Source organism: Oncorhynchus kisutch, linkage group LG22 (genome assembly GCF_002021735.2).
Source record: "Oncorhynchus kisutch isolate 150728-3 linkage group LG22, Okis_V2, whole genome shotgun sequence".
In the NCBI taxonomy this organism is placed as follows: domain Eukaryota; kingdom Metazoa; phylum Chordata; class Actinopteri; order Salmoniformes; family Salmonidae; genus Oncorhynchus; species Oncorhynchus kisutch.
Genome location: NC_034195.2, coordinates 12,131,272 through 12,203,360, shown reverse-complemented (window position 1 = coordinate 12,203,360; position 72,089 = coordinate 12,131,272). Strand labels below are relative to the sequence as shown.

Here is a 72,089-nt window from a genome sequence, read left to right as displayed (position 1 = left end):
GGACCCTGGGACTAAACATCTCCCTCTGCAACTGGTTCCTGGACTTCCTGACGGGCCGCCCCCTGGTGGTAAGGGAAGGCAGCAACACATCCACCAATCTGACCATCAACACGGGGGCCCCTCAGGGGTCTGTGCTTAGTCCCCTCCTGTACTCCCTGTTCACCCACGACTGCGTGGCCAAACACGACTCCAAGACCATCATAAAGTTTGCAGACGACACAATGGTGGCAGGCCTGATCAGCAACGACAATGAGACAGCCCATAGTGAGTAGGTCAGAGTCCTGGCTCTCCCTCAACGTCAGCAAGACAAAGAAGCTGATAGTGAACTACAGAAAACGGAGGGCAGAGCATGCCCCCATTCACATCGACGGGGCTGTAAGTGTAGCGGGTCGAGAGCTTCATGTTCCTCTGTGTCCACATCACTAAGGATTTATCATGGTCCACAAACACCAATTCAGTGGTGAAGAGTGCACAACAACGCCTCTTCCCCCTGAGGAGGCTGAAAATATTTGGCATGGACCATCAGATCCACAAAGTTCTACTGCTGCACCATAATGACCATCTTGACTGGCTGCATCACCGCTTGGTATGGCAACTGCTTGGCATCAGACCGACCACAAGGCGCTACAGTTATATGTACATATCTACCTCAATAACCTCATACCCCTGCGCAGACTCGCCACTGGTACCCAGTGTATAGAGCATGTAATCGTTACTCATTGTGTATTTATTATTACATGTTTTTACTTTGATATTATTTCTCAATTTTCTTTCTCTCTGCGTTCTTGGGAAGGGCCGTAAGTAAGCGTTTCACTGTTATGCCGCGTTCAACACAACTGGGAACTCGGAAATCTCCGACTTCCCAGCGTCCATACAACTAGGAACTCAGGTGCCAAAACTAGTTCAGACTGGCAAAAATCGATTTGAACAGTAATCCAACTCAGAATTCCAATTCCGACCTGAAGATCACTGACGTCGTGATTTAAATTCCCAGTTGTTTTAAACGCGACATTAGTCTACACTTGTTGCTAACGACAAAATATGTGACTCATTGTGCATAAGTCATGGGCAACAGTCCAGACGAGCTCAAAACAGCCATTTAAACAAAGTTGTCAACAAAACATGTTTTGACAACTGCTACATTGATACACTACTTATAATAATTGAAGTGCCTCGTTTTTGTAAATGCTCTACATAGTCCCATAGTGACCCAACTGTGCCAACGTTACAGTAACCACGCAATGAATGAGCAGGTAATGTTTTACCACTTAATTACCTGCAGTAGCACGGACGAGTCAACTTTTCCCGTTGGTAGTTAGGTAGGCGACTACTAGGTGATATGCCTTTATCCAAGGATCAACTGTAAATAAAATATGTTTTATGATAAATGTCAGAAAATCCTGTCCCAAAAAGACATTGCATATATTTTCGTCCCTGCCAACACAGGAACTTTAAAGCAGATACGAGACTTTTGGCCGTTTCTATTCGGAAAACACTTCAAATTTATACCGTTAGGTACTTTATCTTCTCTCACGCTTCTTCAAGTTCTTGACAATCATAATCCGCTCGTATGTTGCTGTCGAGTGCGGGGACAAAAAAACTTTTACAAAAAATCACCCTTCGGTATTTGAACAGTTCTTTCAATGCTTCTGCGTAGACTAATCTTTCACTCCTCTGCCTGCTACGATTTCACTAGCGGCACTAAATATGACGTCACTCGGATACGGTAATGAGGAAACCTTCAAAATAAAAGCCCCCGTTTCAAAAACATTGTATGGTGGAAAACTCATTCAAAAGATAACATTTGTATCTATTTCGATTGTTTTGTACTTATAAGCAAATGCAATAAGACATTTATGGTAAAAAGGCTTTACATATGTTTTAAAAACATTATTTTTAAGGCCACTATTAAAAAATACAATGTTCAGACTGGTATGTTGACAATATTGGGCTGATAGTGAAAAAACTATTATTCGTGCAGATGTAAGAGTTGGGTTGGGAGTACTCAGTAGGGTCTGTAGAATCTGTAAATGGTATCATTTCATGGGTCGCTGAATAATACAGTGTTGCTGGCCTTTTACCACACCTTCCATTTTTTTTTAAATCGGACTGTTTCCATGGTTACTCGTGAATATCATTCTGAAAGAAATCGCTGGAAAAAAGACCCAAAAAGGCAGAATGTTGAATAAAATGACATTTACACTTATTTTACCGTTTGAACATCTTATTGGTCCTTTTGGTGGTAGGATGTGGAGATATGGTAACGTTATCCACAGGAAAGCGTTGCTTACTGTTTTTTTTGCGGCGCCGGTCTGTCACTTGTATTTTCAACATACTGATGCATTGCACATGATGGACAATATGGAAACAACAGCCAAACGTAACCACATGTAGTTGACCAAAGCATGTTTCCTCGCAATCAGCTGGAAATGTTTGTCGTTCGGTTAAGCTCCATTATATTGACCAAGTGTTCGTCATGTGCAAATTGCTTCAGTTTTTAAACATAAAACCGGAAATACAAACAATATACAGACCATTATACTGAAGGTCGGTTCGATAACACTACTCTGTGGATATTTTGTCTTACGTTCCTACCTGCAAAAGGACCACCCACACAGACAACCGGTAAAGTATAATTTTATTCAGCATTCTGGCATGTCGAGGTAGTGAGAGGAAACGTTCCTGATCCACACGCTCATTTCTCCCAGACGTGGAATTATATGCAGTTCAAAGTCGGGTCTTCAGGCCAACTACAACCATTCCATATGCCACAACGCAAATCACTGTATATGAAATACATATTGACATAACGAAAACACAATTATTTGTGCTGATATAAAAGTGGGGTTGGGTGTACTCAGTAGGGTCTTGCAGAATGTATATGTGGTATACTTTCAAGGTGCACTGAATAATACAGCGTTTTGCTGGCCTTTTACTAGACCAATTCCACAGGCCAAAATCAAATCAAATGTATTTATATAGCCCTTCTTACATCAGCTGATATCTCAAAGTGCTGTACAGAAACCAAGCCTAAAACCCCAAACAGCAAGCAATGCAGGTGTAGAAGCACGGTGGCTAGGACAAACTCCCTAGAAAGGCCAAAACCTAGAAAGAAACCTAGAGAGGAACCAGGCTATGAGGGGTGGCCAGTCCTCTTCTGGCTGTGCCAGGTGGAGATTATAACAGAACATGGCCAAGATGTTCAAATGTTCATAAATGACCAGCATGGTCAAATAATAATAATCACAGGCAGAACAGTTGAAACTGGAGCAGCAGCACGGCCAGGTGGACTGGGGACAGCAAGGAGTCATCATGTCAGGTAGTCCTGAGGCATGGTCCTAGGGTTCAGGTCCTCCAAGAGAGAGGAAGAAAGAGAGAATTAGAGAGAGTATACTTAAATTCACACAGGACACCGGATAAGACAGGAGAAGTACTCCAGATATGACAGACTGACCCTTGCCCCCCGACACATAAACCACTGCAGCATAAATACTGGAGGCTGAGACAGGAGGGGTCAGGAGACACTGTGGCCCCATCTGATGATACCCCCGGACAGGGCCAAACAGGAAGGATATAACCCCACCCACTTTGCCAAAACACAGCCCCCACACCATTAGAGGGATATCTTCAACCACCAACTTACCATCTTGAGACAAGGCAGAGTAACCCAGACAGGAAGATCACGTCAGTGACTCAACCCACTCAAGTGACGCACCCCTCCTAGGGACGGCATGAAAGAGCACCAGTAAGCCATTGACTCAGCCTCTGTAATAGGGTTAGAGGCAGAGCATCCCAGTGGAGAGAGGGGAACCGGCCAGGCAGAGACAGCAAGGGTGGTTCGTTGCTCCAGAGCCTTTCTGTTCAACTTCACACTCCTGGGCCAGACTACACTCAATCATATGACCCACTGAAGAGATGAGTCTTTAGTAAAGACTTAAAGGTTGACACCGAGTCTGCGTCTCTCACATGGGTAGGCAGACCATTCCATAAAAATGGAGCTCTATAGGAGAAAGCCCTGCCTCCAGCTGTTTGCTCAGAAATTCTAGGGACAATTAGATGGCCTGCGTCTTGTGACCGTAGCGTACGTGTAGGTATGTACGGCAGGACCAAATCGGAAAGATAGGTAGGATTAAGCCCATGTAATGCTTTAGGTTAGCAGTAAAACCTTGAAATCAGCCCTTGCCTTAACAGGAAGCCAGTGTAGCACTGGAGTAATATGATCCCATTTTTTGGTTCTAGTCAGGATTCTAGCAGCCATATTTAGCACTAACTGAAGTTTATTTAGTGCTTTATCCGGGTAGCCGGGAAAGTAGAGCATTGCAGTAATCTAACCTAGAAGTAACAAAAGCATGGATTCATTTTCCTGCATAATTTTTGGACAGAAAGTTTCTGATTTTTGCAAAGTTACGTAGATGGAAAAAAGCTGTCCTTGAAACAGTCTTGATATGTTCGTTAAAAGACAGATCAGGGTCCAGAGTAACGCAGAGGTCCTTCACAGTTTTATTCGAGACGACTGTACAACCATCAAGATTAATTGTCAGATTCAACAGAAGATCTCTTTGTTTTTTGGGACCTATAACAAACATCTCTGTTTTGTCCGGGTTTAAAAGTAGAAAGTTTGCAGCCATCCACTTCCTTATGTCTGAAACACAGGCTTCTAGCTACGGCAATTTTGGGAATTCACCATGTTTCATTGAAATGTACAGCTGTGTGTCATCCACATAGCAGTGAAAGTTAACATTATGTTTTCTATTGACATCTCCAAGAGGTAACATATATTGTGAAAACAATAGTGGTCCTAAAACTAACCTTGAGGAACACCGAAATGTACAGTTGATTTGTCAGAGTTTGACAAACTGATATCTTTCCGACAGATAAGATCTAAACCAGGCCAGAACTTGTCCGTGTAGACCAATTTGGCTTTCCAATCTCTCCAAAAGAATGTGGTGATCGATGGTATCAAAAGCAGCACTAAGGTCTAGGAGCACGAGGACAGATGCAGAGCCTCAGTCTGATGCCATTAAAAGGTCATTTACCACCTTCACAAGTGCAGTCTCAGTGCTATGATGGGGCCTAAAACCAGACTGAAGCATTTCATATACATTGTTTGTCTTCAGGAAGGCAGTGAGTTGCTGTGCAACAGCTTTTTCTAAACTTTTTGAGAGGAATGGAAGATTCGATATAGGCCGATAGTTTTTTATATTTTCTGCGTCAAGATTTGGCTTTTTCAAGAGAGGCTTTATTACTGCCACTTTTAGTGAGTTTGGTACACATGGATAGAGAGCCGTTTATTATAGTCAACATAGGAGGGCCAAGCACAGGAAGCAGCTCTTTCAGTAGTTTAGTTGGAATAGGGTCCAGTATGCAGCTTGAAGGTTTAGAGGCCATTTTCAGCATTGTGTCAAGAGATATAGTACTAAAACACTTGAGTGTCTCTCTTGATCCTAGGTCCTGGCAGAGTTGTGCAGACTCAGGACAACTGAGCTTTGGAGGAATACGCAGATTTAAATAGGAGTCCGTAATTTGCTTTGTAATGATCATGATATTTTCCTCAAAGAAGTTCATGAATGTATTACTTCTGAAGTGAAAGCCATCCTCACTTGGGGAATGCTGCTTTTTAGTTAGCTTTGCGACAGTATCAAAAATACATTTCGGATTGTTCTTATTTTCCTCAATTAAGTTGGAAAAATAGGATGATCGAGCAGCAGTGAGAGCTCTTCGATACTGCACGGTACTGTCTTTCCAAGCTAGTCGGAAGACTTCCAGTTTGCTGTGGCGCCATTTCCGTTCCAATTTTCTGGAAGCTTGCTTCAGAGCTCGGGTATTTTCTGTATACCAGGGAGCTAGTTTCTTATGACAAATGTTTTTAGTTTTTAGGGGTGCAACTGCATCTAGGGTATTGCGCAAGGTTAAATTGAGTTCCTCAGCTAGGTGGTTAACTGATTGTTGTCCTCTGACGTCCTTGGGTAGGCAGAGGGAGTCTGGAAGGACATCAAGGAATCTTTGTGTTGTCTGTGAATTTATAGCACGACTTTTGATGCTCCTTGGTTGGCTATTAGCAGATTATTTGTTGCGATTGCAAACGTAATAACATGGTGGTCCGATAGTCCAGGATTATGAGGAAAAACATTAAGATCCACAACATTTAATCCATGGGACAAAACTAGGTCCAGAGTATGACTGTGACAGTGAGTAGGTCCAGAGACATGTTGGACAAAACCCACTGAGTCGATGATGGCTCCGAAAGCCTTTTGGAGTGGGTCTGTGGACTTTTCCATGTGAATATTAAAATCACCAAAAATTATAATATTATCTGCTATGACTACATGGTCCGATAGGAATTCAGGGAACTCAGTGAGGAACGCTGTATATGGCCCAGGAGGCCTGTAAACAGTAGCTATAAAAAGTGATTGAGTAGGCTGCATAGATTTCATGACTAGAAGCTCAAAAGACAAAAACGTCATTTTTGTTTTCGTAAATTGAAATTTGCTATCGTAAATGTTAGCAACACCTCCGCCTTTGCGGGATGCACGGGGGATATGGTCACTAGTGTAGCCAGGAGGTGAGGCCTCATTTAACACAGTAAATTCATCAGGCTTAAGCCATGTTTCAGTCAGGCCAATCACATCAAGATTATGATCAGTGATTAGTTCATTGACTATAACTTCCTTTGAAGTGAGGGACCTACAGTGCCTTGCGAAAGTATTCGGCCCCCTTGAAATTTGCGACCTTTTGCCACATTTCAGGCTTCAAACATAAAGATTTAAAACTGTATTTTTTTGTGAAGAATCAACAACAAGTGGGACACAATCATGAAGTGGAACGACATTTATTGGATATTTCAAACTTTTTTAACAAATCAAAAACTGAAAAATTGGGCGTGCAAAATTATTCAGCCCCTTTACTTTCAGTGCAGAAAACTCTCTCCAGAAGTTCAGTGAGGATCTCTGAATGATCCAATGTTGACCTAAATGACTAATGATGATAAATACAATCCACCTGTGTGTAATCAAGTCTCCGTATAAATGCACCTGCACTGTGATAGTCTCAGAGGTCCGTTAAAAGCGCAGAGAGCATCATGAAGAACAAGGAACACACCAGGCAGGTCCGAGATACTGTTGTGAAGAAGTTTAAAGCCGGATTTGGATACAAAAAGATTTCCCAAGCTTTAAACATCCCAAGGAGCACTGTGCAAGCGATAATATTGAAATGGAAGGAGTATCAGACCACTGCAAATCTACCAAGACCTGGCCGTCCCTCTAAACTTTCAGCTCATACAAGGAGAAGACTGATCAGAGATGCAGCCAAGAGGCCCATGATCACTCTGGATGAACTGCAGAGATCTACAGCTGAGGTGGGAGACTCTGTCCATAGGACAACAATCAGTCGTATATTGCACAAATCTGGCCTTTATGGAAGAGTGGCAAGAAGAAAGCCATTTCTTAAAGATATCCATAAAAAGTGTTGTTTAAAGTTTGCCACAAGCCACCTGGGAGACACACCAAACATGTGGAAGAAGGTGCTCTGGTCAGATGAAACCAAAATTGCACTTTTTGGCAACAATGCAAAACGTTATGTTTGGCGTAAAAGCAACACAGCTATCACCCTGAACACACCATCCCCACTGTCAAACATGGTGGTGGCAGCATCATGGTTTGGGCCTGCTTTTCTTCAGCAGGGACAGGGAAGATGGTTAAAATTGATGGGAAGATGGATGGAGCCAAATACAGGACCATTCTGGAAGAAAACCTGATGGAGTCTGAAAAAGACCTGAGACTGGGATGGAGATTTGTCTTCCAACAAGACAATGATCCAAAACATAAAGCAAAATCTACAATGGAATGGTTCAAAAATAAACATATCCAGGTGTTAGAATGGCCAAGTCAAAGTCCAGACCTGAATCCAATCGAGAATCTGTGGAAAGAACTGAAAACTGCTGTTCACAAATGCTCTCCATCCAACCTCACTGAGCTTGAGCTGTTTTGCAAGGAGGAATGGGAAAAAATTTCAGTCTCTCGATGTGCAAAACTGATAGAGACATACCCCAAGCGACTTACAGCTGTAATCGCAGCAAAAGGTGGCGCTACAAAGTATTAACTTAAGGGGGCTGAATAATTTTGCACGCCCAATTTTTCAGTTTTTGATTTGTTAAAAAAGTTTGAAATATCCAATAAATGTCGTTCCACTTCATGATTGTGTCCCACTTGTTGTTGATTCTTCACAAAAAAATACAGTTTTATATCTTTGTTTGAAGCCTGAAATGTGGCAAAAGGTCGCAAAGTTCAAGGGGGCCAAATACTTTCGCAAGGCACTGTAACATTAACTAGCCCTATTTTGAGATGTGAGGTATCACGATCTCTTTCAATAATGGCAGGAATGGAGGCAAAAATGCAAATCACTGTCTGTGAAATATATATTGGGTTTATAGTGAAAAAAACGATACTTTGTGCTGATGTAAAAGTAGAGTCTGGAGTACTCAGCAGAGTCTAGAATCTACAAGTGCCTTCAGAAAGTATTCATAACCCTTGAGTTATTCTACATTTTGTTGTATTACAGCCTGAATTCAATATGGATTACATTTTGTGTTTTTTCTCACCCATCTACACCTTCTAGGACCAAGTGAAACCATGCTTGAAATGTTACATTTATGAAAAATGAAATACAAAAATGTCTCATTTACATAAGTATTCACACCCCTGAGTCAATACTTTGTTGAATCACCTTTTTTCAGCTTTGAGTCTTTCTGGGTAAGTCTAATAGCTTTTCACACCTGGATTGTGTAACATTTTCCCATTATTCTTTAAAAAATTCTTCAAGCTCTGTCAAATGTGTTGTTGATCATTGCAAGACAACCATTTTCAGGTCTTGCCATAGATTTTCAAGTAGACTTAAGTCAAAACTGTAACTTGGCCACGCTTCTTGGTAAGCAACTCCAGTGTAGATTTGGCCTTTTATTTTAGGTTATTGTCCTACTGAAAGGTGAATTAATCTCCCAGTGTCTGGTGGAGAGCAGACTGAACCAGGTTTTCCTCTAAGATTTTGCCTGTGCTTAGCTCCATTCCTTCCGAACATCACACCTGCGGGACAGGTACAGGATGGCAACAACAACTGCCCGAGTTACACCAGGAACGCACAATTCCTCCATCAGTGCTCAGACTGTCTGCATTAGGCTGAGAGAGGTTGGACTGAGGGCTTGTAAGGCAGGTCCTCACCAAACATCACCGGCAACAACATTGCCTATGGACACAAACCCACTGTCGCTGGACCAGATAGGGCTGTCAAAAAGTGCTCATTACTGATGAGTCGCGGTTTTGACTCACCAGGAGTGATGGTCGGATTCGCGTTTCTCGTCGAAGGAATAAGCGTTACACCGAGGCCTGTACTCTAGAGCAGGATCGATTTGGAAGTGGAGGTTCCGTCATGGTCTGGGGCGGTGTGTCACAGCATCATCGGACTGAGCTTGTTGTCATTGCAGGTAATCTCAACGCTGTGCGTTACAGGGAAGACATCCTTCTCCCTCATGTGGTACCCTTCCTGCAGGCTCATCCTGACATGGCCCTCCTGCATGACAATGCCACCAGCCATACTGCTTGTTCTGTGCATGATTTCCTGCAAGACAGGAATGTCAGTGTTCTGCCATGGCCAGCGAAGAGCCCGGATTTTAATTCCATCGAGTACGTCTGGGACCTGTTGGATCGGAGGGTGAGTGTTAGGGCCATTCCCCCCAGAAATGAAGGGAAATAAAGGGAACACTTAAACAACACAATGTAACTCCAAGTCAATCACACTTCTGTGAAATCAAACTGTCCTCTTAGGAAGCAACACTGATTGACAATAAATGTAACATGCTGTTGTGCAAATGGAATAGACAACAGGTGGAAATTATAGGCAATTAGCAAGACACCCCCAATAAAGGAGTGGTTCTGCAGGTGGGGACCACAGACCACTTCTCAGTTCCAATGCTTCCTGGCTGATGTTTTGGTCACTTTTGAATGCTGGCGGTGCTTTTACTCTAGTGGTAGCATGAGACGGAGTCTACAACCCACACAAGTGGCTCAGGTAGTGCAGCTCATCCAGGATGGCACATCAATGCGAGCTGTGGCAAGAAGGTTTGCTGTGTCTGTCAGCGTAGTGTCCAGAGCATGGAGGCGCTACCACGAGACAGGCCAGTACATCAGGAGACGTGGAGGAGGCCGTAGGAGGGCAACAACCCAGCAGCAGGACCGCTACCTCCGCCTTTGTGCAAGGAGGAGCAGGAGGAGCACTGCCAGAGCCCTGCAAAATGACCTCCAGCAGGCCACAAATGTGCATGTGTCTGCTCAAACAGTCAGAAACAGACTCCATGGGGGTGGTATGAGGGCTCGACATCCACAGGTGGGGGTTGTGCTTACAGCCCCACACCGTGCAGGACGTTTGGCATTTGCCAGAGAACACCAAGATTGGCGAATTCGCCACTGGCGCCCTGTGCTCTTCACAGATGAAAGCAGGTTCACACTGAGCACGTGGCAGACGTGACAGAGTCTGGAGACGCCGTGGAGAACATTTTGCTGCCTGCAACATCCTCTAGCATGACCGGTTTGGCGGTGGTTCAGTCATGGTGTGGGGTGGCATTTCTTTGGGGGGCCGCACAGCCCTCCATGTGCTCGCCAGATGTAGCCTGACTGCCATTAGGTACCGAGATGAGATCCTCAGACCCCTTGTGAGACCATATGCTGGTGCGGTTGGCCCTGGGTTCCTCCTAATGCAAGACAATGCTTGACCTCATGTGGCTGGAGTGTGTCAGCAGTTCCTGCAAGAGGAAGGCATTGATGCTATGGACTGGCCCGCCCGTTCCCCAGACCTGAATCCAATTGAGCACCTCGGGGACATCATGTCTCGCTCCATCCACCAACGCCACGTTGCACCACAGACTTTCCAGGAGTTGGCAGATGCTTTAGTCCAGGTCTGGGAGGAGATCCCTCAGGAGACCATCCGCCTCCTCATCAGGAGCATTCCCAGGCGTTGTAGGGAGGTCATACAGGCACATGGAGGCCACACACACTACTGAGTCTCATTTTGACTTGTTTTAAGGACATTACATCAAAGTTGGATCAGCCTGTAGTGTGGTTTTCCACTTTAATTTTGAGTGTGACTCCAAATCCAGACCTCCATGGGTTGATAAATGTGATTTCCATCGATAATTTGTGTGATTTTGTTGTCAGCACATTCAACTATGTAAAGAAAAAAGGTTTTAATTAGAATATTTCATTCATTCATATCTAGGATGTGTTATTTTAGTGGCCCTTTATTTTTTTGAGCAGTGTATTTTGTAAATATACAGTACCATTCAAAAGTTTGGACACCTATTAATTCCAAGGTTTTTCATATTGTAGAATAATAGTGAAGACATCAAAACTGTGGAATAACACATGGAATCATGTAGTAACCAAAAAAGTGTTAAACAAATCAAAATATATTCTATATTTGAGATTATTCAAAGTAGCCACTGTCGTGTCTACTGTCATTAACGGAATACATAGTTTTTATCAAAGATTCTCTGTAATTAGCATTTCGTGATAAACTCATCAGGCAAATGTAATTAACTAGGAAGTTGGGGCACCAAGGAAAATATTCAGATTACAAAGTTCTAATTTTCCTAATTTAACTTTTCAGATATTTTAATATCTGATCAATTCGTTTTCTGATTAATTCATTCTTCTTTACCTCACGTTAGTCTCATTCCAAACGTCAAAAATGGTTGGTTATCTGCACGAACCCAGTCTTCACTACATCAATTGTCTTAGTAAATAAATTATTTAAGTAATTCACAGAAATGCATAAACAAACAGATAGTTACAAGGAAATAATAACAGAGTTTCTCTAGTGGGATAAACTGGCATCGCGGCTTGGTGTACAAAAGGGAAGTGAAAGTCGACTGAGATAAGATAACACACAGTTGATAATTATAACAATTGAAATGCTAATCCTTTGCACATGAACGCTCACTCATTCGGGAATAATATATATATCTCAATATATATATTTACGCTCAGTGTGTCGTCGGGATCTCTGTTGAAAAGTTAGTTTCTGTTGGAGAGTCTGTCCGTCCTCTCTCTCGCTTTCTCTCTCTCTGTCGTGGTTGGACTGGATAGTTCAGAGTGACATTCATTCATGTCGTTATAGAATAGATGTTTCGGCGGTTGGCGGTCTTCGCGTTCAATGATACCGAATTCCTAGCTGCAGACTAGTAATTAATATCTAAGACTTGTTCTTATTCTGTCGGTATCTATCGTCTAAGAGTTTAACCACATGGGATGGTTAAAAGATTCAGCAGTCTGGTCTCAAACCTTGGCCCTCTCGTTTTCGAGGTAAGCTGGTCTGCAACCTTTGTCCTCTCGTAATTGAGAGAAACATGGTCTGTTGAGAAATTCTCAAGGTGGGGGTTTTATTCGGAAGAGCAGAAAAAGGCTGTCTCATGATGCAATGTCCTGGCTGTGTTCATGGGGGCGTGCCAGTGACATAAGTGAAACTTTACACAGAAATACAATTCTCTCACATTAAGCCATTACATAGCATCCCATAATTTCACAAATAGTTTAATCTTTCCTCATTCATCCTGTTCAGCAATTAGATGCAAGCCTCATAACTGAGGCTATTATATAAACAGTGTTATGGTAATAGGGCCGTATTTCTCCCATGAGTTTCATAAAATTGTACCAAACGGACCAGTTCGTAGCTGGATTCTTCACCAATCTTTTATACCTTCTCCAGAACATAAATGTTCAGACCTCAAGTTCTGTGAGGTGGAAGAAATTTCTCTGTTCTCTATGAAAATTCACTCTCTCTCTATACTGTGGCCATGAGGAAATAATCTCCTCCAGGAATTTACGACCTCTCTCTGACCACAGCAGCCTGGGTGTAGGAGACAGGGGGGGTAGGGGGATGGTGCATAGAAAAGGGCTGGTGCAGAGGGAGGGGTGCCCGCTGTACCCAAAGAGGGCAACGTCATGACACCACTCTTTGCCTTGATAACAGCTTTGCACACTCTTGAAATTCTCTCAACCAGCTTCATGAGGTAGTCATCTGAAATGCATTTTAATTAACAGGTATGCTTATCCAAAATGGAGTAGCTGTCAGACGTCTTTGTCCTTCGTCTTGTCGTGCCCCATGTATATATATTTTTCTTCACATATTTTTTAAATATTTTTTACTAAACCTAAACTTCAAAATACTCTCCGGTAACCCGCATCACCCAATGTGGTGTGGATCTGTTTTTTCTAAAGTATATTTATTTACCTCGAATCTGGACTCCCCCAACAGAAGCTAGCCAGCTCACTAGCTACTAGTCAGCTAACCACTGCTAGTGGTCATCAGCTAACCTTTAGCTCGGAAAACTCTCACCAGTTTGTACAACGCATCTCAAACCAGAGCATACTGGATCTATTTTCTCTCCATATCCCCGGATTCCTACCGCAAGCTCTGGACATTTTCACCTGGATCATCGCAGCTAGCTAGCTGCTATCCGAGTGACTACCCAGGCTAAAATTGGTCCCGAAGCAAGCACCAATTAGCCTGGAGCTAGCCCATGCTAGGCCCTTTCTCCCGGCTAGCTAAAGAGGCCCATCAGCCACTCCTGGGCTACAATACCCGGACACCTTCTACTGCCGGTACGGGGCACAGAACCCCGCCGATCCTTCACGACTGGACTACGACGTAATCTGCTCGAGGGGGTACTCAACTGGCCTCTACATAGCGACGTCCCCTGAATGCCCATCTGCTAGCCGCGGCGCGCTAGCTGTCTAGAGTATATTGGACTGTTAGCGGTATAGATCCATCGGCCAATTTCTTGGGCCACTATACCTATTTTGCCAATTGGACTTGGACCCTTCTGCTACTCGGAACCTTACTAATCCATCCCGACTGGTCTATCGACGTCACTGCACGCGGAGGCTAAAACAGACTTGCCTCCTACGAGACGTCCCTCTAAGGCCCTTCTGCTAGCTTGCTAGCCCAGGCCTGCTAGCTGTCTGAATAGCCGTGTCTCCAGCCAGCCGAACCACTCACTGGACCCTATTGATCACCCGGCTACGCATGCCTCTCCCTAATACCAATATGCCTTGTCCATTGCTGTCCTGGTAAGTGATTATTGTCTTATTTCACTGTAGAGCCTCTAGCCCTGCTCAATATGCCTTAACCTACCATTTAGTTCCACCTCCGACATATGCGGTGACATCACCTGGTTTAAACATCTCTAAAGACAATATCTATCTCATCATTACTCTATGCCTAGGTTTACCTCCAATGTACTCACATCCTACCATACCTTTATCTGTACATTATGCCTTGAATCTATTCTATTGCGCCCAGAAACCTGCTCCATTTACTCTGTTCTGAACATAGACGACCAGTTCTGATAGCCTTTAGCCGTACCCTTATCCTACTCCTCCTCTGTTCCTCTGGTGATGTAGAGGTTAATGCAGGCCCTGCAGTGCCTAGCTCCACTCCTAATCCCCAGGTGCTCTCATTTGTTGACTTCTGTAACTTTAAAAGCCTTGGTTTCATGCATGTTAACATTAGAAGCCTCCTCCATAAGTTAGTTTTATTCACTGCTTTTAGCACACTCTGCCAACCCGGATGTCCTAGCCATGTCTGAATCCTGGCTTAAGAAGATCACCAAAAACTCTGAAATTTCCATCCCTAACTATAAAATGTTCTGACAAGATAGAACTGCCAAAGGGGGCGGGGTTTCAATCGACTGCAGATAGCTTGCAGAGTTCTGTCTTACTATCCAGGTCTGTACCCAAACAATTTGAGCTTCTACTTTTAAAAATCCACCTTTGCCGAAACAAGTCTCTCACCGTTGCCGCTTGCTATAGACCACCCTCTGCCCCCAGCTGTGCCCTAGACACCATATGTGAATTGATTGCCCCCCATCTATCTTCAGAGCTCGTGCTGCTAGGAGACCTAAACTGTGACATGCTTAACACCCCGGCTATCCTACAATCTAAGCTTGATGCCCTCCATCTCAAACAAATGATCAATGAACCCACCAGGTACAACCCCAAATCCGTAAATATGGGCAACCTCATAGATATCATCCTGACCAACCTGCCCCCCAAACACACCTCTGCTGTTTTCAACCAAGATCTCAGCGATCACTGCCTCATTGCCTGCATCCGTAATGGGTCTGCGGTCAAACGACCACCCCTCATCACTGTCAAACGCTCCCAAAAACACTTCAGAGAGCAGGCCTTTCTAATCGACCTGGCCCGGGTATCCTGGAAGGATATTGACCTCATCCCGTCAGTAGAGGGTGCCTGGTTATTCTTTTAAAAGTGCCTTCCTCACCATCTTAAATAAGCACGCCCCATTTAAAAAAATGAACCAGGAACAGATATAGCCCTTGGTTCTCTCCAGACCTGACTGCCCTAGACCAGCACAAAAACATCCTGTGGCGTTCTGCATTCGCATCGAATAGCCCCCGTGATATGCAACTTCACAAGGAAGTTAGGAACAAATATACACAGGCAGTTAGGAAAGCTAAGGCTAGCTTTTTCAAGCAGAAACTTGCATCCTGTAGCACAAACTCCAAAAAGTTCTGGGACACTGTAAAGTCCATGGAGAATAAGAGCACCTCCTCCCAGCTGCCCACTGGACTGAGGCTAGGAAACACTGTCACCACTGATAAATCCACTATAATTTAGAATTTCAATTAGCATTTTTCTACGGCTGGCCATGCTTTCCACCTGGCTACCCCTACCCCGATCAACAGCCCTCCACCCCCCATAGCAACTCGCCCAAGCCTCCCCCATTTCTCCTTCACCCAAATCCAGATAGCTGATGTTCTGAAAGAGCTGTCAAATCTGGACCCCTACAAATCAGCCGGGCTAGACAATCTGGACCCTCTCTTTCTAAAATGATCTGCCGAAATTGTTGCAGCCCTATTACTAGCCTGTTGAACCTCTCTTTTGTATCGTCTGAGATTCCCATAGATTGGAAAGCTGCCGCGGTCATCCCCCTCTTCAAAGGGGGTGACACTCTTAGACCCAAACTGCTATAGACCTATATCTATCCTACCCTGCCTTTCTAAGGTCTTCGAAAGCCAAGTTAACAAACAGATTACCGACCATTTCGAATCCCACCGTACAATCTGGTTTACGAGCTGGTCATAGGTGCACCTCAGCCATGCTCATGGTCCTAAACGATATCATAACCGCCATCGATAAGAGACATTACTGTGCAGCTGTATTCATCGACCTGGCTAAGGCCTTCAACTCATCACATTCTTATTGGCAGACTCAACTGCCTTGGTCTCTCAAATGATTGCCTCGCCTGGTTCACCAACTACTTCTCAGATAGTTCAGTGTGTTATATCGGAGGGCCTGTTGTCCGGACCTCTGGCAGTCTCTATGGGGGTGCCACAGGGTTCAATTCTCGGGCCGACTCTCTTCTCTGTATACATCAATGATGTCGCTCTTGCTGCTGGTGATTCTTTGATCCACCTCTACGCAGACGACACCATTCTGTATACCTCTGACCCTTCTTTGGACACTGTGTTAACTAACCTCCAGACGAGCTTCAATGCCATTACAACTCTCAATCCATGGCCTCCAACTGCTCTTAAATGCAAGTAAAACTAAATGCATGCTCTTCAACCAATCGCTGCCCGCATCCGCCCGCCCGTCCGTCCATCATCACTACTCGGGACGGTTCTGACTTAGGTATTTGTAGTTGTCCGCATATTCTAAGTGTCTGGCTAGACAGTAAACTCTCCTTCCAGACTCACATTAAACATCTCCAATCCAAAATTAAATCTAGAATTGGCTACCTATTTCTCAACAAAGCATCCTTCACTCATGCTGCCAAACATACCCTCGTAAAACTGACCATCATACCGATCCTCGACTTCGGCGATGTCATTTACAAAATAGCCTCCAACACTCTACTCAGCAAATTGGATGCAGTCTATCACAGTGCCATCCGTTTTGTCACCAAAGCCCCATATACTACCCACCATTGCGACCTGTATGCTCTCGTTTGCTGGCCCTCGCTTCGTTCTCGTCGCCAAACCTACTGGCTCCAGGTCATCTACAAGTCTCTTCTAGGTAAAGCCCCACCTTATCTCAGCTCACTGGTCACCATAGCAGCCCCCACCCATAGCACGCGCTCCAGCAGGTATATCTCACTGGTCACCCCCAAAGCCAATTCTTCCTTTTGGCTTCCTCTCCTTCCAGTTCTCTGCTGCCAATGACTGGAACGAACTGCAAAAATTACTAAAGCTGGAGACTTATCTCCCTCACAAGCTTTAAGCACCAGCTGTCAGAGCAGCTCACAGATTACTGCACATGTACCTAGCCCATCTGTAAATAGCCCATCCAACTCCCTCATCCCCATACTGTATTTATTTATCTTGCTCCTTTGCACCCCAATATCTCTACTTGCACATTCATCTTCTGCACATTCTACCATTCCAGTGTTTAATTGCTATATTGTAATTACTTTGCCACCATGGCCTATTTATTGCCTTTACCTCTCTTATCCTACCTCATTTGCACATGCTGTATATAGACTTTTTCTACTGTATTATTGATTGTGTTTCTTTATTCCATGTTTAACTCTGTGTCGAACTGCTTTGCTTTATCTTGGCCAGGTCTCAGTTGAAAATGAGAACTTGTTCTCAACTAGCCTACATGGGTAAAATAAAAAGTTAATTTGTGGAATTTCTTTAATTCTGGCAGGTTAATTAAATAGTACCCGCAAAACACCAGTCTCAATTTCAACAGTGAAGAGGTGACTCTGGAATGTGGGCCTTCTAGGCAGAGTTGCAAAGAAAAATCCATATCTCAGACTGGCCAATAAAAAGAAAAGACTAAGATGGGCAAAGAACACAGACACTGGACAGAGGAACTCTGCCTAGAAGGCCAGCATCCCGGGGTCGCCACTTCACTGTTGACTGGTGTTTTGCAGATACTATTTTTTTGAACTGTAGTGTATACACATACTGATCAGGGGGAATGGGAGCCAGGTGTGCTTAATGAGACAAGACAGTCCGGGGTTGGTGGTAATGAATTCAGTTAGTGATGCCTAGATGGCGTAGACCTCCAGAGCTGGGGAACAAATGAGCAACAGTACGGAGGAGATCCGTGACAATATCCAGAATAATTCATAGGAAGTGTGTTGGGTGTTGCGCAATAGTCTATCCTACACAATTAACGTATGAAAACAGGAACTCATTACCTTGATGCTTTCTCTTAAATCTAACAACACCCTTCTGTAAATCAAGCCGACTGCAACAGATGATCAACATCAATGCGCTAGGGATATCAGATCCAACATGGATCCAGTCACCACTGTCTTCACTGGCGTAAGGAATGAGACACCAACATATTCTGGACATTCCTCGCAAACAGCTTTTTTACAGCACTTGTGATGTAGCATCGCATGCGCTAACAGCCCAACAGCTATTCCTCACTTGACTGTCATTCAGAAAATTCCTTCCTGGATTAGATGATGGCAGGTGAAATGATCACAGCACAATTAAGCAGTTTGACACCAACTGTGCATCCAACAAGTATTATGCATGATTATTGAAGAACCACATTAATGACAATATATCGATTTAGGTTTTAAGTATCAAGGTAAGGTGACTATTTCAGTGAGAAGCATTCAATTTTGCAATTGCATAACTTTTTTTTTGGGGGGGGGGGGGTTGTGTGCCCATAAAAACTGTTTTCATAACATAAGGAGACACTAAAATGTTACGTAGTTAAACTGCATTTCTGAGATCTCTATATACAAGAAACTGTCAGCTAGATCCAAGATTCTTACAGGGTTCACCTTCAATCTAAAATGTAACTGATTAATTCTTAATATGATATAATGGCAACTTATTCTACCATAAATGCAAGGACACAATAGTCATGTTTTATGTGACACAATTTTGGACGAATCCATCAAGACACCAACCATGATAGGTTTTAAATCAACTGGTGAATTTTATGAAATATATAGCTATGTCCATCCCCCCTTATATCTAATGTAATGACATGAAACAAAATGGCAGATTTACTATCAATAACTTATAAACAGCTGTAACAAGTTGTCAGGCGTAGGAAATCTTGGTAACCTAGTTCTTAGAAAGACCCCATTACATTGATCATTGATTTTAAAAAATCTGACATTGAATATCCCTTTGAGATTGGTGAAGTTATTCATTACACTTGGATGGTGTATCAATAAACCTTTTCACTACAAATATACAGACGTCCTTCCTAAATCAGATGCCAGAGAGGAAGGAAACTGCTCAGTGATTTCATCATGGAGTCAATGGGGACTTTAAAAACAATGACCTTCATAAGCATTACATACAGCGCATTCAGACCCATTACATTTTTCCACATTACAGCCTTATCCTAAAATGGATGGGGGAAAAAATATCATCATTAATCTACACAGAATACCCCATAATGACAAAGCGAAAAAAGGTATTTAGATTTTTTTTGCAAATGTATTAAAAATCTAAAACAGAAATACATTATTAACCTATTATTCAGACCTTTGCTATGAGACTTGAAATTGAGCTCAGGTGCATCCTGTTTCCATTGATCATCCTTGAGATGTTTCTACATCTTGATTGTGGTAAATTTAATTGATTGGACATGATCTGGATCGGTAGACACCTGTCTATATAAGGTCCCACAGTTGACAGTGCATGTCAGAGCAAAAACCAAGCCATGAGGTCGAAGGAATTGTCCGTAGAGCTCTGAGACAGGATTGTGTCGAGGCACGGATCTGGGGAAGGGTACAAAAACATTTCTACAGCATTGAAAGTCCCCAAGAACACAGTGGCCTCCATCATTCTTAAATGGAAGAAGTTTGGAACCACCAAGACTTCCTAGAGCTGACTACCCGGCCAAACTGAGAAATCGGGGGTAGAAGGGCCTTGGTCAGGGAGGTGACCAAGAAACCGATGGTCACTCAATGAGCTCTAGAGTTCCTCTGTGGAAGGACAACCTTCTCTGCAGCACTCCACCGATCAGGTCTTTATGGTAGAGTGGCCAGACGGAAGCCACTCCTCAGTAAAAGGCACAACAGCCCACATGGAGTTTGCCAAAAGGCACCTAAAGACTCTCAGACCATGAGAAACCAGATTCTCTGGTCTGATGAAACCAAGATTGAAATCTTTGGCCTGAATGCCCGAATGCCAAGCCTGGGGTACCACCCTACGGTGAAGCATAGTGGTGGCAGCATCATGCTGTGGGGGTATTTTTCAGCCGCAGGGACTGGGGGACTAGTCAGGATTGAGGGAAAGATGAACAGAGCAAAGTACAAAGCTGGAGTGGCTTTGGGACAAGTCTCAATGTCCTTGAGTGACCCAACCAGAGCCCGGACTTGAACCCGATATAACATCTCTGGAGAGACCTGAAAATATCTGTGCAGCAACTCTCCACATCCAACCTGACAGAACTTAAGAGGATCTGCAGATCTGTATTTGGGGGGTTTCTCCCATTCATGTGTGCCAAGCTTGTAGCATCATACCCAAGAAGACTCAAGGCTGTAATTGCTACCAAAGGTGCTTCTTCAAAGTACTGAGTAAAGGGTCTGAATACTTTAAATGTGATATTTCAGGGTTTAAAAACAACAACAATTGCGAACATTTCTAAACCTGTTTTTGCTTTGTGATTACTGGGTATTGTGTGTAGTTTTAGGGGGGGAAACTATGTAATTAATTTCAGAATAAGGCTGTATCGTAACAAAATGTGGAAAAAGTTTAGGGGTCTGAATACTTTCTGAATGCAGTACAGAGATGTATTTGTAGGCCGCCTGGAACCACGGTAGTCTACATCAGTTTCTATTATGTCCTGTGTGGAGTTTTGCAGTTGTTCTCAGTTACCATCAGAGGGCAGCATTTAAGGAGACACGTAACATGTGCCACAGCAAGTTCAAAGATGATTTACTGTATATCACGATCCATCAAGAACATTTGTTTGCGACTAACATGCATAACGTTGCCCTATTTCTGAGCAAATAAACCTGACCATCCCAGTTTGTTCCACTCGCATCTTACATGGTTTTTGGGAAAACAAGATACAGAAGTACTCTACAGGTTATTTCCACATTTAGTTTTATACTGATGTGTTGTTATAGATCTGTAACACATGAATAGACATTCTGTGCAATTTTATTAAACTTTTACATAAAATCTAAATTATTCAGATTATGGTAGACTCTCCAATAAGTCTATAGTTACACAACATATTTTAATAACGACATAATCCAACTGTAGATCTTTTTTTTAAATAGAAAAAACCCCAACAAAAAGTAAGGATGGATGTTGAATCGCTGATGCAGGCTTAACAGTGTTGCAAATTGAAATGTATCATTGCGTAACATTTTCATCCGGTTTTGAGAAATTGCATATCATCACAAACGTATGTGTCAGATGGGTCTCATTTTCCAAAACCTGAGGGAAATTGTGGGTATAAAGATATAGAATTAACATAGAGGGAAATAGAGACATTCAGCATTGAAAGAGAATATGGAAAATAAATAATGAATAATATAATACAATCATACTGTATTCAGAAAGAAGTCGACCGACCATGGAAGATTATAGACTTCAAAAGGAAGTTTTCCACAGTGTCAATTTTTTTTCTTTCAGATATTTTCACTGTTCTCTACAGAATGCCTAGGCCTACAAGACTATACCGTTGATATATTTTATATCTTCTCAAGACATGATTTGTCATTATAAGATTCTGCAGAAAATTTGAACTAGCTGTGGTCTGTATCATTTGAAGTATGTCAACACTCCCAAGATATACCGTATGGCCACAAAATAATTGAGGAAAAACGTTACTGTACTAGCCAAGCCAGTCTGGATCCGTTCGTCCCTGTAAATATGTGTGCTTCTTCACCCTGACTCTATTGTTTTAAAACTCAGTAGAGGCCATTGAGTGGACTTTCAGCTGTGCCTTGGTGTTGTAGCTAGCCGAGATTGAATCAGCAAGGTTATGACTGTAACCTAGCTCAGCACATGATGCCTGACTCACCGTCTGACTCACTCACTACTCCTGCCTTCGGCCCAGGAATTGTTGCTCTCCATCGGAAACGGACCAATTTCCCTCTGACCATTGCTTATGGCTATCCCAACTTTAAGCTCCCCCTTCAACCCCAGACAACAGGAAGCCAGTCAAGGAAGTAGAGAATGCCATGTTAGGCACGCTGGTGTGTGTCTGTGTGTATAAATCTGTGTGTGTGGATGAGGTGGGGGTGAGATCACAAGATTTGGCACACAGCAACAACATTGCTTCTCCCTCTCCTTTCACTGATAAAAAAAAAATATATATATATATATATTTTTTTTTTTACAAATCTCACAGCTACGGGTTCACATCAAAGTGACGGGCCCACCCGAGATCATTACACAAATGAACCGCGTTGCCTCTATGCACAGAGCATGAAGGGTTTGCTTGCGAGAGCAGATTCCAGAGGCTGAAAAGTAAACATTTTCATAGAGGGGTCAAAGGCGACTTCTGGTTATAGAGCCTAATGAGATTGAACATGAGAGGAATTACCGAAACAATCTCTTGCCAAACTGGCAGATATAATATAATTGAGTACCGTAGGAAATAATAGAATTGAAAAAAAATGAAGGACTTTGTCAACTTGGTAAAGTTCTGAGGAAGAGGACAGTATCTGGTGGGTTGGAACACCTGTAAGTGATGGGCATGTTGGGTAAGCTCCAGGGGCACACGTGGGCCATTGTGGACAGGAAGGGCTGGCTGGCAGAGAGAGGAAATGTGTATCGGTGAGCAATAACAGGAAGCACTCATTACAACACCCCCATCTCAGACAACCCACCCATAAACAGACGGTACCACAGTATTTGTCTGCTGATTTGAAGATATGACGATCCACCCTAAAAGGACACTTCAACCAAAATACAGTTGAAGTCGGAAGTCTACATACACCTTAGCCAAATATATTTAAATTCAGTTTTCACAATTCCTGACATTTAATCCTAGTAAAAATGCCCTGTTTTAGGTCAGTTAGAATCACCACTTTATTTTAAGAATGTGAAATGTCAGAATAATAGTAGAGAGAATGATTTACTTCAGCTTTCATTACATTCCCAGTGGGTCAGAAGTTTACATGCATTCAATTAGTGTTTGGTAGCATTGTCTTTAAATCGTTTAACTTGGGTCAAACGTTTCGGGTAGCCTTCCACAAGCATCCCACAATAAGTTGGGTGAATTTGGGCCCATTCCTCCTGACAGAGCTGGTGTAACTGAGTCAGGTTTGTAGGCCTCCTGGCTCGCACATGCTTTTTCAGTTCTGCCCCAAAAAATTCTATAGGATTGACGTCAGGGCTTTGTGATGGCCACTCCAATACCTTGAATTTGTTGTCATTTAGCCATTTTGCCACAACTTTGGAAGTATGCTTGGGGTCATTGTCCATTTGGAAGACACATTTGCGACCAAGCTTTAACTTCCTGACTGATGTCTTGAGATATATCCACGTACTTTTCTCTCCTCATGATGCCATCTATTTTGTGAAATGAACCAGTCCCTCCTGCAGCAAAGCACCCCCACAACGTGATGCTGCCACCCCCATGCTTCACGGTTGGGATGGTGTTCTTCGGCTTGCAAGCCTCCCCCTTTTTCCTCCAAACATAACGATGGTCATTATGGCCAAACAGTTCTATTGTTTCATCCGACCAGAGGACATTTCTTCAAAAAATACAATCTTTGTCCATTGTGCAGTTTCAAACAGTCTGGCTTTTTTTTATGGCAGTTTTGGACCAGTGGCTTCTTCCTTACCGAGTGGCCTTTCAGGTTGTCAATAAAGGACTTGTTTTACTGTGGATATAGATACGTTTGTACCCGTTTCCTCCAGCATCTTCACAAGGTCCTTTTCTGTTGTTCTGGGATCGATTTGCACTTTTCGCACCAAAGTACGTTCATCTCTAGGAGACAGAACTTGTCTGCTTCCTGAGCGGTATGACGGCTGCGTGGTCCCATGGTGTTTATACTTGCGTACGATTGTTTGTACAGATGAACGTGGTACCTTCAGGCATTTGGAAATTGCTCCCAAGGATGAACAAGACTTGTGGAGGACTACAAGAATTTTTTTGGGCTTGGCTGATTTTTTAAAGATTTTCCCATGATGTCAAGTAAAGAGGCACTGAGTTTGAAGGTAGGCCTTGAAATACATCCACAGGTACACTTCCAATTGACTCAAATTATGTCAATTAGCTTATCAGAAGCTTCTGAAATAATCTGTAAACAATTGTTGGAAAAATTACTTGTCATGCACAAAGTAGATGTCCTAACCGACTTGCCAAAACTATAGTTTAAGACATTTGTGGAATGGTTAAAAACTAGTTTTAATGACTCCAACCTAAGTTTATGTAAACTTCCGACATCAACTGTACATGCGAAGGATGGTTATTAGGTTCTGGAGCTGGAGAGAAAGCAGACCAAAATATTAGTATGGTACTTTGAGTGATTAGATTGTTTAAAAAAAACATTGCTAAAAATCTTGTCAAGAGCTAATTAAAGTAGATAGTGCATACATTATTGTACTGGTCACCCATGGGAATTAAACCCACAACCCTGGCATGTGCCATGCTTTACCAACTGAGCCACACCGAACCATATCACACTTTATATTGTATAAAAGTGTCAAACTTTTTTTCTCAGAGAAATGTAACTCAATATAACGCAAGCAACACACAATCAACGAGCCACATTCAAATGTCTTCGACTCTAAAAGAAGTACGCACTTTCAGAACTCATTGTGGAGCTTCAACTTGTGCTGACCAATCACAATGTCAAATAGTGATGGGATTGGAGAGGATTAATGCCACGGTTTAATTTGATCAGGCAAACAAACTGAGTCTTCAAACTCAGCCTGTTTGAGGAGCGCATTCTGAGTCCTGTGCAATGTCACGAGCCTACTGTTTGAGATTAAAGAGACTTGCGTCCCTAATATTTTTCACATAAAACAGTGCTGCATAAGCCCATCATTGTTTGGCACCACAATAGAGGAATCTCTTCTGCCGCAGTTGACACTAATATAAACCACACTAATAAATGCCCTGTGGGTTGTTTTGAACAAGTTGATGTGGCGAACGCGATCCGAAGCAATATCTTTCACGTGCTCTAACTTATCAGTGTCCTATAGTTGAACTTCTCTTGAGTTCATCTGATGGTAGTGCTGAGCAATTAACCAACATTAAGGTTATTTTTCTGTTTTTAAACAATTGACTGATTACCATTTCTTATTTAAGCTCAAAGTGCACCTTGCAGTTTCTCTAAAGGTAAATCAGATCCAGGCTGAACTGAGCGATGTAGTAGGGAGTTGAAGTTTCCAACAGGCCAATATTCTACATAGTTGTAGTGCATAAACTGTGATAATTAACTACAATGGCCATAATCCATTGCGTATCTACTTGTCTGGTCTGTTTCTTTTTTACGCCTACTGAAGAGAATGCACGATCATGAGGGGTATCAGGTATTTCTACCTGAAAATACATGATCTAAGTGATTGATAGTTGGTAGTCACCAGTCATAAAAGTATGCCTTATTTACTTTGAAAACTACACAGTGATTTCGTCAGAAAGCATAGGCAGCAGCTCTATAAAGATGAGATTACTTAGAATGTAATGTACACAACTTAACATGAATAAATGGTTAATAAGCGATAAACAGTTATGGGCACTCACTACGATCATGGGACTTTTGTTTTACTCTGTGTTACAGCATTCAACCCAAATAATCTAAAGTGAAATGGAGAACCGTGACCATTTTTTTAATAACGAACCAAAACTGAACAGACCTCAAAAAGCATACATTTCTGAGAACTATCTGATAGATACATGCCTAAAATGTAGTATCTAACAGGGCGATGAAAGGGATTAGGTTTTTTTGCAATTCACTGAGAAAATGGGTCTGTAGATGAACTTATCTGAACTTTTTATGAAGGAGCCAATGTGACATTTCCTGTTTCCCAGACACTCATCCCGTGATCATGCATAAGGTATATCTGTAATATGTACCTTTCCTGCAAAGTCAAAATGTAAGATGCAACAAATACTAAGTCTGATACTCTGCTACACATGGATATCATTTTGGCAATGCGTTTAGTTACTTTTGTGCAGCAATTATTTAAAGCAGGGGCAAAACTTTCACTGGGGTTGCATTTTTGTCCCCCCAGTTTTATCATTGGAATGTGATACAAAACGAGGCAACGGTGTGCTTTAGGACCATGCGAATGCCTCTGAGCGGTCGGGTAAGCTGTTTGGAGTGTTAATTTGACTGGATAAAAAATGTAATATATCCCCCCCACTTCTGACTTGAAGTGTATGTAAGTTTGTGTTAGTGGAAGACCAATTTAAACATGTTTTTACCTGGGTAATGTGGATTTATCTATACAGTGAAAATATGTTAATTAAACACTGTTCTGTAAATGCATTTTATTGAAGACAAACGAGTACTTTTCCCACAACTATCAAAAGAAATTTGGACTGGCACAGAATTTTTTAAACAAAAGCTTTTGCTATAGAATACAAACCACCCCTGCTTATGTGTGATGCAACACAAACACAATGTGACATTTCTCAAATCAGCTAACGTTTGAAGAGACTCAAATCTTGACATTAAAAAATATTTGACAAATAAAAAGAACAGTACACATACAGGCTTAAGTGAATTCAAATGTCAACCAAATACTTCTATATGCACATCATTACGTTGACAGTGTCAGAGAAGTTATTTATGCTTGGAATGGGGCTTGAATGACACATGAAGTTTGGAATCTTACAGTACAAAGTCATTTTTGAACTGACATCATCTCCAGGACGGCATTTTCTATAAAACGATTAACTACACTGGTAGCGTCAACAGATAAAAAAACAAAAACAAATATTTCCAACACATTTTCACTTCACTAAAGTTAATAAAAGGTGTTTTAAAATCAACATCTCAGTGGCAATCCTAAACTGGACCAGACAATGAAGTGGTAGGAGGAGGTTTGGATTCTCAAAATCCCTGTGGCCACAACAGTCAAATAGTCCAGCTGAGTCCAATTACCTACAAAAGAGAAAATAATCACAAAAGATATTAAGAGTTTTTAAATGGGTTTCCTAGTCCCAGGCTGTCATTAACCTAGGACTATGGTTCAATTGCGGCTAGCTCAGTCTGGTTTCACTGCAGGCAATGTTGGGGGAAATCCTAAGCTTAGGATCAAAGAGAATATCCCATGATGAAGGTACACTATATATACAAAGGTATGTGGTCACCTCTGTAAATTAGTGTATTCGGCTATTTCATCCACAGACATTGCTGACAGGTGTATAAAATTGAGCACATAGCCATGCAATCTCCATAGACAAACATTGGCAGTAGAATGGCCTTACTGAAGAGCCCAGTGACTTTCAATATGGCACCATCATAGTATGCCACCTTTTCAACAAGTCAGTTCATCAGACTTCTGTCCTGCTACAGCTTCCCCGGTCAACTGTAAGTGCTGTGGAAACGTCTAGGAGCAACAATGGCTCAACCGCAAGGTGGTAGGTAACAAGCTCACAGGACGGGCCCGCAGAGTGCTGAAACGTGTAAAAATCGTCTGTTCTCGGTTGCAACACTCACTGCAGAGTTCCAAACTTCTTCTGGAAGCAACGTCAGCACATCAACTGTTCGTGAAATGTTCACATCAACTGTTCGTGAAATAAGCACAAGCTTAAGATCACGATGCGCAATGCCAAGCGTCGACTGGAGTGGTGTAAAGCTCGCCGCCATTGGACTCTGGAACAGCGTAAATGCGTTCTCTGGAGTGATGCATCACACTTCACCATCGCATTCGATCGGACTAATATAGGTTTGGCAGATGCCAGGAGAACGCTACCTGCCTGAATGCATAGTGTAAACTGTAAAGTTTGGTGGAGGAGGAATAATGGTCTGGGGTTGTTTTTCATGGTTCAGGCTAGGCCCCTTAGTTCCAGTGAAGGGAAATCTTAATGCTACAGCATACAATGACATTCTAGACGATTCTGTGCTTCCAACTTTGTGGCAACAGTTTGGGTAAGGCCCTTTCCTGTTTCAGCATGACAATGCCCCCGTGCACAAAGCGAGGTCCATACAGAAATGGTTTGTCGAGATCGGTGTGGAAGAACTTGACTGGCCTGCACAGAGCCCTGACCTCAACCCAATCGGACACCTTTGGGATGAAAAAGAACGCTGACTGCAAGCCATGCCTAATCGCCCAACATCAGTGCCCGACCTCACTAATACTTGTGGAAAATTCCTGCAGAAATGTTCCAACATCTAGTGGAAAGCATTCCCAGAAAATGGAGGCCATAATATCAACAAAGGGGGGACCTACTCCATATTAATACCCATGATTTTGGAATGAGATGTTCGAAGAGCAGGTGTCCACATACTCATGGTCATGTAGTGTGTATGAAAAAGGAATTAACTAGCATTTATACAGTTCTTTCAAAACAATAGGAAAGAGTGTTAGGTAAACTTCTTTGTGATAACATAATTTCACCATGCAATTAGAAGTAAAATATATATATAAAAAATTAAGTTTGGTAGTTACCTGTCCAGCCGGTTAACCACCTCTCTTACGGTGCCGATGAGGTTGTCGTGCTCCTGCGGGTTACTCAGGATGATACCATGGAGCTTTTTCATGTAGGAGTCGATGGTGTCCAGGGTGGGGGTCTCCCCACTAACTGCAGGCGAGAGGGTAGCTTGAGCATGGGAATGTATACAGGCCTATTTAACTACGGTACATCGTAGCAAAACATTTTGCAATGGAAATGGAATACGATCATTTTCTTTTTGGAAACATTCAGGTAGTCCCTCCATGTTTCAGTCTGTTCAATGCCTAATGAATATTGCCCTGTTTACAATATCAAGGTGTAGAACCAAGGAATGGTGGAGGGACGTTAAGGGCTGACCCATGGTTACAAAAAGCACAAGAATAAAAACAAGGAGCTTTTACTTGTGTTTCCCTCTGAAGATTATCTATGCAAATTTCACACAGGAGGAAATGTCAAATCAGGCTCCTGGTTATAATCCCTCTAAAATATTGAATAATTTATCAACAAGGAGGACTTGCATAATCACAGAAAATTAGTTCTCAAAAGGTGACAGGAGGCAGAAGTTTTAAAACGGGGCCTCTGCGGTTTTAAGTAGCCGTTGAAGTGAGGGGTGATGGTAATGAACAAAAGATATCCGCTGTTTCCCTGAAGTGATCACATAAGACCTTGAGCGGAGGTACTGAAGCGTGTGTGATGGGGACAGTAGGGAGCACCCCGGGCCAATGCAAAATAGACACACATGAATGCAATACAGTTGATGAGTATCTGTGTGTGTGTGTCTCTGTCTCACCAGGAAGGGCCACAGAGGAGAAGCTGCTGGTCAGGGCCTGGCGCAGGGTCTCCAGGTGCTGCTGGAGCAGCCCGTTGCGTCCCCTCTCCTGCCTCACGTCGCCATCCAGGCGCTCCACGGCGCCGCGCATGCTCTCCACGTGCTTCTGCAGTGCCGCGTTGCGTTCCTCATACTCCATGTTGGTCTTGCGCAGCTGACGCATCTCCGCCTCCCGTGCTGGGGGCGAAGACAGACAAATGCATCGGTCAGGAGGAAACGGGTGTTAAGGTATGTGATGTGAGGTAGCAGGGAGGGTAAATAGTATCAATAATTAAATTGAATCCTCTGTATTTTCAATTGCTATTGTGTTGATACCTAAAGCATGGCAGATATTTTGGGGATGAGTACGGGTGCTCTAGTCAACAGCAATTTAGTATTGCGAAGGAAGTTACTGGAGTAAAACAAACATTGCAAAGCAAAAATGCTGTGTACCTTTGCTGTGGTTGAGAAACTCCTCTGTGAAGATAGGAATGTCGAACACAGACCTTTCCTTGCCTTCTGTGTCCTTCTGATGGGGTGGAGAAAAACATTAGTGAGTGGGTGAGAGAGAGACACTTGTAAAACTGAGTGAACACATTTGAGAGGGGGAGGAAATGGTTTGAAGCTCTGTTCAACCATATACATCGCACCAACATTTGGTGGCTGCAACGTAAGTTGCTCTGGATAAGAAGCCTGCTAAATAAAATAAAACATGTAAAACCTAACAGTTTAAACACTGTTGCCACCAATCATTTCCCTAAACTAATTTCCCTGAACCACAATCATTTCTCATTGGACTGAACACTAGTGTCTATTGCTAGACTGGCACAGTGGTCCCTTGTAGTAAAAGTGATCTTTGCTGTTGTGATGTGGACTAATGAGTGTTGGGCTGTGCTCATTCAACTTGTATGGGCAGTGGGATGGCAGCAGGTGGAGATTGGCCACTCACTGGATAGCGCATTGAAACTCTGGAAAAAGGGGACGCTTAGTTACAACATTTTAGTCATTTAATTACACTATGGAGTTAAACAACCACATACTACAATGCATTAGGAGTGGAATTTTCTTTTAAAAAGTGGGAATAAGATGTAGTGCTAAAATAAGAGCAATAAGTATGAATTGAAAACATTGTCTTGTGTTTGTACCCTACAGTCCTGGATGTTGCTTCACAAGCCTTTACGCCCCACCTAAAGAGTATGCTAATCTGGAAGAAATGCTGGTGTCGTTTCAGAACGGCTAATTCCAGCTAAGAAGTTACCTTGGTGTTTGAAAAGGCCATACCCTTCAATTACAGTGCTTAACTCCATAAAAATGAATTACACACTCACCAGAAGCCATGTGCTTGCAGCCCTACATAAATGAGTGTCAAAGCGGGTTTAATCCGGCTTTAGTGCCGCTCCAGTAAGCGCTTAATGTGAAGCGAGAGGGGGCCAGACCCTTGAGAAGTTGGGGTACTTAGGTGAGGATATTGTGCCAAGGCCCTTATAAGAATGCCCAACATACAGCAAATCATTAAGTTGTTCATGTGTGATCAATTGTGACTGCAGCATTATGATTTATGCTAATGGAGCGATTACTACAGAACAGACCTTTTCAAGCTGCATTTCCATGTTAGTCATTTAGCAGACACCTACAACCCTGGCGTTGCAAGCTCCACGCTCTACCAACTGAGCCACACGGGACCATTTCCATGTTAGTCATTTAGCAGACACCCACAACCCTGGCGTTGCAAGCTCCACGCTCTACCAACTGAGGCACACGGGACCATTTCCCTGTTAGTCATTTAGCAGACACCTACAACCCTGGCGTGGCAAGCTACTCGCTCTACCAACTGAGCCACACGGGACCATTTCCATGTTAGTCATTTAGCAGACACCTACAACCCTGGCGTTGCAAGCTCCACGCTCTACCAACTGAGCCACACGGGACCATTTCCATGTTAGTAATTTAGCAGACACCAACCCTGGCGTGGCAAGCTACTCGCTCTACCAACTGAGCCACACGGGACCATTTCCATGTTAGTCATTTAGCAGACACCTACAACCCTGGCGTTGCAAGCTCCACGGGACCATTTCCATGTTAGTCATTTAGCAGACACCCACAACCCTGGCGTTCCAAGCTCCACGCTCTACCAACTGAGCCACACGGGACCATTTCCATGTTAGTCATTTAGCAGACACCTACAACCCTGGCGTTGCAAGCTCCACGCTCTACCAACTGAGCCACACGGGACCATTTCCATGTTAGTAATTTAGCAGACACCTACAACCCTGGCGTGGCAAGCTACTCGCTCTACCAACTGAGCCACACGGGACCATTTCCATGTTAGTCATTTAGCAGACACCTACAACCCTGGCGTTGCAAGCTAGCTCTTTGTTTGCTTTAGCGTATAGGAGGGATTGGGTGTGGTAGGGTCAACTCACCTCGTGAAGAGATTCGTTGGCTACCTGGTGCCCACCATCTGTGAGAAAGGAAATACATTTTTTTTTTTAAAGGGACAGGAGATGATTCATACTTCCTCTGCGCAGCGTGCCTTTGCTACATCTTGAACTAATTGAGGATGAGTCAAAGAGCCGTGTTAAACTAGTAATGGGAGCCATCCCATCAAATAAATGTATCTGATAACGAGGTTGTATTGTATTGTACACAGTGTTTCCAATGGGATGCTTTTCCTCATCTGTCTTATTTGAAGGCATAACAAAAGAGCAGCTTGCCAATGTATCATATTGAACAGAAAGCACATGTATAAGGCTGAAAGGCTTGTCTGGGCTGTTGAACCTAACTATTTTCCTTCAACACAGCTGATCTGTAGGGAGAAATATGTTTCAAACAAAGCTTGTGGGGGCAAACATTGTCAAGTTTCAAAGGTGCACAGGCCTTTTTTCTGATCAGTGGTTATAAAGAAAAGGAAGACTGGGATGCAGCCCTTGAGAGGAGCGTTATAGGATCAACCGTTGCATGCCCTAATGAACATGACGCAACTCTTTCGGTGGTGTTTTACCTCCCCGGTGCCTCTTGACCTTCTGTTTCTCCTGCACCTTCCGGGTGAAGTGCTTGTAGGCCTCCGTCTTCTGGTACTTCTCCAGGTCACGCATGTAGCGCTCCTTGTCCCTCTCCGCCTCATCCAGGTAGCGCTGCACACAGAGAAGAGGGAGAGAGAAACAGGATATCAATCATAGCCGCTTAAAACCTTTTTGATTGATTCAAAATTTGAATGAATATTGACAGCTGTAGCTGAATTGCTGTGCTGCAAATAAGCATATGGGGGGGGGGGGGTGACAGAGGGTGGTAAAAATGTTGGAGCGACTTGGACTCCATAGAGTGGGCACAATGAGAGGAATACCAGTTTCCTCCAGTTAAAGCGATTGTGACACTATCCATCAACTGTGTAACAATCGGCTTGGATCTAAAATCATTCTACACTATTAAAGTTCAAAGAAATAATGTGTTCATATGAGAGCAACCAAAGCAAGACAGACAGACAAAATTATATCAAGTGAACAAAATAAGCATATATTCTCATCAAATGAGTTCCTATCCAAATAAACAATTCACTTTCTTACAAATAGGCACAAAATTAAGGTCCAAATCCCAAATAGAATCCCAACACAATTCTCAATGTCAATATGGAAGTCCAGAATCCAATCCCAAAATAATCCCAAAGTCAATCAAAAAACTAAAATGAGCAATCCCCCTTCAAAATGTAAAAATATTGGTCACCCAAAAAATACAATCAACAGGATATAACTGACCGGATTGTTGTAGTAGAGGAAAATCTGTCCTGGTGGATATTTCCTTACAATAGATCAATGTTCCTGGCATCCATCAAAACCAACAGAATGTATTTGGAGTAACAATCCACAATAATGAGCAAAAAGTATTCTCTTGAATGGTTCATTTAAGGCTGGCTGCAAACTTAACAAGATTCAACAACTGAGACAAACTGAAAAAAAGTTCCACAGACATGCAACTAAGAGAAATGGAATAATGTATCCCTGAACAAAGGGGGGGGGGGTAAATATCAAATGTAACAGTCAGTATCTGGTGTGGCCACCAGCTGCATTAAGTACTGCAGTGCAGCTCCTCCTCATGGACTGCACCAGATTTGCCAGTTCTTGCTGTGAGATGTTACCCCCCTCTTCCACCAAGGCACATCCAAGTTCCCGGACATTTCTGGGGGGGGAATGGCCCTAGCCCTCACCCTCCGATCCAACAGGTCCCAGACGTGCTCAATGGGATTGAGATCCGGGCTGTTCGCTGGCCATGGCAGAACACTGATATTCCTGTCTTGCAGGAAATCACGCACAGAACGAGCAGTATGGCTGGTGGCATTATCATGCTGGAGGGTCATGTCAGGATGAGCCTGCAGGAAGGGTACCACATGAGGGAGGAGGATGTCTTCCCTCTAACACACAGCATTGAGATTACCTGCAATGACAACAAGCGCAGTCCGATGACGGACCCTCCACCTCCAAATCGATCCCGCTCCAGAGTACAGGCCTCGATGTAACGCTCATTCCTTAGATGATAAACGCGAATCCCACCATCACCCCTGGTGAGACAAAACCGTGACTCGTCAGTAAAGAGCACTTTTTGCCAGTCCTGTCTGGTACAGCGACGGTGGGTTTGTGCTCATAGGCAACGTTGTTGCCGGTGATCTCTGGTGAGGACCTGCCTTACAATAGGCCTACAACCCCTCAGTCCAGCCTCTCTCAGCCGCGGACAGTCTGAGCACTGATGGAGGGATTGTGCATTCCTGGTGTAACTCAGGCAGCTGTTGTTGCCATCCTGTACCTGTCCAACATGTGTGATGTTCGGATGTACCGATCCTGTGCAGGTGTTGTTACACGTGGTCTGCCACTGTGAGGACGATCAGCTGTCCATTCCGTCTCCCTGTGGCGCGGTCTTAGGCGTCTCAGTACGGACACGTCGCGTGCGCGAGCATCGCAAAATACATTTTGAAATCCATGTTATTCAATTATTTCACCCACAGTGCTCGCGCGCGCCAACGAGCGTCTGCATTGCCATGGGCTAAAATAGAACTCTTTCTATTTCTGAAGCAGATCACGCTGAAAGTCCTGCCTCTCCCATCTCCTCATTGGTTTATAGAAGCAGGTACCCAAGTACCATCACCTCATTGGTTATACCCACGTGGGTGATTGAAAGACTAAATGTTTTGCCGGTCGTCGTGGTAATACTATGAAAGTGTAGATGCCGATCACCATATAAGTTCAAAGATGAAAAAGCCTGGAAGGAGGAGAGATGACTAGAAATGATTAGGTTGGCCGTTTTATGTGTGGATTAATTGTCGGAGTAGAGGACCTAGTGCATTTCAGGTAAAATCCCAGGACAAATTAGCCGGCAACAGCAAGCTAGCTTAATAAGACAAATTAGCTAGCAAGTGCAAGCTAACTAGCTAAATTGCCATACATGGTTAATGCTTTTCGACCTGTCCCCAAATGAATGGCATTGGTTCAGAGTTTGTTTTGATATTTTAACCTGCGTGTCGTGATTGCGTTTGTGTAGGGGTACAAAATAAATGTATGCACGATGGAGCACGCACACAGCCGGTTTGGGTTCCGTGTAAGGCTGGTTCACGCAGATGAGCAGGGACCCTGGACATCTTTCTTTTGGTGTTTTTCAGAGTCAGCAGATGGGCCTCTTTAGTGTCCTAAGTTTTCATAACTGTGACCTTAATTGTCTTAATGACCGTTGCACAGGTGCATGTTCATTAATTGTTTATGGTTCATTGAACAAGCATGAGAAACGGTGTTTAAACTCTTTACAATAAAGATCTGTGAAGTTATTTGGATTTTTACAAATTATCTTTGAAAGACAGGGTCCTTAAAAAGGGACGTTTCTTTTTTTGCTGAGTTTATATAAACAATATTTTGATAAATGTGTATTTGGCCTTACTACTATTAGCCCATACAAACTCATTGAATAACAGATTCACTACATGGAACAACAGATAGTTTCACCACCCCCCTCCAAATGTATATTTTTTCATACATGTATTTAACCCCTTATTTTTGGAACTAAACAGTCTCCATATATACTTCCATTCATTGTTTTGGTACCGGGAGACTTTCAGATGAGTCTTGTGAGGCCTGTGGGGGTCCAAGAGAAAAACAACATTTGTGTGTTTGTGAGAGTCTCACCTTTCCACAGATGGGTCATATTGTAGACCAAACCGTTTGGACACTACTGACGATTATGTGAGAATCCCGATTTTCAGGATGTCTCATGGTCTGACAAACACTGCTCTCGCTCAGTCACTTTGTGCGACATAGGTGGATGCGGTGGATTGAGACGCATCCAGTGCCAACAAACTGAAACAGTATCTCTAGCTTAAACGGACAGATTTTAATAGGGATTTTTTTATTATGCTAATTAGAATTCAGTGGGGGCACGGACATAGACCTTAGGGGTTTAACACTTTCAGGCCAGTGTCGCTGCATGGCTAACCTGCTTGTCTTCCGGCGGCAGCTTGCTCCACTCATTGCCCAGCATCCTAGTGATCTCTGGGAAGGGCACGTCAGGCCGCTCGGCCCTCAGCTGCTCACGCCGGTCGTTCATGAAGCGCACATAGCCCGTCAGCGGTGCCTTGGGGGCGTTGCTGTCCTTCACTGGCTTCTTCCTCTTACGGCCCTTGGTCCAGCTGCTGCGCCTGGGCTTCTGCGGGGAGGGGGTGGGAGATGTGGCAAAACAAACACAGCTAAAGTTAGCACTTATCCTAAATGGTGCTTGCTCTGGAATTCAAAACGTGTATCCTCTGTTGAAACAGTTTGGATTCCAGGCAAGCTAACTCTAGGCAAGGGGTGGTGGCTTTTGTTCCAGCCCTTCTCTAACACACATTAAACGTTTTACAGTCCAGGCTTTTAATCTGGGTCCGGGAAACCAGCCCTGAGTGTGTAATGGTTATTTAAATGACATGGTCTCACCTCCTCTTCATTTCTCTGGCTGCTGTTGTCTGTGTTACCAGGTGAGCCTGTCTGCTCTTCCATCGCCTCAGCCTCCAGGAAACGAGCCTACAGTGGAAACAAACAACATTAGTTCCTATTGTGCATACAGCACCTTATAACAGTGTAAACATTTCTGCTACAAAAAAAGTATAATCTTGCAGACTTTCCTGTAATTCAAATATCCTATCAATGACTCCCAAAACTACCTTCAAAAAGTGAGCAGAAGCGCAATGAGAGCCATGAGCAGAGCCACCGCTTGCGCTTGCTCTGTGGTGCACATCAGTTATTTCAGGTGGTGTCAGCATAATATAATTTATTTTGGAGTAGAATGTCCTTTTTAAAAAAAAGACAAACATAACACTACTGTTGCCATTGCTACTGAACACAATCCTAGGAGAAACACAGTGAAAGCAAAAGCATGAAACAATTACTTGATTGCTGCAGTTTAAATGACCCTTATTGGTCTGGTTTACTAAGGAACTCCAGACAGACCAAGAATGTGTGTCAAGAAAGAAAACTCTACCCAGAGGAAAGTGGAATGAAGCATTAGTGCCCTCTACTGCAGGGGAAATCACAGTACACACATACAGGTAACTGCCAATGAAAAGGAAAAACTTAAGTAAATGAGGGATACAAAGTATATTGAAAGCAGGTGCTTACACACAGGTGTGGTTTCTGAGTTAATTAAGCAATTAAGCTCCATGCTTAGGGTCATCTATAAAAATGCCCAGTTACCCATTATTTTGGCTACCGTGGCTATAAGAGATCACTGTAGTTGTTTCCATGAACTTGTCCAGTCATTTTGTGTCGACATTTAGAAAAGTTTGCATAGAAAATAGATGCAGCATTTGCCTGCAAGAGTGCGTTTCGATTGAACTATCGTGTCCATAAAAACAGCTGGACGTAATGACGTCAGACCTAAAAAAACACTTGTCTCTAAAACCTAGTGTAGAATAAAAATGTAGTGGTTGAAGTGTTTCGATTACCCATTTAGACAAATTGCACATTATTAAAATCCAAATCAAATTTATTTGTCACATACACGTGGTTAGCAGGTGTTAATGCAAGGGTTAGCGAAATGCTTGTGCTTCTAGTTCCGACAATGCAGTAATAACCAACGAGTAATCTAACAGTTTCACAACAACTAGCTTATACACACAAGTGTAAAGGAATGAATACGAATACGTACATAAAAATATATGAATGAGTGATGCCTGAACGGCATAGGCAAGATGCAGTAGATGGTATCGAGTACAGTATATACATATGAGATGAGTAATGTAGGGTATGAAAACATTATATGAAGTGGCATTGTTTAAAGTGGCTAGTGATACATTACATCAAGTTGGCAAGATGCAGTAGATGGTATAGAGTACAGTTGGCGACAACCTGTATTCCCTCATGTCTCAGGTAGCCAGTATGGATAGAATGCAATAATTAACTATATTATCTGCCCTATTCTAATAATTATCATGTTCCAACGTAGCGCCACGGTCTGTGCCTTTGTGAAACTTACACTCCTGTAGATCTGAAATAATTGTGGTGAAACTTGCCAGCTAGCCAACCACAAAAGCAAAGTGAAGCAATTCAGGCAATCCTTGTCCTGCAAAGAAAATGTTTATAGTTGAAAAAATAGATTTTGCCCCCCGCGTACCTTGAAATTATTCAGCAATCATAATTTATTCAAAAAACAGTTTCCATCATAATTTGTCACATTTAAGGAAGTTTGACAAAAGAAAAATCCACCCACCCACCAAACAGATGAAAACGTATCCCATATGTGCCGTTTCCATTACACATCGCAATGAAAGAGGGGTCTCAAAGGAGCCTAGGGGGTTTAAAGGGTGTGAGTGTCTCGGTCACCAGATCTCAACCCAATTGAACACATGGGAAATTCTGGAACAGTGCCTGTGACAGCCATTTCCACCACCATCAACAAAACACCAAATGATGGAATTTATTCTAGAATATTAGTGTCACATCCCTCCAATAGAGCTCCAGACACTTGTAGAATCTATGCCAAGGTTCATTGTAGCTATTTTTAAAATATAACCTTTATTTAACCAGGCAAGTCAGTTAAGAACAAATTCTTATTTACAATGACAGCCTACCCCGGCCAAACCCGGACGACGCTGGGCCAATTGTGCGCCGCCCTATGGGACTCCCAATCACGGCCGATGTAATGCAGCATGGATTTGAACCAGAGACTACAGTGACGCCTCTTGCACTGAGATGCAGCATCTTAGACCACTGCGCCACTCGGGAGCCCAATTAACTTTTGACACTTTATGTTGGTGTTTTCTTTAGTTGTGCAGTTAACTGTAGAATTCAAATGTTTTTCAATGCATCCTTCCTTCATCAAGGTGATTTACTTGTATGTTCCTATATAAGACAGGTAAAAGCAATATGGTGGAGAATCATTGCTCCACATGAATGAGCTCTCACAGAAGAAAGTTCATTATTTTGGCTCAGGCTGTAGCCTATAACAGGAAGTTAGTGAAACTGGAAATAGAGGTGATGATTCCTTCCTTTGCTCTTTGATAGTGAAACACTGACATTGAGACCCAGTTGAGTCAGTGTCAACGTTTGCTATGCCATGTTTGCTGTCTGGATGCTGAATGCCGTGATGTCATGCCCATATCGTTTAACACTTGACTCTCACTCAAATCGTTTGGACTGTTCTACAAAAAGAAATGAGCGCATTAGATAACCACTTCAGCCTAGACCATTAAACACAAATTGGGATAAACGTAGGAATGTAATGATTCACCAATTCGCATCGGTTCCCGATTCAAATGTTTAAGATGTGACTGCATCGGTCCGCGGACTCCAAACCGATCCAAATGTAGCAAGCATCGGTCAGAAAATCAATTCAAACAATACGAATCGCCGATTCAAAAATTATATTTGCTCATATTACTTTATTTCTAACTTCCAGAAATACCTAATATTTTGTGACAACTGATGTGTTCTCTCCTTCAGTGTGGAACTAAGCATCACATCTCCAAGATGGCATAGCAGTTAGACGTCTTTTGTCCTCGTCTTGTCGTGTCCTGTATATTTACAACTTTCTTCGCATACCTTTTTTAATATATTTTTTTTTATTATTTTCCATAAACTCATCTTCAAAATACTCTCCTGCAACCCGCCTCACCAATTTATATTTAAAAAAAGGAAGTATTATTTACCTCAAATCTGTAATCCTCCATAGAAGCTAGCCAGAAGCTAATCCAGAAGCTAGCCAGAAGCTAGCCTGAAGCTAACCAGAAGCTAGTCAGAAGCTAGTCAGAAGCTAGTTAGCTTCTTTACTGGCTAATCGTTAGTATTCAGCTAACCACGGTTTGTGGTCATCAGCTATCCTTTAACTCGAAAATCTATCGGCAGTTTTGTACGGCGCGGCTCGGACCGGAACATGCCGGACCTATTTTTCTCTCCATGGCCCCGGATTTCAACCGCTAACTCTGGACATTTTATACCTGGATCTCGCAGCGGCTATCCGTGTGACTATCGGCTTACGTCGATTCCGGAGCAAACATCAATTACTCCGGAGCTAGCCAGCTGAAGAGTTCCATCAGTCACTCCGGGCTACAATCACCTATCCGGACCTGTTTTACTGCCAACGCGGAGCCCCACCGGGCCTTCACAACTGGACTACCGACATTATCTGCCCGAGGGAGTTATCCGGCTGGCTCCTCCGTCGCAACGTTACCTGAATGCCCATCTGCGGTCCGCTAATCGTTAGCTGATTATCGGGCCTCTATAACTATATCTATTGTTTTTTTTGCGAATTGGATTGATCCCCTCTATCACACGGAACCCCACTAATCCTACCGACGGAAACGCACGAGGTGGCTAAAAACAGACCTCCATCCTATGCTAGCTTGCTACAGATGGCCCAGCTAACTGTCTGAATCGCCGTGACCCCAACCAACCTCACTACTCACTGGACCCTTTTGATCACTCGACTAAGCATGCCTCTCTTTAATGTCAATATGCCTTGTCCATTGCTGTTCTGGTTAGTGTTTATTGGCTTATTTCACTGTAGAGCCTCTAGTCCTGCTCACTATACCTTATCCAACCTATTAGTTCCACCACCCACACATGCGATGACATCTCCTGGTTTCAATTATGTTTCTAGAGACAATATCTCTCTCATCATCACTCAATACCTAGGTTTACCTCCACTGTATTCACATCCTACCATACCTTTGTCTGTACATTATACCTTGAAGCTATTTCATCGCCCCCAGAAACCCCCTTTTACACTCTGTTCCAGACGTTCTAGACGACCAATTCTTATTGCTTTTAGCTGTACCCTTATCCTACTCCTCCTCTGTTCCTCTGGCGATGTAGAGGTGAATCCAGGCCCTGCAGTGCCTAGCTCCACTCCTATTCCCCAGGCGCTCTTTTTTGATGGCTTCTGTAACCGTAATAGCCTTGGTTTCATGCATGTTAACATTAGAAGCCTCCTCCCTAAGTTTGTTTTATTCACTGCTTTAGCACACTTTGCCAACCCGGATGTTCTAGCTGTGTCTGAATCCTGGCTTAGGAAGACCACCAAAAATTCTGACATTTTCATCCCAAACTACAATATTTTCAGACAAGATAGAACTGCTGCAATCTACTGCAAAGATAGCCTGCAGAGTTCTGTCCTACTATCCAGGTCTGTACCCAAACAATTTGAACTTCTACTTTTAAAAATCCACCTCTCTAAAAACAAGTCTCTCACCGTTGCCGCCTGCTATAGACCACCCTCTGCCCCCAGCTGTGCTCTGGACACCATATGTGAACTGATTGCCCCCCATCTATTTTCAGAGCTCGTGCTGCTAGGCGACCTAAACTGGAACATGCTTAACACCCCAGCCATCCTACAATCTAAGCATGATACCCTCAATCTCACACAAATTATCAATGAACCTACCAGGTACCTCCCCAAAGCCTTAAACACAAGCACCCTCATAGATATCATCCTAACCAACTTGCCCTCTAAATACACCTCTGCTGTCTTCAACCAAGATCTCAGCAATCACTGCCTCATTGCCTGCATCCGTAATGGGTCAGCGGTCAAATGACCTCCACTCATCACTGTCAAACGCTCCCTGAAACACTTCAGCGAGCAGGCCTTTCTAATCGACCTGGCCTGGGGTATCCTGGAAGGATATTGATCTCATCTCGTCAGTAGAGGATGCCTGGTTATTTTTTTTAAATGCCTTCCTAACCATCTTAAATAAGCATGCCCCATTCAAGAAATTTAGAACCAGGAACAGATATAGCCCTTGGTTCTCCCCAGACCTGACTGCCCTCAACCAACACAAAAACATCCTATGGCGTTCTGCATTAGCATCGAACAGCCCCTGTGATATGCAGCTGTTCAGGGAAGCTAGAAACCATTATACACAGAAAGTTAGAAAGTTAGAAAAGCCAAGGCTAGCTTTTTCAAGCAGAAATTTGCTTCCTGTAACACTAACTCAAAAAAGTTCTGGGACACTGTAAAGTCCATGGAGAATAAGAACACCTCCTCCCAGCTGCCCACTGCACTGAAGAAAGGAAACACTGTCACCACTGATAAATCCACTATAATTGAGAATTTCAATAAGCATTTTTCTACGGCTGGCCATGCTTTCCACCTGGCTACCCCTACCCCGGTCAACAGCACTGCACCCCCCACAGCAACTCGCCCAAGCCTTCCCCATTTCTCCTTCTCCCAAATCCAGTCAGCTGATGTTCTGAAAGAGCTGCACAATTTATTTCTAAAATTATCTGAAATAATTGCCAATAATTGCCACGAAATTGTTGCTTACCCCTATTACTAGCCTGTTCAACCTCGCTTTCGTGTCTTCTGAGATTCCCAAAGATTGGAAAGCAGCTGCGGTCATCCCCCTCTTCAAAGGGGGGGACACTCTTGACCCAAACTGCTACAGACCTATATCTATCCTACCCTGCCTTTCTAAGGTCTTCGAAAGCCAAGTCAACAAACAGATTACCGACCATTTTGAATCTCACCATACCTTCTCTGCTATGCAATCTGGTTTCAGAGCTGGTCATGGGTGCACCTCAGCCATGCTCAAGGTCCTAAACGATATCTTAACCGCCATCAATAAGAAACATTACTCTGCAGCCGTATTCATTGATCTGGCCAAGGCTTTCGACTCTGTCAATCACCACATCCTCATCGGCAGACTCGACAGCCTTGGTTTCTCAAATGATTGCCTCGCCTGGTTCACCAACTACTTCTCTGATAGAGTTCAGTGTGTCAAATCGGAGGGTCTGCTGTCCGGACCTCTGGCAGTCTCTATGGGGGTGCCACAGGGTTCAATTCTTGGACCGACTCTCTTCTCTGTATACATCAATGATGTCGCTCTTGCTGCCGGTGAGTCTCTGATCCACCTCTACGCAGACGACACCATTCTGTATACTTCTGGCCCTTCTTTGGACACTGTTAACAACCCTCCATGCAAGCTTCAATGCCATACAACTCTCCTTCCGTGGCCCCCAATTGCTCTTAAATACAAGTAAAACTAAATGCATGCTCTTCAACCGATCGCTGCATGTACCTGCCCGCCTGTCCAACATCACTACTCTGGACGGCTCTGACTTGGGAATACGTGGACAACTACAAATACCTAGGTGTCTGGTTAGATTGTAAACTCTCCTTCCAGACCCACATTAAACATCTCCAATCCAAAGTTAAATCTAGAATTGGCTTCCAATTTCGCAACAAAGCATCCTTCACTCATGCTGCCAAACATACCCTTGTAAAACTGACCATTCTACCAATCCTCGACTTCGGCGATGTCATTTACAAAATAGCCTCCAATACCCTACTCAACAAATTGGATTCAGTCTATCACAGTGCAATCCGTTTTGTCACCAAAGCCCCATATACTACCCACCATTGCGACCTGTACGCTCTCGTTGGCTGGCCCTCGCTTCATACTCGTCGCCAAACCCACTGGCTCCATGTCATCTACAAGACCGTGCTCGGTAAAGTGCCCCCTTATCTCAGCTCGCTGGTCACCATAGCATCACCCACCTGTAGCATGCGCTCCAGCAGGTATATCTCTCTGGTCAGCCCCAAAACCAATTATTTCTTTGGCCGCCTCTCCTTCCAGTTCTCTGCTGCCAATGACTGGAACGAACTACAAAAATCTCTGAAACTGGAAACACTTATCTCTCTCACTAGCTTTAAGCACCAACTGTCAGAGCAGCTCACAGATTACTGCACCTGTACATAGCCCACCTATAATTTAGCCCAAACAACTACCTCTTTCCCTACTGTATATTTTATTTTGCTCCTTTGCACCCCATTATTTTTATTTCTACTTTGCACATTCTTCCACTGCAAATCTTCCATTCCAGTGTTTTACTTGCTATATTGTATTTACTTTGCCACCATGGCCTTTTTTTGCCTTTACCTCCCTTATCTCACCTCATTTGCTCACATCGTATATAGACTTGTTTATACTGTATTATTGACTGTATGTTTGTTTTACTCCATGTGTAACTCTGTGTTGTTGTATGTGTCAAACTGCTTTGCTTTATCTTGGCCAGGTCGCAATTGTAAATGAGAACTTGTTCTCAACTTGCCTACCTGGTTAAATAAAGGTGAAATACATTTTTTTTTAAATTAATGTAACTGTGTTGACAGTCATTGATCTACAAGTAATTTTGCATTCTGAACAACCCCAGTCAATATCAGTATGCTGACCAACACATTTCTATGACATGGACTGACCAGGTGAACGCTATGATCCCTTTATGATGTCACCTGTTAAAAACAGTTCAAATCAGTGTAGGTGATGGGGAGGAGACATGTTAGAGAGATTTTTGAATGGGCTAGACAAAAGATTTAAGTGACTTTGAAAGGGGCATGGTAGTAGGTGCAGGCACACCGGTTTGAGCGTGTCAAGAACTGCAACTCTGCTGGGTTTTTCACACTCAACAGTTTCCTGTGTGTGTCAAGAATGGTCCACCACCAAAAAGGACAGCAAGCCAACTTGACACATCTGGGGGAAGCATTGGAGTCAACATGGGCCAGCATCCCTGTGGAACTAATGACACCTTGTAGAGTCCATGCCCTGACAAATTTAGGTGGTTATGAGCACAAAGGGGTGCAACTAAATATTAGGATGCTGTTCCTAATGTTTTGTACACTCAGTGTATATGGTAATTTTTAGATATACAGGGTAAAGTTGATCATTTCATAACGAGGAATCACTTGCGAGGCGCACTGCATGGACGAAGCGGGAGCAGAAACTAAGCTCACTTCCAACCATTTGATTTTGAGGTGGGGGTGAAATCTAAAGTTGTGCTATATATTCATTGGCTATGTCATATCTAATTTGTAAACGATAGATACATTACATTATAAGTTACTGGCTGTGTCCGAATACCCATACTAGTGTCCAACATACTTAATGTGAACCTAAATTATGTAAAGAAAGCAATCCAATGTTATTTGTTGCCTAGATTTTACTGCAAATGACACTCAAGTCTTGAGAAAAAAATGACACTAATATTACAGTTACCATGACCGCCTTTATAATAGAACACTTCTGAACACACATCTATTGCACTTGGGGAAAAAAATACTGTTCAATTCTCTGGCTAGCTAAAGGAGAATTCGATCCAGCTAGCAAGATGCTTAACAATGCTAATAATACTTGTGCCACCATACCGTCTCCCTCACCTCAAACTTTCCAAATGCCAGTTGTTTTTCGGTTACAGCTCATGAAGTAGGCTTCATAACATTCTCACCCCCGTCTCAGTCGTCAGGCTTCTCACCTACGGAACCCAAACCAGCTGCGCGCGTGCGCCATCGTGCTAAATGTATTTTGTCCCCCCACACCAAACGTGATCACGACACGCAGGTTAAAATAGCAAAAACTCTGAACCAATTATATTAATTTGGGGACAGGTCGAAAAGCATTAAACATGTATGGCAATTTAGCTAGTTAGCTTGCACTTGCTAGCTAATTTGTCCTGGGATATAAACATTGAGTTGTTATTTTACCTGAAATGCACTAGGTCCTCTACTCCAACAATTAATCCACACATAAAACGGCCAACCAAATAGTTTCTAAATATCTCTCCTCCTTCCAGGCTTTTTCATCTTTGAACTTATATGGTGATTGGCATCTAAACTTTCATAGTATTACCACGACTACTGGCAAAACAGTTCGTCTTTCAATCACCCACGTGCGTATAACCAATGAGATGGTACGTGGGTACCTGCTTCTATAAACCAATGAGAAGATGGGAGAGGCAGGACTTTCAGCTCGATCTGCATCAGAAGCCCTTGGCGACGCAGACACTCGTTGATGCGCAATAATTGAATAACATGGATTTCTAAATGTATTTTGCTACGCACGTGACGTGTCCGGTCTGGTCAGCATGTAATAATGTTACCTCTTCGTTATCATTCAGGGGACGGTCTGCTGTAAATGGCAAGCTTCATTTCCAGAGCGTTCGCTGATGCTGTAACTAGTAAATTGGTTGTCTCTTCTCTCAGGTGCTGTGCTGCATTTTGTTGTTGTGGTCGATTGGCTGAGCATTGTATAGTATTGCTCCAAACGCGCATCACTCGTTCGCTTACAGCCAGTAGTGATCCTCCACCCCCCCTTCAAAAAACCTTTCTCATCGGATCTACACAAATCACGGTCACCTATTTTGGATTTAAAAACGGCCAATTTCGCCGAAAGGTGACTAGTTTGTATCCCTGTCATGTGTTTTGCTCCCAAGATCGTTATGTTTTGGTCAAGTGTTTTGATGTCTGTAATTTTTGGAGTCAATGTAGAATTGTGCCCTCTGGTTGCCCTTTTTGGTCTACCACCTACTGACTTAATGGTGTGCAAACTAGTTTAGGATGCACTTGCTTTCTCTACTATCCTCGCCAAGAGATGTATAGTTCTTGAGTGGTAAAACGTCCACTCTCCATTGCACGGTCGATGACTGCACAATTTGATTCACTTTATTAAAACTAGAAGAAAATATGTTGTACTTTAAAAATGATGCATTTCATTCCACCTGGGGAACTTTTATAGACCTTCTAGAAGGGCCAGACCTTCTGTTCTTTATTTTTAAATATTTGATATGCATCCATTGTGTGTGGATGGCTTGATCCTGCTAATAAAATCTGTTACCATACCTGTCCGTATACCTCTGAGTTGTGCTTCTAGGATGGGTGCCGAGGGCACCAAGACAATCCTTTCATTGGGGTTGGGTGGAGGTCGGGGGAGAGAGAATGTGCACCCCTTTGGGTTCCCAGGGCCAGAGTTTTAAAGCATTTCGCCCAACAATGTAAAAATGTGCTTGTCCTTGAATGTACACTGAACAAAAATATAAACGCAACATATAAAGTGTTGGGCCCATGTTTCATGAGCTGAAATAAAAGATCACAGAAATTGTACTTATGCACAAAAAGCTTATTTCTCTCAAATTCTGAGCACAAATGTTTGCATCCCTGTAAGTGAGCATTTCCCCTTTGCCGAGATTATCCATTCACCTGTATGTGTGGCATATCAGGAAGCTGATTAAGCAGCATGATCATTACACAGGTGCACCTTGTGCCTGAGACAATAAAAAGCCACTAAAATGTGCAGTTCTCACACAACACAATGCCAGATGTCTCAAGTTGAGGGAGCATGCAATTGGCATGCTGACTGCAGGAATGTTCACCTGCATTGTTGCCAGATAATTGAATGTTCATTTCTCTACCATAAGCCATCTCCCAACTTTGTTTTAGAGAATTTGCCAGTATGTCCAACCGGCCTCACAACCACAAACCACGTGTATGGCATCATGTGCGCGAGCGGTTTGCTGATGTCAATGGCAGGCTATGGCCACAATTGCATTTTATCGATGGCAACCTGAATGCACAATTCATCTGCTGCAATCACTTATTGTTTCAGCATGATAAAGACACAGCCCCATGTGACAAGGATCTGTACACAATTCCTGGAAGCTGAAAATGTCCCAGTTCTTCGATGGCCTGCATAGTCACCAGACATGTCACCAGACATGTCACCCATTGAGCATGTTTGGGATGCTCTGGATCGACGTGTATGACAGCGTGTTCCAGTTCCCGCCAATATCCAGCAACTTCGGACACAACAATTGAAGAGGAGTGGGACAACATTCCACAGGTCACAATCAACAGCCTGATCAACTATGTACGAAGGAGTTGTGTTGCGCTGAATGAGGCAAATGGTGGTCACACAGATACTGACTGGTTTTCTGATCAACTCCCATATCTTTTTTTTGAAGGATGCATATCTGTATTCCCAGTCATGTGAAACCCATAGATTAGGGCCTAATGTATTCATTTAAATTGACTGATTTCCTTATATGAACTGCAACTCAAAATCTTTGAAATTGATGTTGCATTTATATTTTTGTTCAGAACAAACAACTTTTTCTCTTAGTTAACTTCAACGAATCACGACCCGCCATAGGATATCAACAGTGACAACAGTTGGCTGCTATTTACAGTGCATTCAGAAAGTATTCCTACTCCTACTTCCACATTTTGTTTTTACAGCCAGAATTCAAAATGGATTAAATATGTGTTTTCCTCACCCGTTTACACACAATGCCTCATGACGACAAAGTGAAAACATGTCTAGATTTTTTTGTGCAAGTTGATTGCAAATTAAATACAGAAAATCGAATTTACATAATTATTCACACACCTGAGTCAATACTTTGTAGAAGCACCTTTGGCAGCAATTACAGCTGTGAGTCTTTCTGGGTGAGTCTAAGACCTTTCCACAACTGGATTGTGCAACATTTGCTCATTATATTTTTCAAAATTCTTCAAGCTCGGTCAAATTTGGTTGTTGATCATTGTTAAACAACCATTTTCAAGTCTTGCTATAGATTTAAGATGATTTGTTAAGTCAAAACGGTAACTCAGCCATTCAGGCACATTCACTGACTTCTTGGTAAGCAACTCTGTTCCGCGGGTGATGTGGAGGTAAACCCAGGCCCTGCATGTCCCCAGGCACCCTCATTTGTTGACTTCTGTGATCGAAAAAGCCTTTGTTTCATGCATGTCAACATCAGAAGCCTCCTCCCTAAGTTTGTTTTACTCACTGCTTTAGCACACTCTGCTAACCCTGATGTCCTTGCTGTGTCTGAATCCTGGCTCAGGAAGGCCACCAAAAATTCAGAGATTTCCATACCCAACTATAACATCTTCCGTCAAGATAGAACTGCCAAAGGGGGCGGAGTTGCAGTTTACTGCAGAGATAGCCTGCAAAGTAATGTCATACTTTCCAGGTCCATACCCAAACAGTTCGAACTACTAATTTTGAAAATTACTCTCTCCAGAAATAAGTCTCTCACGGTTGCCGCCTGCTACCGACCCCCCTCAGCTCCCAGCTGTGCCCTGGACACCATTTGTGAATTGATCGCCCCCCATCTAGCTTCAGAGTTTGTTCTGTTAGGTGACCTAAACTGGGATATGCTTAACACCTCGCCAGTCCTACAATCTAAGCTAGATGCCCTCAATCTCACACAAATCATCAAGGAAACCACCAGGTACAACCCTAACTCTGCAAACAAGGGCACCCTCATAGACGTCATCCTGACCAACTGGCCCTCCAAATACACCTCCGCTGTCTTCAACCAGGATCTCAGCGATCACTGCCTCATTGCCTGTATCCGCTACGGAGCCGCAGTCAAACGACCACCTCTCATCACTGTCAAACGCTCCCTAAAACACTTCTGTGAGCAGGCCTTTCTAATCGACCTGGCCCGGGTATCCTGGAAGGACATTGACCTCATCCCGTCAGTTGAGGATGCCTGGTCATTCTTTAAAAGTAACTTCCTCACCATTTTAGATAAGCATGCTCCGTTCAAAAAATGCAGAACTAAGAACATATACAGCCCTTGGTTCACCCCAGACCTGACTGCCCTCGACCAGCAAAAACATCCTGTGGCGGACTGCAATAGCATCGAATAGTCCCCGTGATATGCAACTGTTCAGGGAAGTCCGGAACCAATACACGCAGTCAGTCAGGAAAGCTAAGGCCAGCTTCTTCAGGCAGAAGTTTGCATCCTGTAGCTCCAACTCCCAAAAGTTCTGGGACACCGTGAAGTCCATGGAGAACAAGAGCACCTCCTCCCAGCTGCCCACTGCACTGAGGCTAGGTAACACGGTCACCACTGATAAATCCATGATTATCGAAAACTTCAATAAGCATTTCTCAACGGCTGGCCATGCCTTCCGCCTGGCTACTTCAACCTCGGCCAACAGCTCCGCCCCCCCCGCAGCTCCTCGCCCAAGCCTCTCCAGGTTCTCCTTTAACCAAATCCAGATAGCAGATGTTCTGAAAGAGCTGCAAAACCTGGACCCGTACAAATCAGCTGGGCTTGACAATCTGGACCCTCTATTTCTGAAACTATCTGCCACCATTGTCGCAACCCCTATTACCAGCCTGTTCAACCTCTCTTTCATATCGTCTGAGATCCCCAAGGATTGGAAAGCTGCCGCAGTCATCCCCCTCTTCAAAGGGGGAGACACCCTGGACCCAAACTGTTACAGACCTATATCCATCCTGCCCTGCCTATCTAAGGTCTTCGAAAGCCAAGTCAACAAACAGGTCACTGACCATCTCGAATCCCACCGCACCTTCTCCGCTGTGCAATCTGGTTTCCGAGCCGGTCATGGGTGCACCTCAGCCACACTCAAGGTACTCAACGATATCATAACCGCCATCGATAAAAGACAGTACTGTGCAGCCGTCTTCATCGACCTTGCCAAGGCTTTCGACTCTGTCAATCACCATATTCTTATCGGCAGACTCAGGAGCCTCGGTTTTTCGGATGACTGCCTTGCCTGGTTCACCAATTACTTTGCAGACAGAGTTCAGTGCGTCAAATCGGAGGGCATGCTGTCTGGTCCTCTGGCAGTCTCTATGGGGGTGCCACAGGGTTCAATTCTCGGGCCGACTCTTTTCTCTGTGTATATCAATGATGTTGCTCTTGCTGCGGGCGATTCCCTGATCCACCTCTACGCAGACGACACCATTCTATATACCTTCGGCCCGTCTTTGGACACTGTGCTATCTAACCTCCAAACAAGCTTCAATGCCATACAACACTCCTTCCGTGGCCTCCAACTGCTCTTAAACGCTAGTAAAACCAAATGCATGCTTTTCAACCGGTCGCTGCCTGCACCCGCATGCCCGACTAGCATCACCACCCTGGATGGTTCCGACCTAGAATATGTGGACGTCTATAAGTACCTAGGTGTCTGGCTAGACTGCAAACTCTCCTTCCAGACTCATATCAAACATCTCCAATCGAAAATCAAATCAAGAGTCGGCTTTCTATTCCGCAACAAAGCCTCCTTCACTCACGCCGCCAAGCTTACCCTAGTAAAACTGACTATCCTACCGATCCTCGACTTCGGCGATGTCATCTACAAAATGGCTTCCAACACTCTACTCAGCAAACTGGATGCAGTCTATCACAGTGCCATCCGTTTCGTCACTAAGGCACCTTATACCACCCACCACTGCGACTTGTATGCTCTAGTCGGCTGGCCCTCACTACATATTCGTCGCCAGACCCACTGGCTCCAGGTCATCTACAAGTCCATGCTAGGTAAAGCTCCGCCTTATCTCAGCTCACTGGTCACGATGGCAACACCCATCCGTAGCACGCGCTCCAGCAGGTGTATCTCACTGATCATCCCTAAAGCCAACACCTCATTTGGCCGCCTTTCGTTCCAGTACTCTGCTGCCTGTGACTGGAACGAATTGCAAAAATCGCTGAAGTTGGAGACTTTTATCTCCCTCACCAACTTCAAACATCAGCTATCTGAGCAGCTAACCGATCGCTGCAGCTGTACATAGTCTATTGGTAAATAGCCCACCCTTTTTCACCTACCTCATCCCCATACTGTTTTTATTTATTAACTTTTCTGCTCTTTTGCACACCAATATCTCTACCTGTACATGACCATCTGATCATTCATCACTCCAGTGTTAATCTGCAAAATTGTAATTATTTGCCTACCTCCTCATGCCTTTTGCACACATTGTATATAGACTCCCCCTTTGGTTTCTACTGTGTTATTGACTTGTTAATTGTTTACTCCATGTGTAACTCTTTGTTGTCTGCTCACACTGCTATGCTTTATCTTGGCCAGGTCGCAGTTGCAAATGAGAACTTGTTCTCAACTAGCCTACCTGGTTAAATAAAGGTGAAATATATATATATTTTTTTTTAACTCCAGTGTATATTTGGCCTTGTGTTTTCAGTTAATAATCTCCCAGTTTCTGGAGGAAAGCAGATTGGTTTTCATCTTTTGCCTGTGCTTAGCTACATTCCATACATTGTTTTATCCTGAAAAATGACCCAGTCCTTAATGATTACAAGCATACCCATAACATGATGCAGCCACCACTATGCTTCAACATATGGAGAGTGGTAGTCAGTAATGTGTTGGATTGGATTTGCTCCAAACATAAACACTTTATTCAAGGCAAGAAATGTATTGCTTTGCCACATTTTTTGCCATTTTACTTTCGTGCCTTGTTGCAAACAGGAAGCATGTTTTGGAATAGTTTTATTCTTTACAGGCTTCCTTTTCACTCTGTCAATTAGGTTAGTGTTGTGGAGTAACTACAATGTTGTTGATCCATCCTAATTTTTCTTCTATCACAGCCATTAAACTCTAAATGTTTGAAAGTCACTATTGGGCTCATGGTGAAATCCTTGAGCGGTTTCCTTCCTCTCCGTCAACTGAGTTAGGAAGGATGCCTGTATCTTTGTAGTGACTGGGTGTATTGATACACCATCCAAAGTGTAATTAATAACTTCACCATGCTCAACAGGATATTCAATGTCCGCTTATATTTATTTCCCATCTACCGATAGGTGTCCTTCTTTGCGAGTCATTGGAAAACCTCCCTCGTCTTTGTGGTTGAAATTCACTGCTCGACTGAGGGACCTTACAGAATTTTCTGTGTGGGGTACAGAGAGGAGTTAAGCACATTTTGACTCCTGAACTTATTTAGGCTTGCCATAACAAAGGGGTTGAATACTTATGGACTCGAGACATTTCAGCATTACATTTTTTGTTAATTTGTAAAAATGTCTAAAACAATTCCGCTAAACTTTTTTTATTTTTTATTCTGGCTGTAACAACAAAATTTGGAAAATGTCAAGGGATGTGAATACTTTCTGAAGCCACTGTTTGTGATAGTTTGACTTTCAAATCCATGTATTGGTGTGTGGCCAGCGACCTTCATAGAGAAACCGCCCCGAATTATCCGTTCCATTTGAGAAAGAAATTGATTCCTGCGTTCTAAGTCCTGCGACCCTCAGCGCTAATGACAAAATCAACAGTACAAAACCAAATATATTGATCTGTTTTAAAAGGGATATTTATGCTTTTAGCATTTTAGACCTAATTTCCCACTTACTTTTAGTGTTAAAGCATCCTCCAGACAGGAGGATGGAAAGATCCATTCCTGAGATTTCTTTGGCTGGCTTAGTTGCTTGCACGAGCCATATAGTGGTAGTGCCCAGACTCACCCAAATACACGCTTCAAAACATCTCCACATAAAATTCTATTGTCTTTTATGTTTTTGGGGGGCCTGTCAATGTGCGATTTGTTTCTTTCTGCAAACATTCGCAATTATGATTTTGAAGAAAACGGACTAGCTACTTCAGCTGAAGTATGTTGTTCCACTCACGTGAGCAACAAGTCTGACACTCCGGAGTAGGTGGCATCTCTCGCTTGTCAACGGAGCGCGTGGCTATACATACAGAAATATGAACAAGGCAAACTAGCTGCATTTCACTAGTTATAATAGGGATAAGGATACGGATAGCCTAGATGTCGAAGGTACATAGGTAGATGGATTGCTAAAGTAGTAGTGTATAACATGTTTATATGTTCATTTACTTATTCAAAAGTGTATTTTTCTATTAGTTGTATGTATGAGTGTTTACTTTTATTACCTTCATTACAAATTAATTGTCTACAACACATACTTGCAGTGTTGTCTTTATTTGGGAACATGTTTGTGTGTCAAAAAACAAGCTTTATTTGGGAACATGTTGAAGAACAAGTAACTGTTGTTCACATACTCATAGGCAGTTATACACCTTATACTTACATGGTTATAGCCATAGATGTGTAATAAAACTTGGTATCATTACGTGTTCAGTCTTTATACATTCTTGAGAATCAAGTGGTTCAGAGAACCAGATGTGTGTCCTCAGACTGCTTAAATCTAACTCCTGAAGGTGAAGGATACTTTCTACAGATTGCCTCAGCGACGCAGGACAGCTTTACTCGTCCGTTACCTTTTCCAGGCTTCTCCCTTGAGTGCCCATTCCATCACAATATTGACTATGGAATGGGGAAAGATCAATATGGGATTATAGGGCACATAATATATTGAAATGTATCTCTATACTGTACATTATTGATAACTTCAATTTAAAATGATCTTGATACGGGCTGGGAAATCTGTATGATCTGTCACACAGACTTGTGCTGTTCCCGACACCATAAGTGTCTTTGTGTCAAAGTGACTCTCTTTCTGGGTGCTGTTGCTGGTCTGCCAGATCACCTGTTGCCATTTCCCCCAGTGCTGTCTCAGCTTCTATCTGTCAAGGCTCTTCGTCAGCATATTCTGGCTCATATAAATTATGGTTCTGCAAAGTATGCATCCTCTTCAGGCTCGCCGCTGTCTGACTTAGACATGCTTTGATTTAATCATTTTGGGTGGTGTAGCGCTTGAAAGCCGTGTCTGCCCTGCGCCAACCTCAAAACCAGGCTCGTGGAATTTGGAGGTGTGGCCAAGAGAGACTAACAGTGCGCGGATGAAGTAGTGACGTAGAAAGAAAGACAAGTGCAAAACAGGAACTAAAAAGTTGGGAGTTATACAGATTTATGCTCGTAATAGTGGAAACAATCAAGTATTTTGATATTGATGTGGGTATAGCCCACAAAGACATGAGTTGGCTGTAGAGTTTCTTGTGGGACGTTTTGAAGCACATTTTTGGGGGTGAGTCTGGCCACTACCACAATATGCAAGCAACTAAGCCAGCCAAAGAAATCTCAGGAATGGACGTCTGACCAAATCAACTGTCTGGATGCTGCTTCAACACTGAAAGTAAGTGGAAAATTAGATCTAAAATGCCAAAAAAATGAAATGTCCCTTTAAGCAATTGATCTTGTCATCATGTTGACTATAAACTTGTTTACTAACATCACCAATCTGAGGTAAAAAGGATGTGTAATTCCTCCCAATTTGATGTGTTCAAGCATCAGCTTGTGTTATAGTAACATACCGTCCGCATCATGGTAAGTAGAATAATATGCATTGCCATATCTTCATTTAGGACGACAGTAAATGAAGCAAAACCACAGATTGTAAATAATCACATTTTTTCTCACTAGTTGAACCATCTAGAGATTTAAAAAAATGCTCCTAAGCACAATTTAACCAGGCAGTTCCCAAACTGCAGGTTTAAAGCTTATTTCCTGCAATTCCACACCTTTTGCCATGGGGTGCAACATTGTTTTCACCATTAAAGCAACATTTCATGCAATTCTATACATTTCGCAAAGTCTAATGTGCATTCATGTGATATTTGAGTGACAAAATGTACAATAATATCTATTGGTCTGGACATTTCTGACAAGTTATAAGGTATGCAATGACTAACATTCACTACCCAATTTCGAAATTGCACCTTGTGCATTTCACTATTACAAGTTTCAAGAGTAAGTTTAAAGCAGGACTGAGTTTATTGGAGTTTCTTGGTGTAACCACTGGTCTAGACTAGATCGTCCGTAGGGTCTGTGCAGCAGGCTGAACGTTTGAGGTCCCTGGTAAGTAATGGTCTGACTAGACAATATGTTTAATAGCTTGCCAAGCACTAGCTAGCTGACTAGTCTCTGGTCTGCAAGGCAGGTAGCTAGGTAACTATACTTTACTAGTTATATATTTTTATCTTATCTGACTTACCACAGCTGAAGTTCCTTCTGGGAAGATATAACGTTACATGTCCTAATTCTATTTTAACGTTAGCTAGCATGCATCTTAGCTAGCTCGCTACTTAGCTGGTTAAAAGGGTTTTGGTTTTTCCGACAATAGTGAAACAGGTCTGTGTTTTTCACTTTATTTAATCATTTGTTCACAATGGAGTACACTAACCTGTAACTTATTCTTTTTTGTAAAAAATCCAGAAATTAGCTGGCGATGGGGATCTCAGAATCAAAACAATGCAGAAGTCCTCTCTGGAAGTGGAATAACGTCACTACCGGCAACCGATTTACTTAAATTCATCCGAGTGTCGCTTGCATTGTGGTCAATGCAAACAGGGGTACTTGGGACGTCCCTAACCCATTGAAGTGGACATTTCAAAAGGTTAGGGTTATGTAAGGTTTCTGTTCATGGTTAAGGTTAGGATAAGGGTAGTGATTAAGGTTTAGGGCACGTGTCAAATTCATTCCACAAGGGCCGAGTGTCTGAGGGTTTTCTTTCCTCCATTGTACTTTATTGATTAATTATGGTAACTAATTAGTAAGGAACTCCCCTCACCTGGGTGTCGACAGCTTAATTGAAAGGAAAAAACAAAAACAAGCAGACACTTGGCCTCTCCATGGAATGAGTTTGATTCCCCTAGTTTAGGGTTTAGGGTAGGATCCCGCATAGCTCTAACCCTTGCATTATGGTGACATTCGTTTAATGCAGGGCATTTTAGAATATTGTTAACCTTAATGCTGTGCATCAGTGACTTTTATGTATGTGGTTGTGTGTGCCTTCAAAGATTGTATTCAGATTGGAATTTCTTAAAACGGCCACTACATTTTTAACACAGAATGTTTCTGAATGCTTATTTGAACCGAATTTACACCTAATCACAAAAGATCAAATACAATGTGTAAAATCAATTAGGGATGGCAGTCCATTGACGCCAGAATAATATTAGCCAAAGCGGGTTGACTTTTTGGTTGATTCAAGAAGTGCTACTTCTTATCATAGTTATTTTTTTGCATGATAAGTGGGGTTGGGATGGCCTCTTGTGGCTATACTAGGAAACTGCAACTATGAATAAAAAAATATTATGACTTCTTTGGTTAGAAAGGGAAAGGGGGATACCTAGTCAGTTGTACATTTGAATGCATTCAACTGAAATGTTTCTTCCACATTTAACCCAATCCCTCTGAATCAGAGCGGTGCAGGTTTACTGTAGGTTCTAAGTTTATTATTGATCAAAATGTAAACATTTGTATGTATAAAATGCTCTTGATAAACCAGAATATTCAGAAACTTAAAAGGCAGGACCCTGTCTTCCAAAGATAATTTGTAAGGATCCAAATAACTTCACCGATCTTTATTGTAAAAGGGTTTAAACACTGTTTCTCATGATTGTTCATTGAACCATAAACAATCAATGAACATGCACCTGTTCATATTGTGAGACGCCTAAAACAGCGCTACAGGGAGACAGGATAGACAGCTGATCGTCCTCACAGTGGCAGACCACGTGTAACAATGAACACCTGCACAGGATCAGTACATCCGAACATCACATCAGCGGGACAGGTACAGGATGGCAACAACAACTGCCCGAGTTACACCAGGAACGCACAATCCCTCCATCAGAGCTCAGACTGTCCTCAATAGGCTGAGAGAGGCTGGACTGAGGGCTTGTAGGCCTGTTGTCAGGCAGGTCCTCACCAGACATCACTGGCAATGTTGCCTATGGGCACAAACCCACCGTCGCTGGACCAGACAGGACTGGCTTTTGGTTTTGTCTCACCAGGGGTGATGGTCGGATTCGCGTTTATTGTTGAAGAAAAGAGCTTTACACCGAGGCCTGTACTCTGGAGCGGGATTGTTTTGGAGGTGGAGGGTCCGTCATGGTCTGGGGCGGTGTGTCACAGCATCATTGGACTGAGCTTGTTGTCATTGCAGGCAATCTCAACGCTGTGCTGTACAGGGAAGACATCTTTCTCCCTCGTGGTACACTTCCTGCAGGCTCATCCTGACATGACCATCCAGCATGACAATACCACCAGACATACTGCTGGTTCTGTGCGTGATTTCTTGCAAGACAGGAATGCCATGGCCAGTGAAGAGCCTGGATCTCAATCCCATTGAGCACGTCTGGGACCTGTTGGATCAGAGGGTGAGGGCTAGGGCTATTCCCCCGAGAAATGTCCGGGAACTTGCATGTGCCTTGGTGGAAGAGTGGGGTAACATCTCACAGCAAGAACTGGTAAATCTGGTGCAGTCCATGAGGAGTAGATGCACTGCAGTACTTAATGCAGCTGGTGGCCACACAAGATACTGACTGTTACTTTTGATTTTGACCCCTCCTTTGTACAGGGACCCATTATTCAATTTATGTTAGTCACATGCCTGTGGAACTTGTTCAGTTTGTCTGTTGTTGAATCTTGTTTTGTTCATACAAATATTTACACATGTTGAGTTTGCTGAAATTAAACGCAGTTGACAGTGAAAGGATGTTTCTTTTTTTGCTGAGTTTATGTGGGTCCAGTGATACATACTGTAGATGTGGCACACTTGAATTCACCTTGAGAAGCATTATATCATGCTCAGCTCTCAAGTCACTTTGGCTATTAGGCCATTATCAAATTGGGTGTCTATGATACCAAGTAATATTTTCTGAGGATATTGCTGTACTTTCTCATTGACTGAAGTCATGGGTATATCAAGTTTATTAGTTATATGAATAAAGAAAAGTAGACAAGCTCAGGGTGAGGCTCTCCTTCCAGAGACATCCTTCCAGAGACATTAGAGTCTGTAACATACTCTAGCCCGGCCGATATGAGGACATCGTGCGTTCCACTGCATAACAGGTGCCTGCCCGGTCCCTCTCGCTCTCCGGTAAGCACGGGAAGTTGGTGCAGGTCTCCTACCTGGCTTCGCCACACTCCCCGTGTGATACCCTCCAAAACATTTTTGGGGCTGCCGCTCAGGCTTCCAGCCGCGCTGCCGTGCTGCCTCCTCATACCGGTGCCTCTCTGCTTTCGCTGCTTCGAGCTATGCTTTGGGACAGCGATATTCCCCTGGCTGAGTCCAGGTTCCTTTGCCGTCCAGAATCTCCTCCCAAGTCCATCTCTCCAGGTATCGCTGCCTCTACTGCTGCCTGTTACCACGCTGCTTGGTCCTTGGTAGGTGGGTGTTTCTGTAACGGCATTCAGAGGTGGAAGAAGGATCGGACCAAAGCGCAGCGTGTTAAGTGTTCATGATGATTTATTCAAAACGTCCTGAACACTGAAATACAAAACAATAAACGATGTGAACAAAATGAAAACCGAAACAGTAACGTGTGTCCAAAACACTCACACGGAAACAAACACCCACAAACCAAAAGTGAAACCCAGGCTACCTAAGTATGATTCTCAATCAGAGACAACTAACGACACCTGCCTCTGATTGAGAACCATACTAGGCTGAGCTCAAAACCTCAACATAGAAAAACACACAGGCTGCCCACCACAACTCACGCCCTGACCATAATAAATAAAGTCAAAACAAAGGAATTAAAGGTCAGAACGTGACAGGCTATGGCAACTATGCAGGGGGATTAACACTATTAACACTACTACCTGTATTTACTGGTGGCACTTAAATTGCCCTTGCCTAATGATTGCGTCTGAAGACGGGCTTGCAACTCGGCTATCCTTACCATAAGGCTATAGCTCTCCTGTATATTATGAGTACAGCAACTACAAGGAGAAGGCATAATGTTACTTAGCTTTTTCGGGCTGCAGGAGGTCCTGCAGATCCATGTTCAGATAAAACATCTGGGGTGAAAAAGTTGAATGAAGAAAGTAGATTGAGGACAAAACTAAGAAGTTGGTAAACTTGTTAAATACTTGTTATTAAAACTGCAATATGTAACTTTTTGGGCGACCTAACCAAATTCACATAGAAGTTTTATTTTGTGTTTTTTTACTTTCAGTTTTGTACACCAGCTTCAAACAGCTTAAAATGGTTATGGAAAAGAGAGTGGTTTAGTTGGTACAATGATTCTTTAGAGAACTTGCTACTTGCTTTGTCACAAACTAAAACTAGGCAAACTAATTTAATTTTAGCAACTAGGAAATGGCGGAGTGATTTCTACATATTGCACCTTTAAGTATCAGACCAGTGGGCAGGAAACCAAAATATTATAATTTCAATGCGAAACCCACGACTGGTGTGCGTGACCAAGGGCTCTATTTACAAATGTAAATGTCTGGAGTTTGCTAAATAGAATTGCCACTTGTATTGTAACTGGTTCTTTGGTAAGATGACATGAAAGTAGTGCTCTTTGACCATGCCAACCAGTGGTGGGTTTGGTGTTGAAATGAGAATGCATGAGCAGAAAAGAACCTCATATAGTGGGGCAAAAAAGTATTTAGTCAGCCACCATTGTGCAAGTTCTCCTACTTAAAAAGATGAGAGAGGCCTGTAATTTTCATCATAGGTACACTTCAACTATGACAGACAAAATAAGAAAAAAATCCAGAAAATCACATTGTAGGATTTTTAATGAATTTATTTGCAAATTATGGTGGAAAATAAGTATTTGGTCACCTACAAACAAGCAAGATTTCTGGCTCTCACATACCTGTAACTTCTTCTTTAAGAGGCTCCTCTGTCCTCTACTCGTTACCTGTATTAATGGCACCTGTTTGAACTTGTTATCAGTATAAAATACACCTGTCCACAACCTCAAACAGTCACACTCCAAATTCCACTATGGCCAAGACCAAAGAGCTTTCAAAGGACACCAGAAACAAAATTGTAGACCTGGGCTAGGCTAGGAAGACTGAATCTGCAATAGGTAAGCAGCTTGGTTTGAAGAAATCAACTGTGGGAGAAATTATTAGGAAATGGAAGACATACAAGACCACTGATAATCTCCCTCGGTCTGGGGCTCCACGCAAGATCTCACCCCGTGGGGTCAAAATGATCACAAGAACGGTGAGCAAAAATCCCAGAACCACACGGGGGGACCTAGTGAATGACCTGCAGAGAGCTGGGACCAAAGTAACAAAGCCTACCATCAGTAACACACTACGCCGCCAGGGACTCAAATCCTGCAGTGCCAGACGTGTCCCCCTGCTTAAGCCAGTACATGTCCAGGCCCATCTGAAGTTTGCTAGAGAGCATTTGGATGATTCAGAAGAAGATTGGGAGAATGTCATATGGTCAGATGAAACCAAAATATAACTTTTTGGTAAAAACTCAACTCGTCGTGTTTGGAGGACAAAGAATGCTGAGTTGCATCCAAAGAACACCATACCTACTGTGAAGCATGGGGGTGGAAACATCATGCTTTGGGGCTGTTTTTCTGCAAAGGGACCAGGACGACTGATCCGTGTAAAGGAAAGAATGAATGGGGCCATGTATCGTGAGATTTTGAGTGAAAATCTCCTTCCATCAGCAAGGGCATTGAAGATGAAACGTGGCTGGGTCTTTCAGCATGACAATGATCCCAAACACACTGCCCGGGCAATGAATGAGTGGCTTCGTAAGAAGCATTTCAAGGTCCTGGAGTGGCCTAGCCAGTCTCCAGATCTCAACCCCATAGAAAATCTTTGTAGGGAGTTGAAAGTCCGTGTTGCCCAGCAACAGCCCCAAAACATCACTGCTCTAGAGGAGATATGCATGGAGGAATGGGCCAAAATACCAGCAACAGTGTGTGAAAACCTTGTGAAGACTTACAGAAAACATTTGACCTCTGTCATTGCCAACAAAGGGTATATAACAAAGTATTGAGATAAACTTTTGTTATTGACCAAATACTTATTTTCCACCATAATTTGCAAATAAATTCATTAAAAATCCTATAATGTGATTTTCTGGATTTTTTTTCTAATTTTGTCTGTCATAGTTATGATGAAAATTACAGGCCTCTCTCATCTTTTTAAGTGGGAGAACTTGCACAATATATGGCTGACTAAATACTTTTTTGCCCCACTGTACATCCTGTAAAATATGGTGGTGGATCTTTCTTGTGACTATTCTGATTCCACTTGTCACAGGGGCCCTTGTTAAAACATCTCAGATGTAATGGAAAAATTTAGATTTCTGCCTAAAAAGACATACTCAAAAAGATCTGCTATTCATGTGTAATTACATGATTCTGACATGCCAAAACATAAAACTATTTTGGGCTTTGGAATTTCCATTAAAACGCCCTAACATTCAACCCTGTTTCAACTGGAATATAGCGAATAGGATTTGAAATACAGAGTTGGATTTAGCAACAAACTCAGCTACAGCCGATGCCAGCACCAAGAGGGCAGATGACAATTAGCGAAGTTAGTTATTTTTCATATCAGGTATCTAACCAGCTAATTGTAGTTTATCTACCGAAACCAATATTGTGTATTGCTGACTAACATACTACTGTGTTACAGTGGGGGGAAATCAAACTGTTATTTTTCTGTTTGCTAACTTAGCTAGTAGCTTAGCTATGACTCAAAAGAAAGAGGTTTACAATCAGAGATCTAGCTACTATATTTAGATTGTAAAACGTATTTTCTTTTTAGCCATGTATATGGCTACTAAACAGCAAGCTACTAATGTTACAACCAGCCACCTAAAGCTAGGTTTACCAGCAAATGATAGCATATGACTGGAGTTGGTTAGATAGCCTGGCGCCTGCTAGCTTGCTATGCACCAAGCCTCACGTTCTGTAACTTGTTAGCAAATGTGTAACATCAACCACTGTTAGCAATTTAACATAATTGACAAGGGTTGACATTTTGGTTATGATTGTGACAGTGGATGCATTTCAATCTCACAAAATTAGAGGTATGACACGATAAAGTTAGGATCCCAAACAGATGTAAATAAATGATTGGCTATCCAGCAAGCTAGCTAGCTACGTTTACTAACAGTGAGGAGCAACCATAATAAAACCATTTACTATTGTAAATCTCTGAAACTGAGATTTTTTTTATTTGAAAAATGAACTGAGATTCTTTGGTTTTATTTGAAAAATATTTGCCTAAGCATGCCTGATAGTACCTAACTACAGCCATGTCTGTCTTCCTACCTCTGTAAATTTGTACTGCCTGGCCACTGTACAACTGTGTTCTAAATGTAACCTCTGTGCCTGTACACATGTATGCATGTTAAACTAGCCTACCCTAATTTTGTTATGCTGGCACAGTTCCATTGTATTTCAAACTGTACAATAGAGTATAGTTGATTGTATGTTTTGTCTTAAAGACAATACTGTGTTGTGTGGTAACTAGGCTTCTTCCTGGAGTGGATTCTAGATGGAGAGAAACATAATTCCTTTGGTTGCGTGTGTCATTGGAGGGTGGGTATAATTTGTGGAACGTTTCAACAGGAATCTGTTCCAAAAGCGTTGTAAATAACAAGGTTGCCAACAAACAACGCATACAAAGTCGTATAGCGGCAGAATAAGATAGCGGGTAGGTTTTTCACTCACCACATTTATTCCTAAAAATGTCTGTCCTCACTCTGGTAGCCTATGGACAACCACACCCTGACCATAGAGAGCCCTTGGTTCTCTATGGTGTACTAGGTCAGGGCATGACAAGGGGGTGTTCTAGTATGTCTATTTCTATGTTGGTGCTAATATGGTTCCCAATTAGAGGCAGCTGTTTATCGTTGCCTCCGATTGGGGATCATATTTAGGTAGCCATTTCCCCACCTGTGTTTTGTGGGATATTGTCTGTGTTTAGTTGCCTGTGTGCACGTCATGACTTTACGTTTCATTGTTTCTTTATTGTTTTGTATGTTTCACAGATATAAAAAATATGTGGACCTATACTCACGCTGCTCCTTGGTCCGCTCATTACGACGATCGTGACAGAATATCCCACCACGCAAGGGCCAAGCAACGTGCCATGGAGGAGAAGGTGTTTTGGACATGGGAGGAAATGATGGGAGGACACGAGACCCTTCCTTGGCAGGAGTCGCCAAGGAGCATGGAAGGACAGCGACGACGCCGGGGACCATGGCCACAGAAACCCCAAGATTGTTTTGGGAGAGGCACGAGGGGTGGTCGGTCAAGGCGAGGAGAGTGCCAGAGGCGATGGAGAAGTTGGGAGAGAGAGAGATGAGAGAAATGTTATGTAGGTGTGTTCTGCACGGCATCTGACCTGAAGAGCCTGTCAGCAGTCTGATGGTCCTGTGCCAGCTCTCCGTACCCTTCCTGAAGTGTGTGTCACCAGTCCGGTGACACCTGTGCTGGCTCCCCGCACCAGGCTTCAAGTGCGCCTCCCCAGTCCGGTACGTCCTGTGCCATCTCCCCGCACTCGCCCTGAAGTGTGTGTCACCAGTCGGCTGCCATCTGTACCGGCTCCACGCAATAGGCCTCCAGTGAGCATTCACAGTCCAGAGCTTCCGGCGACGGTTCACAGTCCAGAGCTTCCGGCGACAGTTCACAGTCCAGAGCTTCCGGCGACGGTTCCCAGTCCAGAGCTTCCGGCGACGTGTCATAGTCCGGAACCTCCAGCGACGGTCCACAGTCCGGAAACCTCCAGCGACGGTCCACAGTCCGGAACCTCCATCGACGGTCAAGGTTCCCGAACCTTCAGCGACGGTTCAGAGCTTCCAGGCAAGGCGTCCAGTCCTGCTCCAGGGCAGGAGCCTTCCTCTGCCCTGGTGGCCAGTCCAGGCACGGCGTCCAGTCCAGCTCCATGGCCGGAGCCTTCCTTTGCGCTGATGCCCAGTCCAAGCACTGTGTCCAGTCTCGCTCCAGGGCAGGAGACTTCCTCTGCGCTGGTGCCCAGTCCAGGCACAGCGTCCAGCCCAGCTCCAGGGCAGGAGCCCTCTTTTGAGCCAATGCCCAGTCCAGGCACTACGTCCAGCCCAGCTCCATGGCCGGAGCCCTCCTTTGCGCCGATGCCCAGTCCAGGCACGGCGTTCAGCCCAGCGCCATGGCCGGATCCGGGGTCTGGGCAGGGGCTACGACCTGCACCGGAGCCGCCACCGACACTAATCACCCTCCCCATTTGGTTTCAGGTTTTTCAGGTCTTAATTGGGGTGACTGCTCTACCACATCAAAACACACTAAGCTAGCATGTCTGAAGCCTAATCACACAGTCAAACGGACAGGCACACCTTAGTTTGATGTCACTCCATTACCCTTTCAAAACTGGAATGCCCTCTCTGGCAGTGACACTGTAACTGATACTGTACTGTATGTAAATAATGCCATTCCTTTGCATTTCAAAATGTTGATTTGATTTTTGTACAGAAAGGTCTAGTCACTGTCTGATTCACAGAACTAACCATCTAATGCCAGTCCCCTACTATGGGATGGAACCACCTCAGTACCAGAATCCTACATGATATTTCCTCCTTCATTCTGTAAATTGCATACTTCTAGTTCTGCCTAGTTTGGCATTGCTCTAGTAGAGGACAGGAATACAATAACTAAGCTGAACCAGGCAGAAGTAGAAGTATGCAACCTAGTGATTAGAGACAGGAGAGTGTATTGTTTAGGGACAATGATGCCTCCTTAATGCCTGTGGATCTAAAATGCATCCACTTTGGGTATTTTTCAGCAGGGCACAGTGGAAGGACTCCAGGTAACCTGAGTTTTACAAAGATAAAAGGGTAGACTTAAACAGGGTAGACTAAATAACATTATTACATGGTCTGGAATGTACTCAGTCTGGTCCTCAGGCTACCAAAATTCATGTTTATGCCAGCCATGCTTACTGTAAATTAAGCTAGTTTGGTCATCATGCAAATGTTTTTATAAAGCCCTTTTTACATCAGCAGATGTCACAAAGTGCTATACAGAAACCCAGCCTTGAACATCTTGAAGAACCAGGCTCTGAGGAGTGGCCAGTCCTCTTCTGGGTGTGCCGGATGGAGATAGAGTCTGTAATACCAACATATTTCAAGCAGACCACCATAGTCCCTGTGCCCAAGAACACAAAGGCAACCTGCCTAAATGACTATAGACCCGTAGCACTCACGTCCGTAGCCACGAAGTGCATTGAAAGGCTGGTAATGGCTCACATCAACACCATTATCTCAGAAACCCTAGACCCACTCCAATTTGCATACCGCCCAAACAGATCCACAGATGATGCAATCTCTATTGCACTTCACACTGCCCTTTCCCACCTGGACAAAGGAAAACCTACAGTGGGAAGAACAAGTATTTGATACACTGCCGATTTTGGAGGTTTTCCTACTTACAAAGCATGTAGAGGTCTGTAATTTTGATCATAGGTACACTTCAACTGTGAGAGACGGAATCTTAAACAAAAATCCAGAAAATCACCATCTATGATTTTTAAGTAATTCATTTTCATTTTATTGCATGACATAAGTATTTGATCACCTTCCAACCAGTAAGAATTCCGGCTCTCACAGGCCTGTTAGTTTTTCTTTAAGAATTCCTCCTGTTCTCCACTCATTACCTGTATTAACTGCACCTGTTTGAACTTGTTACCTGTATAAAAGACACCTGTTGTCACGCCCTGGCCTTAGAATTCTGTGTTTTCTTTATTATTGTGGTTAGGCCATGGTGTGACATGGGTGATTATGTGTTTGTCTTGTCTAGGGGTTTTGTAGATTGATGGGGTTGTGTTCAGTGTATATTCTAGGTAAGTCTATGGTTGCCTAGAGTGGTTCTCAATCAGAGGCAGGTTTATCGTTGTCTCTGATTGGGAACCATATTTAGGCAGCCATATTCTTTGGGTATTTGGTGGGTGATTGTTTCCTGTCTCTGTGTTTTGCACCAGTTAGGACTGTTTCAGTTTTCCACGTTTTCTTATTTTGTATATGTATATTGTTCACGTTATCATCTTTATTAAAGATGTTCAACCATAACCACGCTGCATTTTGGTCCTCCTCTCCTTCCCAGGAAGAAAACCGTAACACCTGTTCACACACTAAATCAAACAGACTCCAAACTCTCCACAATGGCCAAGACCAGAGAGGGTGTAAGGACATCAGGGATACAATTGTAGACCTGCAAAAGGCTGGGATGGGCTACAGGACAATAGGCAGGCAGCTTGATGAGAAGGCAACAACTGTTGGCGCAATTATTAGAAAATGGAAGAAGTTCAAGATGACGGTCAATCATCCTCGGTCTGGGGCTCCATGCAAGATCTCACCTCGTGGGGCATCAATGATCATGAGGAAGGTGAGGGATCAGCCCAGAACTACACGGCATGACCTGGTCAATGACCTGAAGAGAGCTGGGACCACAGTCTCAAAGAAAACCATTAGTAACACACTACGCCGTCATGGATTAAAATCCTGCAGCGCACACAAGGTCCCCCTGCTCAAGCCAGCGCATGTCCAGGCCCGTCTGAAGTTTGCCAATGAGCATCTGGATGATCCAGAGGAGGAATGGGAGAAGGTCATGTGGTCTGATGAGACTGTGGTCCCAGCTCTCTTCAGGTCATTGACCAGGTCATGCCGTGTAGTTCTTTTTGGTCTAAACTCCACTCGCTGTGTTTGGAGGAAGAAGAAGGATGAGTACAACCCCAAGAACACCATCCCAACCGTGAAGCATGACGGTGGAAACATAATTCTTTGGGGATGCTTTTCTGCAAAGGGGACAGGACGACCGCACCATATTGAGGGGAGGATGGATGGGGCCATGTATCGTGAGATCTTGGCCAACAACCTCCATCCCTCAGTAAGAGCATTGAATATGGGTAGTGGCTGGGTCTTCCAGCATGACAACGACCCGAAACACACAGCCAGGGCAACTAAGGAGTGGCTCCGTAAGAAGCATCTCAAGGTCCTGGAGTAGCCTAGCCAGTCTCCAGACCTGAACCCAATAGAACATCTTTGGAGGCAGCTGATGGTGCGAACGCCGGTATCTATTGCAGGCTCTGTGTGTCAGTAAGCTCCACACTGTGTTACTAGATCCTTGCTATGTGTGTGTGTGAGAGTTTTTCTTTGAAATCTGATGGGGGAAATGACTGATTTACAGTTCATGAGGGTTGCCTAATCACATACATCACAGTTTGGAAAGATGTGACCTTTTTAACCCTTCGAAACAGCCCCTACGACCCCAATTTAACCTGTTGCGGTTTGCTCAGGAAACTGAAAGTAAACACATATCCTCCTTGTGGTAGGCTTTTACAGAACCCTGAGTTTCAAGTCTTTACGTTAATAACTAACTGTTTTTACAGAGGGTTGAATGCAAACTGCAGGTTTGGTATATCAAAACACTTTTAGGGTCAATTTAGTTGGAAAAAATGGGTGTGGTGTCAGTTTGTATCAGTTTGGTGTCAGAATGATATCTAATTGACTGATGGACAGTGACTTGCTGTTGACTTTGTCCATTTCGCACGCTGTCACGACTTCCGCCGAAGTCTGTCCCTGTCCTTGTTCGGGCGGCGTTCGGCGGTCGACGTCACCGGCCTTCTAGCCATTGCCGATCCACTTTTCATTTTCCATTTGTTTTGTCTTTGTTGTACACACCTGGTTTCAATCCCCCAATTACTTGTTCATTATTTAACCCTCTGTTCCCCCATGGTTTTTGTGAGTGATTGTTTGTATGTATACGGCCCGTTATTGTGGGCTAGTTTATTGTGTTGTATATATTTGTATTCTTGAGTAAAGAACGTTCATTACTCATATCTGCTGCCCTGCGCCTGACTCCTCCACACCAGCTACACACAGGCCGATTACACCCGCATTCTGCAGCGATACGCCATCCCATCTGGTTTGTGCTTAGTGGGACTATCATTTGTTTTTCAAGAGCACATTGACCCAAAACACACCTCCACGCTGTATAATGGCTATTTGAGCAAGAAGGAGAGTGATGGACTGCTGCATCAGATGACCCGGCCTCAACAATCAACCCAACCTCAACCCAATTAGAGATGGTTTGGGATGAGTTGGACCGCAGAGTGAAGGAAAAGCAGCCAACAAGTGCTCAGCATCTGCGGGAACCCCTTCAAGCTGGTTGGAAAATCATTCCAGGTGAAGCTGGTTGAGAGAATGCCAAGAGTGTGCAAAGCTGTCAAGGCAAAGGGTGACTACTTTGAAGAATCTAAAATCTTAAATATATTTAGATTTGTTTAACACTTATTTGGTTACTACATGATTCCATATGTGTTATTTCATAGTTTTGAGGTCTTCACTATTATTTTACAATATAGAAAATAGTAAAAATAAAGAAAAACTATTGAATGAGTAGGTCTGTCCAAACTTTTGACTGGTACTGTATATAATACATTACTTGCTGTGTGATTGTTGTTTTTATTATTACTTCCGATTACTTCGGTACTGTGTTCGGCCTAAAATATAATGATTGTTCTTTCCTAAATGATACACTAAGCACCTGTGTCTTGCCTTGGAATATGTCAAGGTAATCAAACACATAGTTTTGGCTCAAGTTCAAGGGCACTCTTCCATCCCCCTACCTTTGCACCCACTCACACAATTTTTTCTCAGTGGAGGTCGGGGGGGGGGGGCTCTCTTCAAAGCTGTGTGTTTTGAGAGTCTCATAGAGAGGGGAAGAGAAATTGAGAGAGAAAGGGAGAGGGAAAAAGAGAAATAAAAAGAGAAAGAGAGAGGAAGGGAGAGGGGGGAGACAGAGGGAGTGAGAGAGAATGGTATGTCCCTTTAGAGCCCCTTAATCCCTCTAGCCCAACAGACAGGCGAGACCTGAGTACCACCCCTGCTGTAGGGCCTGTGTGTGCATGTGTGGGTAAAGAAGAGAAAAATGCTGCCAAGTTGAAGGGAAATCCAACTTCATATTCATAAACTCCAGCACCACCACAGCATCAACATACAGTGCATTTGGAAAGTATTCAGCCTCCTTCCCTTTCTCCACATTTTGTTACGTTACAGCCTTGTTCTAAAATATTACATGATTCCCCCCCCCCATCAATCTACACATCATACCCCATAATGACAAAGAGAAAAGAGGTTTTCAGAACATAACATTTGCAAATATATATACATACAGTGGCGCAAAAAGGTATTTAGTCAGCCACCAATTGTGCAAGTTCTCCCACTTAAAAAGATGAGAGAGGCCTGTAATTTTCATCATAGGTACACTTCAACTATGACGGACAAAATGACGAAAAAATATCCATAAAATCACATTGTAGGATTTGTAATGAATTCATTTGCAAATTATGGTGGAAAATAACAACACAAGACAACGCAGGAGTCTCTGAATGCTCTTGAGTGGCCCAGCCAGAGCCCGGACTTGAACCCGATCAAACATCTCTGGATAGACCTGAAAATAGCTATACAGCAACGCTCCCCATACAACCTGACAGAGCTTGAGAGGATCTGCAGAGAAGAATGGGAGAAACTCCCCAAATACAGGTGTGCCAAGCTTGTAGAGTCATTTCCAAGAAGACTCAAGGCTGTAATCGCTGCCAAAGGTGCTTCAACAAAGTACTGAGTAAAGGGTCTTAATACATATGTAAATGTAGTCATTTAAATACATTTGCAAACATTACTAAAAACCTGTGTTTGCTTTGTTTATTATGGGGTATTGTGTGTAGTTTGTTGAGGGGAAAAAACGATTTAATAAATTTTTTGAAAAAGACTAATGTAAACAATTGGGGAAAAAGTCAAGAGGTCTGAACTTTCTGAATGCACTGCATGTGAAAATAATTTATATGTTTTATAGTCAAAAAGATAGAGGCTCTTATTCAGAGCGACTGCATACAGTTTCAATCTGGTCCCCTGTGGGAATTGAACCCACAACCTTGGCATTGCAAGCACCATGCTCTACCAATTCAGCCACACAGGACCACCTTACCAACAAGTCAGTTTGTCAAATTTTTGCCATGCTAGAGCTGCCCTGGTCAACTGTCAGTGCTGTTATTGTGAAATGGAAATGTCTAGGAGCAACAACGGCTCAGCCACGAAGTGGTAGGCCGCACAAGTTCACCGAATGGGATCGCCGAGTGCTGAAGTGCGTAGGGCATAAAATTAGTCTGTCCTCGGTTGCAACACTCACTACTGAGTCCACACCACCCCCCTCTCCAAAAATAAAAATTTAAAAAAATCTGCGTGCTGCCTGGTAAAGAGCATTCCACATCCAGCTTCTCTGGCCTGGTTTTCTGTCTGCACAGAAATATGCATTTCTGTCATTTTTCAATCTCTCCCTCTCAGCCTGTCTCTCTCTTATTTCCCCATCTCTCCCACTTTGAGTTCTCTTTCTCTCCTCTTTCCTCTCTTTTTCCTATTTTATCTCTTTTTCCTCCTTTAATCCAGTTTAACTCAACTGACACTCCAAAAACCGCCTTGTTTCTTCCTCCTCCCCAGTCTCCCCCTCTATCTCCCACCACCATGTTTTGCTACACAGAAAACATAATATAAAACACTGAAGACGTGAGCTCTGTTTCTCTTGCAGGTAGATTCTCTTATTCACAAAACATCTGTTTGAGAGAGTCAACTGATGAATAGATGTAAATAGCTTTCGTTATTTTGCAAGGGTAAGCACACATGCATACACACACACACAAACCCACCCATACCGCCCAGTCACACGCACCAGTAACAGCCGAGAATCTTCCTGCTGAGGGACTAAGGTAAGTCTTCTGAGTAACCACGGCAACCCTGACCACCAACAAAATCCCAGGTGTCTGAGTTTCATGCTACAGGCCCAGCGGGGATTCCCGCCCCTCGATGAAGGGGTTCTCATGCTATCGCATACCCCTATAAATCTTCCTATCCCTCCCCAGCTCAGGGATTAGATACAGAACAGGGTACACTACTCCACCTCATTTTCAAATTAATCTGGGCAGATAAACATGCAGATGGAGAAATGGCTGCATTTAGAGACCAATCCGCGTAATCTGAAGTCTAAACATACCAACCATGGTTTATGTGGGGAGAAAGCATAGTCGGATAGAAGATTGTGTTTTCACAAGATAAAACATGAACTTTAACCTGAACCTGAATTTGATCTTGAAATTATACCCTTTGGCCAGTACTCCTGACATATAATACACAGACTAAACGCAGTTTCATTAACCGGTTATTGACTAGTTATTATGCAGTAATAACAGAGACTGCCTCTGAGGTGGAGTAGCCTAGTGAGGAAACAGTCACCTAGTTTCCCTCCTGCCTGTATAGAGACCATATTGACTGTATAATGACTTCACCAGGGGAGGGCGTGGTCAGTCTGGCATTCACCGGAGATGTGTCCCAAATGGCACCCTATTCCCTATTTAGGGCACTACTTTGGACCAGTACCCGAACACACCAAAACAGTTGTGAAGAGGGCACAACAAAGCCTATTCCCCCTCAGGAGACTGAAAATATTTGGCATGGGTCCTCAGATCCTCAAAAGGTTCTGCAGCTGCACTCCCTGATTATAGCCTCGCTACTGTTATTTTCCTGCTGCTCTTTAACTATTTGTTATTTTTATTTTTTACTTAACACTTATTTTCTTAAAACCGCATTGTTGGTTAAGGGCTTGTATGTAAGCATTTCACTGTGAGGTCTACACCTGTTGTATTCTACGCATGTGACAAATACAATTTGATTTGATTTGGGACGCAGTAAATTCATCCTCGTCTTCCCCTCCCTGGTGCTGGTCTGGTGAAGCAGGGCTGTGTTTTTTCCCAAGTCTCCTGCGCTGTGGTCTGTCCGTCCGACCCAGGGCTTTTTGGCCGGGATCCACGTGGCACAAAAGGGCCATGGCATTCCTGATGTCTGCGGCTAATCTGTGGTGTCAGCTCGCATTAACACCGCACTGCCAAATATGAGGGCACACGGGGCAGTGGAATT

The 72,089-nt window shown here is 43.3% G+C and overlaps 2 protein-coding genes across 3 annotated transcripts in view; both read right to left on the bottom strand.

Moving 5' to 3' along the window:
• The window catches only part of peak1 (pseudopodium-enriched atypical kinase 1), a 267,608-nt gene extending 265,912 nt beyond the window's left edge, over positions 1-1,696 (bottom strand). Inside the window, exons 1-2 of the mRNA XM_031802148.1 lie at positions 1,510-1,696; positions 1,277-1,360 (exon numbers count right to left, since the gene is read on the bottom strand). The gene's annotated coding sequence lies outside the window, so the exon portion shown is untranslated. The remainder of the gene's footprint in view (positions 1-1,276; positions 1,361-1,509) is intronic.
• Positions 1,697-26,439: 24,743 nt separating this feature from the next.
• On the bottom strand, positions 26,440-55,675 carry hmg20a (high mobility group 20A). 2 transcript variants are annotated; one of them, XM_020456773.2, is made up of 9 exons: positions 55,551-55,675; positions 36,342-36,428; positions 35,866-36,075; positions 32,399-32,531; positions 31,821-31,858; positions 29,851-29,926; positions 29,380-29,595; positions 28,586-28,718; positions 26,440-27,075 (listed from the first exon to the last, which is right to left on the bottom strand). In XM_020456773.2, the coding sequence occupies exons 2-9, from the start codon at positions 36,402-36,404 to the stop codon at positions 27,072-27,074; spliced, it is 873 nt and encodes a 290-aa protein (XP_020312362.1). In that variant the 5' UTR covers positions 36,405-36,428; positions 55,551-55,675; the 3' UTR covers positions 26,440-27,071. The 2 variants fall into 2 exon arrangements, with proteins under 2 accessions (XP_020312362.1, XP_020312363.1); XM_020456774.2 differs by lacking the exon at positions 26,440-27,075 and having other exon boundaries at positions 28,582-28,718.
• Positions 55,676-72,089: the final 16,414 nt, after the last annotated feature.

Bases quoted from the DNA above. Each gene is read 5' to 3' on its own strand.
- hmg20a (XM_020456773.2), bottom strand. From the start codon at position 36,404: ATGGAAGAGCAGACAGGCTCACCTGGTAACACAGACAACAGCAGCCAG. The intron at 29,927-31,820 runs GTGAGTTGACCC...CCACCCCATCAG, and splicing joins CCAACGAATCTCTTCACGAG to AAGGACACAGAAGGCAAGGA. The intron at 28,719-29,379 runs GTGAGACAGAGA...TCTCGCCTGCAG, and splicing joins CTCCTCTGTGGCCCTTCCTG to TTAGTGGGGAGACCCCCACC.